This window comes from Rattus rattus, chromosome 15 (genome assembly GCF_011064425.1).
Source record: "Rattus rattus isolate New Zealand chromosome 15, Rrattus_CSIRO_v1, whole genome shotgun sequence".
Lineage (NCBI taxonomy): Eukaryota > Metazoa > Chordata > Mammalia > Rodentia > Muridae > Rattus > Rattus rattus.
Window position 1 is genome coordinate 49,314,455 of NC_046168.1, and position 72,089 is coordinate 49,386,543.

At 51.8% G+C, this 72,089-nt stretch overlaps 1 protein-coding gene across 1 annotated transcript; it reads right to left on the reverse strand.

Moving 5' to 3' along the window:
- Positions 1–9,042: 9,042 nt before the first annotated feature.
- On the reverse strand, positions 9,043–50,742 carry Znf516 (zinc finger protein 516). Its single transcript, XM_032885495.1, has 4 exons — positions 48,972–50,742; positions 21,383–22,831; positions 17,010–17,114; positions 9,043–9,500 (listed from the first exon to the last, which is right to left on the reverse strand). Exons 1-4 carry the CDS (start codon positions 50,740–50,742, stop codon positions 9,313–9,315), a joined length of 3,513 nt encoding a protein of 1,170 aa, XP_032741386.1. The 3' UTR covers positions 9,043–9,312.
- Positions 50,743–72,089: the final 21,347 nt, after the last annotated feature.

Here is a 72,089-nt window from a genome sequence, read left to right on the forward strand (position 1 = left end):
CAGCTTTTATAGGTGGTTTTGCCATAAACACCCCATTGGCCCTTTGTTAATAGGTGTTAAATAGGCAAACAGTTCTATTTCAGTCAAGTGGATCAGAGTCTAACTGAGGCCTATACCTGTGTGGGCGGGAAACAAGTTCTAGTTACATTTGGCCAAACAGAAGCAGTTGGTCGGGCACCTGCTTAGCTTGCGTGAAGCCCTGGGTTAGATCCCCAGAACCATAAACCGGGCGTGGCCACCTAAGCCTGTGATCCCAGCACCTGAGCTGTGGGGGGCAGACGTGCAACGTCATCCTTGGGCTACAGAGAACCTGAGGTCATCCTCCTGGGCTACATGAGACCTGTTCATGGGACAATGACCTACTTTCTTGGATGTCACCTAAAAATAAAACACGGTATTTCCTGGCGCATGTGTGAATGTTTATAAAAGGTAGGGGAGGAGCAATCTAAAGATCTTATTGATGGCAACTGAATGACACTTGGAAAACCCCCCATCAACTAGGCTAAAGGTCTCACATTTTGGGTACTGAAGTTCTTAAAATGCCCCTCGTAAAGTCATTTCACCACGGTATCGAGACCTTGCTCAAGTGGAAACTGAGCCTCATATGATTTGTCCTGCATGTCGATCTAAGAAACATGCTTTGGAGCCTCATCAGGGGACGTGGCTGGAAGGCAGCCCATGGAAATGCCAGTGTGTCTGCCCTGGCTGAGGCAGAGTTCAGCCTGCCTCAGCGGCAGGAAAGGCTTGTGAGCTTGGGCTTTTGGGCCCTGCGTTGTAGGCGGAGCATACTGTATGCCCGCTATGGAACAGGACTGACAAACAGGAAGTGGGCGCCGTTAGCGTCGGCTTCCAGGCTGTCCCGTGGAATAAAAAGAGGCAAAGGTGCCCAACAAGAGAAGGTGCCTCAGGCAAGCCTGCAGTGTGCGGATTATGCGTATGGGTTGGGTGGTTTGTGAATTGCGTGGCGCAGTGCGTCAGGTCACATGACAGTTTCCACATTCCTAAATAGAGAAGAACTGAGCGGCTGCCATCAAGACTGAGGATCTTCCTCAACGGACTCTAGAAAACCCCTCGGGTGGTAACACAGGTCAAGGAGCTCTCCTCGGGGATCACTGAAGGGGGAAAAATTGGGAAGCTAGAGCTGTGAGGGAGAGACAGCAGGAGCATCTGTCAATCGCCGAGAGATGCGCGTGGAAGTGTCTACAGCTGAGGGTTGGGAATGAGACTCAGTTGATGAAATGTTTTCCTGGCATGCATGAAGCCCTAGGTTAGCATAAGCCAGGCATGGTGGCAAATGTCTGTAACTCCAGCACTTTGGACACATAGACAGAAATAAATGACATTCAGGGTTATCTTTGATAGGGAGTTTGAGGCCAGCCTGGGTTACATAAAACCCTGTTTCGTGAAAAGAAATAAGGAATAGTTGTTGAAAGGCTGTAACACCTAGGGTCGTTGGAAATATTCAGGCCAAGGAATGGTGAGATGGAGGCCATTCTCCCAAATGTAACCGTTGAGCCTGAGTGATCCGGAAGTCTTTGAGTATATATATTTATTATATATATATAATTATATTATATATATAATTATATTAATATATAATATATATTAATATATATATATATATTCCCATAGAAAGGGCTAGAACAGAGTATAGATAGTTGGGGGAAGTAATCGTTACATCTACTAACTACACGGTCCCTGACAACCTCAACAGGAGACAGTTGGCAAAATGGTGGTGGGAGAGATCCCACCTCAGGAAGTTGTGTCTGAAGTGTAGAGAGTTGGAGAGTGTGTGATAGAGGAGGCACCATCGGCATCAAGTCTGTGGCAAGGGGATGGCTCAAATGCTCTGACACAGGTGAGGGAACACTCAACCAGCAGAAGGAAGGCAGACGCTAATGGACGCTGCAGTTCTGCAGGCAATATGGCAGCCGTGAAGCGCACACCCTGTCTTCAGGGTGAGTTCACCACTGTTTTCTTTGTCCCTAAGAGATATAAAGTCAGCCTTGGAGGGACTGGCTGAGAGAGCCGAAGCAGCAGGCGGGTCCTCTCCATGGACTGGCAACATCCCTACTCTTCCTACCTCACTGGGTGATTTCCCGACCCATGAGGGATGCTCCTGTGTGCTAGACTGTGGTCTCATCATTCCTCATCGTGAGTGCCAGGCATCCCCTGGCACACAGAGCTGAGCCATCAGAACCTGACTTCTGACACCAGCTGGCTCTTGTGGTCCTCTACGTCAGCTTCCCACCATGGGTTGGAGTGAGGGATGCTAACTGTGTAGAATGCTGAGACAACAAGCAGGAAAGGAGCAGCCTTGACGTCTCACCGGGTTGGTCGTCATTTTTCATTCCTCTTTCGGGAGAAGTCAGGAGATCCAGGTGAAGATGACCACTGCCCATTCCTGTGCCTCAGATCTGGAATCTTCCTACCACGGACTTCCCCTCAGCCTGGTCCTCCCTTGACATTTCTCAAATCTATGTCTAAGTCCTCAACTTGGACCAGCAGACCTGCCTCAGTGGCAGAAGAGGTTTGTGAGCTTGGGCTATGGGGAGATGTGGCCCTGCATGATAGGGGGAGCATACTGTATGCCTACTATGGGATAGGGATGACCAACAGGAAGTGGGTGCCGTTAGCATTGGCTTCCAGGCTGTCCAGTGACAAGAAACATTTTTTCCTGAACCAACCCTGGTCTCTCCTTAGGATCATGGCAGCTGGTGGACAACTTTTCATCCTGAAGCTTCATGTTGATTGGCATCTAACAGTAACCAACAAGTAGTCTTGGGACCTTTCCTGTCGAATCTGACAAAAACATGCTCACGATGCACTGTTTCCCAACATGTGTGTCCCTGCTTCGCTCAGAAGCACGAGTGTTTCGCTCTGCTTTGGTCATCAGCCTCACCAAGAGCTTTTAGAATTTCAGGACTGCCCAGGGATGGGAGGCTACCCCTGGCCTCCAGGTGTCCTCCATCCCTGCCACGCACATCCTCACACAGCGAACAGCCCCGCCCCCTGGGCTGGCCCTCACCCACCTCTAGGTGTTCTCTGTCATGCTCCACTGTGAGCCCAGAATACATGCTTTTTCTTTCTCCTATGTCAGCATCATTCACAGTCGTTGGCTCATGGCAGCCAATGTGCTCATGTTATAACACCGGTCCATTTCTGTACATGTCCCACAATTTTAGTAGAGCCAGAACTCTACGGAGGGTGAGACGCCACCCTCCCCTAGCTCTCCAAGGAAGATTGTACAGCATTTCTCAATAATGAAGCAGAAGCAGCTCAGGGAACCAGCCACCTCCACCAGCAAGCCATCCCGTCTCCTGGATGCTGGGCTTAGGCTGCACTAAGCTAAGAAGACATCCCAACCTCAAAGCTAAGCTCCAGGCCCTCCAGGTCTTTCATGGCTGCTGCCAAGTTGTGTGAACTTTGTAAACGGCCCTCTCATTTGGCTCCCCAAGTCCCTCCCTTTTCCTGTGATTCTGGAAGTTTGGGAAAGATGAAGGGGGTTGATAAAAGGGTTATGTGGAGGGGACCACCTTTAAGACCTGGATATTGCCCTGCTGCCAAGTGATCCAGGTCTTTTTGCCCTTTTAGAATTTGAGTCAGCCACTCACTCTGATGTTCTACTCCTGCCAAGACAAGAACTTAAAGTGGGTCCTACCCACCTTCCTCAGCAGGAAAGAGCCACTGGTTTTTATCTGAGCATCTGCATACCCAGGATGGATGGATGGATGGATGGATGGATGGATGGATGGATGGATGGATGGATGGATGGATGGGGAGAGGGAGAGGGAGAGAGGGAGAGGGAGGGGGAGGGGGAGGGAGAGGGAGGGGAGAGGGAGAGGAGAGGGAGAGGGAGGAGGGAGAGGAGGGAGACCTGACATGATGGGGCCTTTGGGAGAACTGTTCTTCAGAGCAGAATCCTCCTGGGTGGGGTCAGTGCCCATATGAGAGAGGCAGCAGGAGCTCGGCCCTCAACCTGGGGGAGGTGCAGCATAACCCCCCACTGAGAGAGAGCTAGCGCCAGCTAAATGCCAAGTCTCTGGTGCGTCGTTGCTCCTGATCTCCCACACTATCCAAACCGAGCAGTGAATCTGCTGCTTGAAAATGACCCGAATTAAGGTGTTTTGTGTGAAGGTGCAGAAAAACTTCTCAGCACACTTTTCTCCTTCCAACGTGGCAAATGTAATAAACTGTGTGGCTGCCTGCTCCATACTCTGAACCGACACAAGCCTAGGGTGACTTCCAGAGAATCCTACAGGGATCTTGGGAGAACACAGTCACACAGGGACTCATCAGCTGATCTCCCCCTCCAGCTCCCAGCAGCTAAGGAAGTGCTCAAGCTTCAAGCCAGCTACGGCTGCACACATGTCCTCACTGTTAGAGGGACAGAGAATGCAGGGCTCCCGAGCAGAATGAGGGAGTGTGTGTGGGGGACGGGGACACAGGGGCATCAAGTCTGAGCAGCCAGCTGCCAGTGGCACGTGGGCATCCAGGCCACGCTCGGCTCCCCCACTACATCCCAGAGGCCCTTGCAGTTCAGCTCAGCTCAGCCACCCTTTAATATTCCGCTCTTCTCACTGAGCATGCCACCATGGTACGAACCGGCCACCCAAGGATAGGCAGGTCCAGAACAGCCACCACCTCAGAGATGGCTGCATTTCCTGAGGCCTCTTAAGAAATCACTCAAAAATGACAATTCTCCTCGAAGCACAGCCAGGTGTGCGAGCAGGCGGTGTCACCCATAGCACGGTAGATAGGTGGGCTACACAGAGTGGTGGCCAGGCCTCATTTTCATGCCCTCAAAAGCCGTGTCTCAATACCTGCTCATCCCTGTTAGGGGTGGGCCATGAACAGGCAGGTACACCGTGTGCCTTTAAAGCAGACTTCCCAGTTGGGCATCTGATGGTGAGATTCCCCATCTTTATTACCCAACCAGAAGGCCAGAGGTCCCAGGCCGCCACATGGCCAAAGCCTGCCACAGAGACTTCAGCCAGGGCCGGCAGCACCCTGATCCCCTCGCCACACATTCCTGCAGGTCCCGCTGCATGAAGGGCTTGTCTAGCCTTGCCTTGAGAATTAAAGCAGTGTTTGTGCTCAGAGAAGTGCAGCAAACACCGAGATGGGCTTTTCATTTGAAACAGAAAAGGGCTATCTGGAATCCACAAAAGATGGGGTGGGGAGGTCCATTTTGGCCTCTTTTTTGACGAATCGTCCCGTGGCTTTATTGTAAAACTGTACAAATAAAAAAACAGTGACATTTGGGCTTATATTCTGCCAATAAAAAGAACCATAGGTCAAAATAGGCTGACAAATGATGTAAGCCACCCTCTAAAGGAGGGGCGAATGTCTTGCAACTCCAAGATGTTTTTATTTATTTCAAATTCCAATAGAGTGAATATGTTTTATCTAAATACTTTTTAATCACACAGCTGTAACATTGAATTACTTTTTCTCAGAAATAGTTAAATACATCAATCTAGTAACAAATTCTAATATAAAGAGTACAAAATATAGCATTATAAATTGTGGTTTTTTTAAAAAGAAGAAGTACAAACTCTATGGGCTTCTGCATCTTCCCAGCTCAACGAATGATTAGCGGAGTTGGTGAAGACAGAACACATTGCTTGGCGGTCACTTCACACGGGCATGTCCCAGGACTCTGCAGTTTGTATTAGTCATTAATGTCAAAAACGTGTCACGGGAAGGCCCTGTCTGTGGGGCGTGTGTCTTTTTTTTTCTCGGTGAACAGAAGTTGCAATTAGAAGTTGCCTGATTTATAAGCGTTAAACAACAAAACATGTTCCTCAGGTGCTGGCGGCGAGGGTCTTGTCTTACAGGTCCAGAGAATGTTTCCTTCCTGGGGAACTGCGTTCACTGTTTGACCTAGAAGGCACCCTTACCCACCCAAAGATGTCAACTCTACTGGTTGCCGGGAGGTGGAAAGACCGCCACTGCCAGCCCCGTGATGCCTGCCGTGGAACTGGTCACCTGTGAGGGTAGAAGGAGTGTGAAGACCCCAGTGCCAGCTGCAAGAGAATCTGCGGTGGGTGCACAGCAGCCAAAGGCAAGGGGCTCCCCTGCAGCCCACCGGGACAGCAGAGCTCTTTTAGTTTTATGGAGTAGCCTTGTGTTGCCTGGAACGCCTAATTTCCAGAAACCAGTGTCTTCCTGGGCTTTAAAAAAAATAAATAAGCAAATATTGGGGAACTTCTTAAAATATCTAATACTTTTCAGAACCAAAGAGGCCAAGTCCACTTGACTTGGAAATTGTACTGTGCAGGAGAGGCTAAACTGTCTCCATCTAAGACTGAAGAGACTTCCAGGGCCAGCAGAAGTGTGGGAAGGTGCAGTGAGCAGCTCCCCAGAGGAGACAGAGCCCACGACCCATTTATTATTATCTAAGTCTTCACTCTCTGCGTTCAGAACAAGTGAATCACCTGAACTGTCCCGAGAGACCCAGCATGTGTGATGCGCACGGACAGGAGGAGGAAGTATAAGAGAAGACACATCACACAGTAAAGCAGAGGATGGTGGGGCTGAGCTGGTGCGAGTGAGTGAGGCAGGAGTCAGAAGAACGCAGGTGGAGAGGGCAGGGGACACAGAGAGCGGTGCAGTGTAGACAACCAAACCCTTTATTGTCTAAGTTACATTAGACGCAACACTGTAAAACCCCATCAGGAAACAAGGAGACAGAAGATTCGTAGAGGTAGTAGGAAGTCTGTAACAGTCAGAAATGTGGAAATTACCACAGGGGCAGCAGGGGTTGGGGGACAAATCAAAACAGATTGGCTAAATAAATAAGGAAACATAAATCATATTAAATACTATTGTTGAGCTGACATAAACAAATTAACAAACCAGTCCAATACTGATGGCCAGTGAGACAGAAAAGCCATGCACCAGGCCAGCACGCAGCTGGTCCCAGAGAGGCGAGCACTGGGGACCTCGTGGCCTTGTGGCTACAGGAAACTGTATCTCTGTGCTTCGAGGGGCAGGTCGTCCTGAGATTGGCTACTCTCCAGGCAGACGGTCAGCTGCAGGGACCTCAGGCACCCCTTTCCCCTACCAGACCCTGGGAGGGAGACTCACCGGAAGACAGACCTTCCAGTTCTCAATGCCACGTGCAGCTTCAGACACAGTAAAAACGCAGACGACACCTTCGTGTCCCTTTGTGTACAGAATTGTTTAATAACTAAGACACAGAATAGATGGGGCCGAATCACAGGCCCTGACATTCCTAGCTCTCACCTTTACTTCCAGCCAAGGAAACAAAAAGCCAGAAAATGCAGACAGATGGGGAGCCTATCATAATGAGCAGACAAGCTCAACAGAAAGGAACTACGCTGCCTCAGGAGGAGAGAGGAATGCGTCTCTGCGGCCTGCTCCAAGTACGTCTCAGAATGACTGATATTCCCAAGCACTCCAGCATGGCAAACCGTTCTCATACATACCTGGTGTAGGAGTATCAGGAAAAAATAAGTAAAAAAAAATAATTATATATACGTATATATGTATATATACGCATCTGCTAGCCAGTTAGTGTGTGTGTGTGTGTGTATATATATACGTATATATGTATATATACGCATCTGCTAGCCAGTTAGCATATATATATACACGTATATATGTATATATACATACCTGCTAGCCAGTTAGTGTGTATATATATATACATATATACACACATACACACACGTATATATGTATATATACGCATCTGCTAGCCAGTTAGCACTGCATTCTTGCAAGTGCAGCAGTCACCTGAACAGTCAAGTAATTAAAACAGTGACAAATAGAATCTGGAACCAAACATCAGCTAACAATAACAATAACAATAATAATAATATAATAATAATAATAATCCAACAGATCATTAGAACAGAGAAACCACACGCCAGGATTCATGTATACATGTGTGTTGAAACAAGTCTTTGTATCAGAAGCCCATTTCCTACAGAAACCGCACTGATCCATTGCTGGGTTAAGTAAACTGTCGCTCTCACCAGTATTAAAGGTTAGGATAATTTCTGTACATGTAAAATTATTGCTTTTTTTCTGAAAAATATATTTAGCATGCTTGTCTTAATCCATTTCCTGCCTTTACAAAATTTCACAATAAAAAAAAACTAGTAAAGCTTTTGCAAAAACTTTCACAGAACGTTTCATTCAAGGCAGCAGTAATTCTGATAATGCATAAAACCACATGTGCAAACATCTGGAACTCGCAGAAGTATCGCCACCACACAGTGCCACAGCGACAGACGGGGAAGGAGTCGCTGCTACCTGCTGAACAGTCCCCACTGCGCACGTCGCGTGGGCTCAGAGCCTCTGCTAGGGCCTTCACCCCACCGCAGAAACGTGGACTTGCGTGACTAAGGAAGAGGTATATAAAGCCGTCCTTGCCCTCAGGCCTGGAGACCCCAGTCATCTGTGAACAGAGTCACTTGTCCAATGGTGCTCACCAGGCCCAATGGGGAAAGACATCTATTTGCTGGGGTGGGGGGGTGCAGGGGAAAGGCTGGGATGGGGAGGGAGAGAAGGTTTCAAAGCACTAGCACCCTAATGATCTAGGGCCCCCAATCTGCTCAGGGATTCTTCTGCCATTACTAAAACAGGCCCAAATTGGGAGGATTCAGTGGCTTAGTCTTTTGTGAGCAGTTTGCAGAATGTAGCCCTGTTACAAAAAAGGTCCTGAGAATAAACGAAGACACCTGCCCTCTTAGTGTTCACTAGCGTTTCCTTCCAAAGATTTCTGTGTTCCCACCTCTGCAGTGTTTCCTGAGCCAGACGCAGCCCGAATGGTGAGAACTCTGGCATGGAGGGCGTGAGAGCCCAGAGTCGTGGCCAGACTCCTAACCATGAGGCTCTCATCGCCCTGCCTCACCAAGCTCATCTCCACAGCATTCGAACAAGTCTTACCTGAACACCCTCTTTCTCTCTCACTTGCTACTGTGAGTCCCCACTGAGGGGGGAGAGGCAGTAGTGCACACCCCTCCGTCCCCCACACTGACAGTGTCATCTGTCCTGAGCACTGGACCTCCCCACAGTGCCCAGCCCTTCACTCCATCCAAACAAACCAGCATCTTTTTTCCAGTGTCTCATGCCTGTCTTGAGTAACACAGACTCCTTGAGCTGCTACTGTGCCTGCCAATACCACTGCTTATTGTGAGGAAACACAGGCCATGGGCGATGAGCACACACATGTGTGTGAAAGAGCTGCACGGAATCCTAGGCATAGCATCTTTGCTGTCCCTACATGTTACCAAGGAGGCATCTCCCTGGTCTGCTCTGGAGCAACGGCTCTCAGGTCTAAGGTGTCTGGTCAGGAGACCTTGGATCTTCTTCCCCAAAGTGGCCATGGTCACTGCTGGGAGCCTTCCAATCACCCGTGAGGCCGCAGTCAACACTATCACGGGCTGGGTGCTGGAGGTGTGTCTCTACGTCCCCTTTCGGAGGGGCCCTGCTGGCACAGTCCCTGGGGCAATGTGGTCTCTCCCCTGCAAAAGAGAGAACGTAACAGGCAGGGTCAGTTGGCTTTTAGTCTCAAGAGCATTTACCCTATTAATCTTCTTAGCAGGACGCAGAAACACACGGTGCAATGAAGCCCTCTAATTCAGGGTGGCTCACTTTACAACCAGCATGGAGTACTCGGCCTTCTCTCACCTTACGGCCTTCCACATCCTCAGGGCTCAGAAAGTACCACTGGCCAGAGAGCCAACAGCAGTGGTAGGCCTGGCTCTGATCAGAAGCTAAAAGTCAGCCAAATGGGAAGAATGGAGGTTAGAAAAGCTCAGCACAGGGCTGACCTCTAAGGGCAAACCTGGATTTGCATAAACAAAACAACAGCCCATGGCGCCCACTGGGCCTGAGGGAATCTGCAGTGTTTCCCCCATTTTCCCAAACTGGACAGAGTGGAGAAGCAGAACGGCTGTGCTCCGAGTCACGTGACCTATGGAGCGCTGCAGAGAGCGGGTGCGCTGGTGTTCGACAATGCCATTGCCAGCAGAGGACAAACGACACGTCAGGAAGAATCTTTCCTACCATCAACCCCACTGAAATCCTGCAGAAGTGGGGTCAACTTGCATCCACAACCACGCCGCCTAGGAGACGCCAGTCTCCATTTAAGTCATGGAACACACGGGAAGGGAAGCTGATTGGCTTGATGAACTGAATGTTCCTCTGTAGTTAACGTTTTCAGAGAAGTATTAAGGGCTGGTCCAACACACAGTGCCTACTGGCCAGTACACAGTATAATCATAAATATCCTCACAGAATGTGTTTGAGAGGCCATGCAGTCAGTGGCTGATCTGAAGAAAAGGAAGCAGCACTGAGAGAAGTAACGAACTCAGGCAGATGGTGAGACTCCTGCTGCAGACCAGGAGAGACAGCTGACACCACCGCAAACACGTGGCATGGCAGAGATCTCGGTGGAGAGCCAGAAACGGCACACCTTTGGGATACTAGTGCTAGGTATGTTCACAGAGGAGCATGGGGCTCTGAGCTCACACATGCGCGTGCACGCACACACACGCACACACATGCACGCACACACACACACGCACATACATACACGCACACGCGGGTGCGCACACACACACACGCACATACATACACGCACACGCGGGTGCGCACACACACACACGCACACGCACACGATGTCATCTAAGACCGCTGATCCATCAGCACCACCAACGATAGGACCATGAATATAGTTCTCCCCGCAGGGATCCAGCAGAACGAGATAAAGAAGGAAGGCAGAGCTACAGTAATAGTCTGAGCAGACACAAGTTGCTTCCTCCTCCAAGGACATGGGAGCATGCTTTGGGGACACTGGGTCTTGCTTGTCACAGCTGTACTCTGAGCTGAGCTGAGCTGAAATGAGGGTCATACTAAGACGTTTCAGTGTCTAGGGCTGCAGAGACGTCATCTCCTTCTGTCTTCACAGGACAAGGGGCCAAACCAGGCAGTCATGGTTGTGTGTGCTCAGCCCAAAGTGCTGTAAGGTGCACAGGGGACAAGTCCCAAAGCGAGGCCCTTGGGTGCTAACTCAAAGCTGCACACCAGACTCGGGGACCTGGGCCTTGCGCAGGCCGAGGGTCAGTCAGCAGAGGCAGTTCCGTGAATTCGGGCGCTCACTCACGTCAGCAGAATGCTGTACTTGGCAAGAACAGAGGACGTCTCAGGGATGCTTGTTTGACCTCACGGCTTTGTGAATAAGAGCTTCAACTTGCGTTAGCTATTAGAGTTTATTTTAACAATCTTTCTTTTTAAAAACTTTTTAATGACTTATCTATTTTTATTTCACATGCCTTTGTGTTGTGCCTGCACATATATCTGTGTAAGGGCATCAGATCCCCCGGAACTGGTATTACAGACAACCGTGAGCTGCCATGTGGGTGCTGGGAACTGAACCCGGGTCTCAGAAAGAACAGCCAGGCCCGTAACCGCTCAGCCATGTTTTCAGCCCTCAGAACCTGATGCCAAAACCACTCACTGGTGAGCATGGGCCACAGATGCAGATTCACAACCCCCTAAACTGCACACTCATCCGCTGTCGCACACGCGCTGCGAACGGTGTGGAGTGGCTGCCATTTATGTTTACGCGTTTGTTAATCTGACTAATGGGATTATTTCTCCAGCTTAACTATTTTAAGCGAACACTTAGAATCATGAAGAATAAACTATTAATCATAGTCTTTAAATTCTGACAATAAATCCAAACAAGTAAAAACACTGTATTTCACATTACAGCAAAACTCTAAACGGGGTGTGTGTGTGTGTGTGTGTGTGTGTGTGTGTGTGTGTGGGGTAGGATTAGGACGTTAGTTTCAAAAGTACTTAAACGCCTTCTCTTGAAATGTTTTAGTACTTGTACGCATCTGCAGTGTATGCATATGGACATGTGCACTATGGGGCATGTGTGTATGTATTTGCAGTGTGTGCATGTGGACATGTGCACTATGGGGCATGTGTGGAGGTCAGAGGGCAATGAGCAGGAGACGGTTCGCTCCTTCCAGGCTTCAAGGCTTGCGTGGGTCCTCGGGCTTGCCAGCAAGCACCTCACCCACCTAGCCACCTCACCAGCTACTTTAACTTATAGTTCTTCAGCAATAAAATAATGATTAAAAACCGTTCCTCTGGGGTTGGGGATTTAGCTCAGTGGTAGAGCGCTTGCCTAGGAAACGCAAGGCCCTGGGTTCGGTCCCCAGCTCTGAAAAAAAGAACCAAAAAAAAAAAGTTCCTCTGTAATATCAGACAGGTTTTACCATGGGCCAATAACACCCACACTTTAACATAATTTTCAAAGAGTTTTTTCTAATGGCAAACGCTGGGGATTACAGGAACCTAAATGTGGACATGAAGCAGCCTCTTTACACAAGTGAAGGTCAACTCTCCCTGGAAGTATGGTTGGAATGCTCTCCATCCCTGTGAACGCTCATCTTCAACAAAGATGCAAGAGTGTCCTGGGAAGGCCTGCCCTCCCTCAGAGCCCTCCATGTGGGGGCTCCTCAACTCAGTGCCAGGATCCAGCATGGCTCCTTCAGTGTGTTTCCGTCTTGTCTGCCACAATTCCTGAGAAACAGCAGCAGTTCAGAAGACAAGCCACATGGTCAGCTGCCTTCTGCAAATCCATGCCATAAACTAAGTTCCAAGGCTCAGCCACGAGCCTCTTTCTTACCTCCGGTTAGAGGTTATGGGCATCACAAAGAAGGAGAGGTTGGTGACCTCTGACAGGCTTACACAGGACACCCTAGGAAACTAGCCCCTCACTCCTCCAAGTTCATGTATGAGACAGTCTGAGAGGTGACAGTGGGCAGCCAATCACTGCAAAGTCTGAGAGGTGACACTGCAGAGCCCAGCCAGAGCCTGTGCTGGCTCAGTCTCATTGAAGACTGTTATGGGAAACAGAGATGCTGGTATTCAAAATCAGTGGGCACCAGTCACGTTTCCAGCTGCTCCTGTCAAAGTACCAGACTAGGCACCTTAGGGAAGGAAGGGAACGGGCTCGTGGTTCAAGTGTACGGTCTATAGGCACAGAGAAGCCTTGCAGTCAGGAGCTTTGGGCAGCTGTCACATCATATCCTGTCAGGAAGCAAGGAGAAGGGAGGAGTGGCTGGACAAAGAGAGTTTGGTTCATTCTACACAGGCCAGGATAACAGCACTCGGCCTAGCGTCGCCCAGATTAGTGCTGTCATCCCACTACACCCAACCTACTCTGGAAACGGTCTCAGATACCAAAAGCTGGTCTCCCAGATGACTGTAGATCCTATAAGCTGACAATACTAGCCATGACAGTTGTTCTGTGGCTCTCTGTGCAAAACCTTGATGCAGTAACAGGCAGGAAGAACTACCCGGAAAACTACTGGGAAATGCCATGTTCACAAGACTGCACAAGCCAATGGTTCTCCTGGATTACAAACAAGTAGAAACTGGCCTCTCAAACGAAGCAAAATCAGCACACACAAACCCACCAGCGCATCCCGGGAAGGCGAAGTGCAGACGGAGGCCTCGAGGCTGCTCCTTAGCACAAGACGGTACTGACAGCCTCTGGCGGGAACGCTCCTGTCCACAGACACAAGGAACATGCTGTGGTCTCTGTGTGCACTCTCACTGCTTGACTGTCCCTTGCTGTGGTCTCTGTATGTGCACTCTCACTGCTTGACTGTCCCTTGCTGTGGTCTCTGTGTGCACGCTCACTGCTGAGAGTCTTCTCCCATTACGGAGACAACTGTCCCTGGCTGGGGTATCTGGCAAATAAATGTGGGCCTTTGGTGGCCCTGGAGGCCGCCTGTAAGCAGGAGAGCCTAGGAGTCACTCTAGCTGTGATACCCCAAAAAAGCAGCCCTGTAGTCACATGACCTCCTGTCACTGCATCCGGCATACCTCTCAGTGGACCCTTCTGTAGCACATGACCTTAGGTCTGTTAAGACAGCACCAACCGGATGCCAAGGCAGGCCCTGTGCTGGGCCACCTTGCTCTTCAGTGCCCAGGAGAGATTCTATTCCCTTTACAACTCTATCAATGCCACAAAGGGACTGACTGCTCTATACGTTTGGACCACAGGTGTTACTGAAATAAGCTAAAATAAATCTCAAAAGTTCCTCACTGAGTCACCACAGGCCTAATCCTCGCTTTCATTAGAGGACATGGCACACCGTGGGGCCAGGCACACAGACCTGAATCTGACTAGGGCTTGGGCAGTGGGGAAAGTCGTGCAGCTGAGGAGTTTCCTGAGTAGCTGATAACCCCACCCCGTGGTGTGAAGGATGAAGACAATGGGAGGGGTGAAGTCGCCTGGGCAGAAGGTCACAGATAGCACTGTCAGCCTAGGGTAACAGAAAAGAAACACTTGTACTGTCCCCAGAGCCATCCTATGAACCAAGCACAGCACAGGCTTTGCTACGGCCCCTGCACATCAAGTGTCCTAAGGCCATAGCCATGCTCTGGCAGGAGAGGGTTAGGGTGACTCCTTGATGCTCAAGAGCCTGTTTCCCAGGTCAGACAGTGTGAAACATCAGATCAGCGTCTTTGAGAGGAATCTCCTACAAACGAATCCAAGAGTCGTGCTCTTAGAGGAGGGAGGACGGGGTTTATTCACGGGCCAACTTAGACCCAGACGCCTGGAAAGTAACTAAATGCTTGCAATGTACTCATCACTAACAGTCACTGTCAGCCCCCACCCCAGTCATCACGGCAGGTCTGCAGCAGCTGGTAGCTAAGTGGTCACCCACCGTCAGCCCTGGTTGACATGGAATTAGTCCACGGCCACATGATACATGGGTGCTTTGGGGACCCTGTGCCCCAAGTGTTTGCAGACACCGCACTGACAACCAGACATGCAGCATAGGACATACTTGTTTAGGGGCATCCGTGGAGGCTGTGTGAACTTCAAAACCCCGTGGACCGTCACACTCAAACACCACTGTGGGAAGAAAGGGTCTGTTAGCAGAAGGCTGAGGAGATCCCTGAGCGTCAGTCCAGGGGGCCGCTAGGGGCAAAGGACTCTGCAGAAGCACACAGCGCCCAGCCTGCTCCTGGAAACTGCAGTTGTCACAGCACTTACAGTGCAGAAGCACACAGCGCCCAGCCTGCCCCTGGAAACTGCAGTTGTCACAGCACTTACAGTGCAGAAGCACACAGCGCCCAGCCTGCTCCTGGAAACTGCAGTTGTCACAGCACTTACAGTGCAGAAGCACACAGCGCCCAGCCTGCCCCTGGAAACTGCAGTTGTCACAGCACTTACAGTGCAGAAGCACACAGCGCCCAGCCTGCCCCTGGAAACTGCAGTTGTCCTAGCACTTACAGTGCAGAAGCACACAGCACCCAGCCTGCTCCTGGAAACTGCAGTGGTCACAGCACTTACAGTGCAGAAGCACACAGCACCCAGCCTGCCCCTGGAAACTGCAGTTGTCCTAGCACTTACAGTGCAGAAGCACACAGCACCCAGCCTGCCCCTGGAAACTGCAGTTGTCCTAGCACTTACAGTGCAGAAGCACACAGCACCCAGCCTGCCCCTGGAAACTGCAGTTGTCCTAGCACTTAGTGCGAAGCACACAGCACCCAGCCTGCCCCTGGAAACTGCAGTTGTCACAGCACTTACAGTGCAGAAGCACACAGCACCCAGCCTGCTCCTGGAAACTGCAGTTGTCACAGCACTTACAGTGCAGAAGCACACAGCGCCCAGCCTGCCCCTGGAAACTGCAGTTGTCACAGCACTTACAGTGCAGAAGCACACAGCACCCAGCCTGCTCCTGGAAACTGCAGTTGTCATAGCACTTAGTGCAGAAGCACACAGCGCCCAGCCTGCCCCTGGAAACTGCAGTTGTCCTAGCACTTACAGTGCAGAAGCACACAGCACACAGCCTGCTCCTGGAAACTGCAGTTGTCATAGCACTTACAGTGAGACCCCTCAATCATGGACGCCCGGTCCACTAGCCTTCCTAATACACATGCTACACCGTGAATGCAATCACTAACAGCACAATTCTCAGTGTGGGGGTAAAGGGACCTGTTTCTGCTCTGCTGGTCACTCAGCCTGTGTCACCGGGCATCAGGCTGACTCCTGTGGATGTGTGTCACACTGCTAGACAGTGTACCCATCCTGCTATGCTCTGTCGTGACACACAGGTATCCCGTGCGGTCTCAGGCCAGAGTTATATACAGAGGCCTGGAGGTATTTCAGGACACCCCTGGTCAAAGAAGGCATCTCCACATACATATCCGTGGGCCAGCTCGACCCGTCAGGATGGGGGTCACCAGGGTGTGAGCTAGAAGAACGTCTGGTGCCACAGAGGATGGTGGCAGCTGCAACTCATCGTCACGTCCATCAGCACGGCCGTTGAGAGGAGCACACGCAACGGGCTCTCCTCACACTAAACCAAAAAGCCTTGCCAGGTACTGAACAGGAGAGTGAGGGTCACTGAGAGGGAGGCAGATGACAGGTAGAGCTCCGGCGAAGCGGACACTTAAATGTGCCCACAGTGACAGCCATGACTACAGAAAGGGCTCTGTGCTGGTTAGTCACCTGGAAGAGAGATTCACGGACGAAATGCTTGGGTCAGGCAGGCCAGGGCATGTCTGTCCACTGTGGGCAGACCCAGCCATAGACAGTTGCTCTTGGGCTATCTAAGAAGAGCTAACCGAGACAAAGCCTGTGACTCACTGAACCCGAGAGCCAGCCGGTGTCCCTACACCGTGTCTGCAGCCCAGCAAGGGGCATCCCTGCACCGTGTCTGCAGCCCAGCAAGGGGCATCCCTGCACCGTGTCTGCAGCCCAGCAAGGGGCATCCCTGCACCGTGTCTGCCCTGGAGTTCTTGCCCTGACTGACTACCTTCGTGGACCGTGCCTGGAAGTATATGCCACATGAACCATCACCTCTCCGAGTTGTTTTGATCACAGCATTTGTCACGACAACACCAAAATGAGACTAGAAAATACCCCCAGCCACCCACACACATACACACACACTTGGCACTGGCCAGTCACATAGCACAAGCTGCGATACCTGTGTGTGCCCGAAGGTGGGCCCTGAGTTGGCTGGGCTGGTGGAAACTCTTGCCGCACTCCACACAGACAAAGTCTCCCTGGTGGGCCTGTGTCCGCGGTGTCCCTGTTAGTGATGTCCCTGTCAGTGATGTGGTACAACATGAAGAAGAAGGGAAGGGGAGGGAGAGAGGAGGACATCATTAGTCTGTCCGACATGTCAATGTGAGAAGCCACCACTGGCCCTGTGACAACTGTCAGCCTTGTCTTGGCTCAGCTGACAGGCCAGGTACACAAAACTGCAAGGATACATAAATTACAGAGACTTAAATGCCCCCAGAGACAAGACAGGGCCTGTTGTCACTGCTGGACTGTGTGTATCACCCAGATGTCACCTGGCTCTGTCAAGCAGTAGAGCAAACAAATGAGAATGACATCAGTGTCACAGAGACGGTCTTGAGATAGCAGGAAGTGACTAGGACCAGAGCCCACTGTGCCCACAACTGCACTCCCAACAGACAGAATCTGGGCAGTGCGAACAGCAGCCGCCCCACTGTGGCCTCCTATCTACCTGCCTCTAGCACAAAAGACACACAGTCCTGGGCTGACAGCAAACAGCAGGCGATAGCCCCCAACATAGGCTGTCCATCCATCAGCAAGGCAGGACAGAGCAACAGACACCTTTCTGCCCTGGCCTGAATCCTGGGCTTCCCTCAGAGCCAGGGGCATCGTGCGGCTTCGCCAGGAAAGGGCTGCAGAGGACTTTGGCTTCCCTTGGCTCCCTCCCACTTCCTGTAATGCCTGCTGCAAGGAGCCCTGCTCCAGTGTGCACCCAGGAGTGCGATGGGGTACGAGCAGGAAACCTGAGCTAGAAAGGTGTCTTTCTCTCTTTGTGGCCACAATTCTTTTACATGTTCTCCTTTACCTGTCTGCTGACATGCTACCATCTGACAGGTAACGCTCCAAGGCAAACAGAAGGGACACCCCAGGACCGTCCTCTAGGTCCCAAGCTCAACAGGTAGGAGCCACATCCATTCCTTACTGTGCAGTGAGACCTGCAGACTCAGGCTCTGTATTCCCTGCCGACCTACTCGGGAACGCACAGAAACACTAATGAGAAGCCACTGACTGATCCTAACAGATCAACGCTCATGGTAGAAGGTGAGGATGACCCGTGGGAAAGGTCACAGATCCTGAGTGAGCTGCATGTCCCCTGTCCTTTTCTAACTCTTGATTGGAACAATAACTTTCTACATGTGACCCTACAAACACAGGAAAGAAAAGCAAAACTAAGGTCAGACTGCACCCAGAAAACTACAGAAAGCAATGGGCAGGGCAGCAAGGCCAACTGCAGAAGGGACGACGTGTGGGCCACACCCCACAAAGCCAGGCACTGGGGAAAATGGGGATCCCTTCAGCTCCCCTGGATCCAGCTGGTATCCCACATCCCTTCAGCCAAGGAGCTGGTGCACAGGGAGCCTATGGGTCACCTTGTTCCTCTCTAGGGCCTCTCAATCTGGAAAGTGATCTTGTCCCCTTCCTGTCCGACCAAGCTGGATGCCTAAGAACCTTCTGCTGCCATTCTTCTAGAATGTGCCTGGGTATATTTGATGGCATCAAAACACTTCATCCAACCACACACCAAGTGATGACACCGACAGTGCCATCAGCTGGCTTCCCGCAGCCCACCTCAGTCACTATCCCTCTTCCCACTGCTGTCCACGCCCGACCCAAGCTCTGGTATGCACTCAGTGAGCGAGCACACACAGCCCCACACTGACACACACACACACACACACACACACACACACACACACACACATGCAGCCTCACCTTAACACACACACAGCCTCACATTAACACACACACAGCTTCACACTAACAATCACATGCAGTCCCACACTAACATACATATACAGCCTCACACTAACACATACAACCTCATACACACTAATGCACACAACTCCACACACACACACGCAACCCCCCTACACTAACACACACACACACGCAGCCCCCCTACACTAACACACACACACTCACACTCACACACACACGTCCCACACCCCTACAGCACATTCACTTCACTAGTTTAAGAAAGGACGCTCGCTCATTATAGCCAACGGTACCACGCCCAGCTGCTGCACACGTCTGGGTTCTCTTCCACTGGAAAGGAAGTCTGCCTTGGGAGCAAAGAGCTGCAACATGCTTCCCTAGAACCACAGGCTGTAGGCGACAGCAGTGTCCATAGTGAGAAAATAGGCCTGGCCATGCAGAGGGACACATGCAGTCGGGCCGTGTCTCTCATCAACTTGTGACGTGTGATGTATAAGGAGGAACAAAGGCCAGAAGGTTACTGCAAATAAGGAGACCCCTGTGGCCGTCTTACCCTTAGTATATGTGATTGTTTAAGTTCCAGTAGGAAGTCCTAACCTAGAATTCTCATCTCGCTGTCTGAAATCCGTATTACCATGTAATACAAGCAGGTCGGAGTGGGGACACGGTGACCTCTTATTTCTCCTGAATTAACAAAGCACTTCTGTCACAGCCAGACTCTGGTCACTCTGTAGAGAGGCAGTGGATGCAGTGGGGTTTGTTCTGACAAGCTGAGACGACGCCCCTGAGGCAACCACAGTTGCTCTTCTGTGCTCTGCTGGAGACTGCAGCTCACAGCCCACCCTACGAAAGCAGCATCCAGACCGTCCCAAGTCAGCAGCTACTGCCCAGACACACAGGGCAGCACGGGCCAGAGGGCTGGGTGGGGCTTTCAGAACAAGCCGCTCTCTACTGTGCAGCACCTGCCGTCACGAGCGAAGGTTCTGGGAAAGCAAGCTGAAGCTGTTTACTCCCGAGATAGCCTTCCATTCAAACGAAGATGCTTCTGAGTAAGTCAGAATTTTACAGCATCCCTGCCTAGCTCACCCAGGTATACGCGGGCAGGTCAAGAGCCATGCACACTGCTGAGGCCACCAGCAGTTCAATTACCATCTGGTCAGTCACTAGAACATGGTGTGAACATCCAAAGTCAGCTGCAAGAGGCCGGGACAACAGAGAAGGGCTGCCAAGGACTAGCCAGCCTCATGGGTGGCTTTCCTGCAGTGGGCTCCAAGAGGACGTTCTCCTGAAGAACAGAGAATGCTGCCCGCCCACAGCCTGCCACACTGCCACTTGACACAACAGAGACAATCTGCACACAACAGATCTCACAGCACAGGGCTGTAAGGGGCCTAAGAACCACTCACACAGCCAAAACTGAGAAAGGAAAAGGGAACTCCCCAGCCACAGGCACACCCCCAATCAAGTAAGAACCAGCAGCTCGCCCACCTCCACAGACAGAGCCCTGCAGCCCTGCGTCTCTCTAACAGTCCTACCGACGCCCTGCATCTGAGGAGCTGGATTACAGACAGCTGCTTCACACAGTAACGAGGCCATCACTCTGTGACCAAGACACTACTCATGGAAGGGTTAGGACCACAGGAACAGGCAGAGAGTGGTGTGATGTCAGGTCCTGCTTACAGCAGAGGCTGACCTCGGATTTTCGATCTCCTGTCTCTCCTCTGATTTATCTTAACCGGCTGGCTCTAGACTTCCCCATGTTACACATGTCAAGTGAGAGCTGCCTTTAATTTACATTCGAGAACAGGACCATGGTAGAGGATTACTGTATCCAAGACATGTCCGCCTGGCAGGGGAAACCTACAGGGGAACGGCTCCAAGCATCCATGTCAAATGCTCCAAACCTTAGGACCTCACGCCTCTCACCAGCACGTGACAGACCTACTAACGCCACCTCCTCCAGACTGCGTGTGAAGGGTTCGTGTGAGACGTAAATCAATGTGGTCTTTAGATTTGGGCCGCATTCTTAGAACACTATGTACAGTAACTATCCCAAACACAGCTGGGCCCAAGAGACTTGACCAGCACTGCTGTTAGCCGTGAAGAGTACAGAGAAGGGGATGGGGACACCAGTAAGTATTGTTACGGGACAGAGGACAGCTCAGCCTCCACTCTTTATGCACACATCCACCTCCTGCCTGCAGGGTACTGCTTGTGCGCCTTTTGTGTTATTAATACACAAATGGAAGACGTGCTATGGACAAGCACAGGGAGTGTGTGCGCCAATGTTTGTAAGGTGACATGTGTGGTCGGTCAAGTTACAGAACAGAGCAGACAGGTGGGTCTCTAATCTACCATACACAAGAAGGGGAGCAGGCAGAGACTGCGGACTGCTGACCCAGACACACAGTGTCCAGAGAGGGAGAGGTGTTGAGGTCTAGGGTAGCCAGTTCAAGAAGAGGCAGAGACTTGCTGGTGTCTGCCCTGAAGGCTCGGGCAATAGGGAAGGCAGACATGCCCTTCAGAGCAGCCAGGAAGGAGGGAGACCACTTTTCTTACCTCTGTGCTCAGGCCCAGGGCTGCTGACACCCCAGCCCTGGTAGAGTGTGGCGAAGTCCTTTGGAATGTACTTAAAGATATTGAGGATGTCCAAGCGCTTCTCCTGGCCCTCGGCTGCCGGCTCCTGCTGGATGGAGTGTAAGGTGGGAGGCGCGCCGGGCGGGGCCTGCAAGGCTGCGTCCCCTCGGGGCCCCGCTGCACACGTGGCTAGTGTTCGCAGCTCCTGGGCCGCCTTCACAGGGGCTTCTCGGGGAGGTAGAGGAGAGCCTCCTTCACCTTTCGAGGGAGGCTGACCCTGAGGCTGAGGACTGAATTTGGCTTTCAGAGAGTCTGGGGCACTGTGCTTATTCGGAGGGGCAAAGCCAGTCCCCACTGCCGGGACTCCGAGTTTCTCCACTGGCTTGCTGTTGGCTGAGGGCTGGGCACCAACACGGGTTATAACTGAGGGTGTAGGGGTGGCACTTTTGCTGAGGCCCCCACTGCCTGGGGAAGGTGCCAGCCTGGAGCTAGCCTCCTGTTTGGACTTGGGCAGGGGTCCCTGCACTGTAGCACTAGGTGGATCCTGGCCATGGCCAGCTCTGGTCTGCCGATACCCATCGGGGCCAGGGGCCCACAGAGCGCAGGCGCCCCCAGAATGGCTCTCCTTGTTCTTAGGCATGCTAGCGGCTTTTGTGGTCACCCCAAGGGGAGAAGAGCTGCCCTTTGATCCTGGTACCCCACCTGGCACCTGGGTGCGGGTAAAACGAGCAAGGAGCAGAGGCTGGCAGTCCTTGCCCCCGAGAGCAGGCGGGGGCCCTGTGCGCCCACTGCGGGCGAGGAAAGCCATGTTGCTGCGGATGCTCTTGTGGCCACTGGGCTGAGTCCAAGGAGGGGCTATAGAGCCGCAGCTGATCCTGTGCCAGATGCGCTTGTGCATCCACAGGACCTCGGGGTAGTAGGTCTTGTGGTTACAGTAAGGACACGGGTGAATGACTAGGGCGGTCTGCGGGGAGCTGGCTTCCTTACTGCTGGGGTTTTCCCGGATCGACTTCATGCTCAAGTCCAACGGGACCAGGTCAGGGGCAGATGCCCGCTTCCCTACCCCACAGTGCTCCTTGTGCAAATCGGACAGCTTCTCTTTCGAATGCCCAGCTTGGCTGTCCAAGGTGTGCTGCAGGCTGGCTACTTCCATGCTCGAAGGGACGTCCACCCGCTCAGGCGTGCTGGCTTCCTGCCTGGGGTGAAATGCCGGCATCTTTAAGTCAAGGGAATGTCTATGCTGCTCGGGACCCTTGGCGATCTCTCTGCTGCTGTTTTCAAGTACGGACACAGACGGCGTGTCGATCCCCACCGTGGGCTCGCTGATGTCTTCCTCTGCCAGGTTATCTCCAAGACTGTGACTCGGGTCTCCGTTGGAGAGCAGGATGGGTGCCACCTCTCCAGAAGAGCAGCAGTGTCCTGGTTCGCCCCCTGCAAGATGCAAAATGTAAAAGGGATGTTAACCACGTCGCAGGAGGTGGTGAGGCTAGACAATCCCTCCAGGGCTTGCCGGCTTCACGTCAGGGCCAGGCCCTGCATCTGCCTCAAGGATGTCCTGGGGTTGGGTTTACTCTCAACAGATCTGTCAGAAATGAACCACACACAGAGAGGTAATACTCTACCAGACAAGCTGTCGGTTTTCAATCAATGACCCAAAGTCAGGGAAAGGAGCCATACTGTCTTGTTACTTGTAGCTACCCAGTGCTATTGATTAAAGAGCAGGTGACCAGTTACACTTAGAAACTGAGGGCTGGCCAGAGGGCTCGCTAGGTAAAGGCACTTGCCCCTTGCTGCAAGTCAGACGATAGGAGTCTGGCCCCTAGATCCACACAGTAAGCAAGGAGAACTCCAGGCCCTCGTGGTTTAGAGAGAGGATACAGATTCCCATAAGTCATCTCTGATCTCCTGCCGTACCCGTGCAGTTCCACACGTATACACAAGCGACTAATAATCTCAAAAAAAATGAGGGAAGGAGTCTAACTGTAACCACGTGGCCCTGTGCATTCTCTAGCGCTCTCCGAAGGAAGGCACTGTGTGAGTTATGGTCACCATAGAGAATTTGTGGTGAAGTCAGCAGGGAGCCCCCATGACCCTGACCACACAGGGCAGGGAAGAAACAGTTTCCAGAACCCCAGTGCCGACTCAGAAACTGCAGCTACAAAGCAACTTCAGTTTAACCTGGCACCTTCTCATCGCGAAGGCCAATTTTCAACTCTAAAGTCTTGATAGTAAGTTCCCTTCAAAGGTCTGTGCACATGCACACACGTGCACACACATGCACACACGTGCACACAGGCTGTTTACTCTCTGTGTCTCTGTGGTGTCACCCATGGTCACCAGACAGGTGAGCGATGCTGGGTTTGTCCCTCAGCTTGGGCTCCTATGGCTCAGAACACTGGCACTGAGAGTAGCCTGCAGGTTGGGCCACACGGGGCTCTGCTCCCACCATGGTGAAGGACTAGACTCTGCTGTCATTACTACAGGTGAGCAGGCCATGGCTTACCAATGTCTTCTTTAAATGTGCACTGTGTCCTAGGTTTGTTCAGATCTGGGTCTGAATCTCCAGGGCACCCTGCAACTGCCCAAGTCCTTACCAGAGAACACAGGCTCTTTACCACCAACGAGACCACAGTGGTCTTCAGCTCACAGCCCTAGCCCTTAGAGCACACGGAGATGTCAGATGTCATTTGTGAGATGGCCAGTAGTTTCCCAAGAGTGCAGACTTGAATAGCAAGGGAGATGTAGGTACATACTTGGTTCTTTTAAAATGATCTCTGTGTGCTTTTAGAGATCTGACTTGGCAATTTTATCAGAAAAACTGTCTCAAAGGCAGGGCAAGAAAGCAGCTATCACAGAAGGTAGTGATCCCAAAAGAGAAGGAGCAGAGGGCACGGCACGCTCCTGTCCCAGGAGATGGGGGCTGGCGGTCAGTCTCACAACAACTGTGCCGGAGCATGGAGGGGGCAGAGCTACGCGTAGGTAAGGTGGGGGCAGGGGGCACAGTCTCACTCTGGCACTGCCTGTTGTGAGCCCGTGCTAGAGTGGCTCACGCTGCAGACATGGTGTGGCCATAATCAAGAACGTACATGCCATTAGACTTTGGGAGGAAGGAAAGAAGGAAGGGAGAAGGGAGGAGGGAGGGAGGAAGGGAGGGGAGGGAGGGAGGAAGGGAGGGGAGGGAGGGAGGACGGATGAAGAAGTTGGACCAGGCGTCTTAGAGGTCATGGTAAAGACTTACACTACATTGGAGGAAGATGGATACCCAGAAACCATAGCTCTCCATAGGAACACCAGACCCATGGCTCCAGGCTTTGGAAACAGGGCCATGAAAAGGTCCTTAAATCATGACGCCCTGCCCTGCGCAGAGGCCTTCTGTACGCCACATCAAAGCTTTCTCCTCTAGGGTGGCCTCCATCCAGCCTTTTACCACAACAGACATGGAAACCAGAACGGTACTGATTTCAGTTCTCTCCCTTCCCGGGGAAAACCTAGAACCTGACTATTCAGTATTTCCCAGTCTGAGGCATCTACTGTGAATGACGTTTTCTTTGTGTAACCAAACACTTCTGCACAGTTTATTGTTCAATGTCAAGGGTTTGGCTCCACCCACAGGACGACAAAGGAGAAACCTCTGTGTGGGGGGCGGTCTGTCACACCCCAGATTATCAGCTCAGACACAGGAGCAGAGAGCGGGTCCACTGAGCAGCTCATGATGCGTGAGACATAAAGGGTTTGAAAACCGTGGGCTCCCAAGCAGGGAGCCCATAGCCACCTCAGTGCCACTTCAGTGCCACCAGGTCGGGGACACATCTGTGCCTCTTGAGTATTCTCCATGACAACAGAACACACAAAGGCCCCTAAGCGGCTACATTTGTGTACTGAGTCTTTGACGCATATGTGGACCTGGCTTACCAAAGACTCCCAACAGCCAAGAATTGGGCTTGAAGTGCTCCAGTGTTGAGGAACAGTGCCTGACAGACATCAGCACAGACAGAAACACATTCAGCAACTGATCTTGCTGACAGAGCGAATCGTGCCATGCACATCAGCGGAGCTCTTCCTGAGGGGCAGTTTTTAGTCATTCTACTCTGGATCTGGCCCTGTATTATAAAGGCTCATGAGAGAGTTCTAAGCTGAAAATTCAAGAGATAAGACGAGGCCTGGACAAGCAGGTGCTCCAGTCTTGGGGTCAAGGACAATGTGGCTGACTCCATAAGGCCAGCTAAGATGTTTGTGGAACCTCACAAAAGGAGGAAAGAGTGGCACAATGCACACCAAACACAACAGGCTCCGCCACATGACCCACCCAAGCAGCGCCTCACCCGTCCATGACCACAGCAAGGAACAAAGGCAAATCCTCCACTGGCTGCCCACGCACGGCACAAGGCTGGAAACTGACAGGGTCAAACTACAGAAGGAAAAACAGAAATACCAAGAGGAGAGAGGGAGGCTAACGTGTGTGCCATGTGAATGACCCTAGACTCCAAGGACAACACTGGATTCCTGCCCCGAGGTCCAGAGCAAATGAAAGGCATTTGGGCCACAATCCTGGAAGACACAATCCCAAACATCATGACCTCAACCACTGACACCCACAAGTCAGACTACCTATCATATAAAACTGTTGAGGGCCAATGAGATGGCTCATTGCTGGGTCAAGGTGCTCCAAGTAGAGCATCACGCATGCACGCACACACAAGCACACACACGAGACAGAGAGAGAGAGAGAGAGAGAGAGAGAGAGAGAGAGAGAGAGGGAGAGAGAGAAGACTTAATAATTCTAAAAGTAAGTAAATTTGCCTAAAAGACATTTATTTCTTCTTGAAGGAGGATTTTTTAGTTTGAGACATATAAAGACATGAGCGAACACTTCAAAGACCATCTTTACAGCAGTCCAAGTCCTGAGAATACATGTATTCTCGTAAGTGTAAACACCATGGTACTCAATCCACGAGTGCAATGCGTGACTCCCACAACAGTCACCATTGCATTGGAAATTGTCCTGCCACATTTAGGAGAAAGGTAGGGGGTTTTTTGGGGGTGGGGGGGTTGAGATTGGGTTTTCTCTATGAGGCCCTGGATGTCCCGAAACTCGCTCTGTAGACCAGGCTAGCTAGCCTTTAGATTTTCTGTTGTTTTGGTGGGACTTTTTGGTTTTGGATGGTTTGCCCTTTGGTTTGGTTTGGTCTGGTTTGGCCTCTGTTTTTACTCTCAACCCCTCCTGTGTTCACACCTAGACATTTGGTGCAGTCACAGGTTTCAAGAGCAGGTACAAGACTCTGGCCCTGCTCAGCCACTACAATTGCCTGTGTCTCTCCTTTACAAGTTCTGATAAGAACAGACCTTTAGACTTCCTTCTCCCATCAAGAAGTACGTGTCCCACCTCACATGACAAGGCTGTCTCTCAAGTTACCAAAACAGCCGATCCCTCTCCAGAACTTGGATCCTGTGCCTCAAAGAACTATGTCCTAAGCAGGCGATAGTTTCAGAATCCTAGTATTGAAGAGAGCCATTCTTAAGGACTGTCTCAGGATTTTGGTCTGGAGCTTTAGACATTGGGGAGTGTGGTGGTTTTAAAGAGAGTACTCCTTGAGAGAGGCACGGCTTTCAGAAAGCCTTAGAAAGGCCAGGCCTGTTAAACGCACAGGCTTCTTACTTCACAGGAAGAAAATAGCTGGCGCCTGGTCACCTGGATGGCAGGAGTGGATGCTGTCTGCCAGCATGGTGACCTTTCGCTATTCTGTGAGCGGCCTTCCTGACTCCCCCAACATCCTGAGCAGTGTTTAGCCCCTGTCCCAGGCGTGGTCTCTCCCTGAGCCCATCCCTGTGAGAGGGGCCCTGTGCACTTTGTATCCTCCACCAGCCGACTCTCCTGTATGCTTATCACAGATCCTCCTTAGGCCTCTGCTCTGAGCACTGTGGGTGTCCCCAGTACAGCACATTCTTACTGTGAAGGTGGCAGGCACTCTGCTCCTTGCACGGAGTCCCTCTGTATCTCCCCAAGCTCTCCTGTTGTCACACGACTCTGCCAAAGTTTTACTGTGCTTAAAACGTCTGAGACAAAAAACAAGCCTTCGACATCAGGCTCCGGAAGTTCTGACCCAGCACCTGCTCCAGGTGCTGACCCAAGCTTCATCCTCACCTCAAGAATTATCCCAACAGCCATGACACTTGCAACGTCACCCCAAAGTCCCCATAGGCTCCCATGTCTGAGTACTTGGTCCCTAGCTAATAGAGCCATTTGGGAAAGATTAGGAGGTGTGACCTTGCTGGAAGAGATATGTCCATTTGGAGGAGTGTCCCTGGGAACAGGTTTTGATGTTTCCTCTGTCCCTTCTTGTGGTTCCAGCTGTGGCTCTCAGCTGTCCCTGTCGCCATGCCTGGGGCTTGCTGCCACACTTCCTAACTGTGCTGGTGATGCAAGTCTAAAAGTCCAAAATAAATTCTTCCTGCTCTGCAGCTGCACTGGTCAGGGCAGTTTATGGCAGTAACAGAAAAGTAGCTGGTATGCGGACAATGGCATCCCGGAATGTGTCTTTGGGGATCGAGTTCAGCCATCAGCCAGGAAGGACGGTACACTCCTCTGTGGAGGACAGACAGGGGTGTAGGCAAGTGAGCAGAAGCACACACAACAGGCCTGGGCTCTGGAAACAAGTCCTGTGAGGAGAGCCTGGGAGCTGAAGGAGCACTGACCAGGGACTGGGGCAGCTCCTGCCTGCGTAAAGAATGCGTAAAGAATGCGGGGCAGGAGGCCAGAGCTCCTGCACACTGCACACTAAGGCCATCTGCAACACAAAGGCACTGAGTGTGAGTCACCGGCAGACAGCTTCTGGGCCAGTGACTGCAGTTGGATTGCTTTCCCTTTAAAAAGCAAACACACACACACAGGGTGGGGAGAGAGCACTCAGTGAAGCTCCTGACAATCAGGAGGTTCAGAGTTTTGACTTTTCTGAAAGCATGAAAGAAGCCAGGCATTGTGACACCTTTGTAATCCAGGGTACAACTGGGGGACAGGGGGATCCCTGGGCTGCACTGGCCAATCACTCTCACCTAAACTGTGAGCACAGGTCCCAGATGAGACACACCCAGAGTATCATGTGATCATGCATGAAAATACAGAACACACATATACACACATCCAAATACTAACAATAAACAAAAGGTAAGGTTGACCCTCCTGTGTAAGTGTAGTCTCAGTCATGACTGGGGAGCTCTGCACCAAGGTGACAAAATAACGGAGCCAGGGAAGGTACAGTCAGGGGGCCTGTCTGGGACCCCAGCACCTCACTGGGTTGGCACTGCTGGGTCTCGAAGACTGAAGGACCCCCAGTCCTTGGCCTTTCCATCAGGAGACTGCGGCTCTTGGACTATTAGAGCCTTTGAGCTGTTCTAAGAAATCCATATATACGGGGGTAGGGCTGTAAACACACACATTCGCACACACACACACAAACACACACACACGCACATGTGTGTGTCGCACATGTGTGCTCATTCTATCAGTTCTGCTCTTTAGAAAACCCTAAATAATACAAGTATGGAGGGTCCCCGCAGCCACCCTGAGAATGGAAGCCGACAACTTCCATGAACTCCCGAAGGCTGACCCCAGCTCTCTATGCAGAGTCTTAGTTAGGGTCATGAACTCCCGAAGGCTGACCCCAGCTCTCTATGCAGAGTCTTAGTTAGGGTCATGAACTCCCGAAGGCTGACCCCAGCTCTCTATGCAGAGTCTTAGTTAGGGTCACTCTTGCTGTGATGAAACACCTTGACCAAAAGCAACCTGGGGAGGAGAGGGTTCAGCTCACACTTCCACATCACACTTGTGCATCATCGAAAGCTGCTAGGACAGGAACTCACACAGGGCAGGAACCTGGAGGCAGGAGCTGACACACAGGCCATGGAGGGGAGATGCTTACTGGCTTGTTCCCTCTGGCTTGCTCAGCCTGCTTTCTTATAGAACCCAGGAGACCAACCCAGGGGTGGCACCACCCACAATGGGCTGGGTCCTCCCCCATCAAACACTAGTTTAGAAAATGCCAAACAGGCTTCTACGGCCCGTCTTACCCAGGCATTTTCTCAACTGAGATTATGTCCTCTCAGATGACTCTAACTTTGGTAAATGTGACATAAAACTAGCTGGCTCACAAATTAAAAGCCAGCTTCCTGAGTTCTGACCAGGCCTGAGTCAGAATATCTGCTTCAGAGCCCATGGAAGCTCTCACCTCTGGAGCTGTACACACAGTAAGAACTGTAGCCTGTGTGTGTGTGTGTGTGTGTGTGTGTGTGTGTGTGTGTGTGTGTACATCCGTCCATCCATCCCACTTTTCCAGTTATGTCTGAATGTACTCTGTACCAAAATGATAACCAATTAACATGAACCACCTGTGAAAGTTGACGGAACTGTCTCAGGACCTTTGAGAGTCGGGCTTGTGGTGCAAAAAAGGAAACAGGTTTCTGAACAGACACATTTACCAAGTCAGACAAGGAAAGTTTAAAGCTTAAAGCATGAGAAAACGTTTTCAAAGACGACAGACACCCTGAGGGTTAGCGAAGGCTCCTTCCTGTCTTCTACTGCTGAAGAGCATGCTGTCAGACATAAAGCACAATCACGTCCTACCAGCCTAGAACCCCGAGTCCTCCTGACAAGGAACCTCGTGCAGCTCGGTTCTAAATTGGACCCACACTCAAGTGAACAGATTTTGAGTCCTTTTCCCTGCCCTACCCCATGTCTGCTGGGCCTCCCTGGGTCTCCTAACCCTCATGGCAAGCTCCACCTGTATCTGAGGATGTGAAACAAGGAAGAAATTGTGGAGAGCATTCCCTGACTGAGGAGCAGCACCCTCAGCTATAAGTGCTGTTGGTTCCAGACGCCTTTCAATCCTTAAGTGGAGGGAGCCTGGCAAGAGAACGCTCCAGTAGCTGCTGGAGGAGGTAGAGTGTCAGTAAGGGTGAGCAGAAAGCCCGCTGAGGCTTAGCACGCAAGCCTGGCCCGCCGCACTGCACAGGAAAGAGCGAGCACTACAGAACACACCGTAAACACAGGATCGTGCGCCTGCACACACTGTGTTAGGAGGACGGGGAAGAGGAGGTTAAGGACTCAAAGGAGAGGTGTTGCTGTACCTACTTGCCAAAATGGGCAACATACTCACAGCCCAGCAGGAAAGTGGCTTAAGGGCTTCCTGTGGCAATGTATACTTCTCCAACACAAAAATCCAAAGTCTCTATGCTGTATTTAAAAAAAAAAAAAAACTATAATGATCTTTCTTTTAAAAATAAAAAGATCCAGATTATGTAGTAACAGAACCTTAAGGCTTATAAAATACAGCGCGTGTCTGACTGACAGACAAAGGCCACTTCCTTACACGGCCTTCTGTGTTCTGGAAATAAAAGGCAGACAGCTGCCCCGTGGGATCCTGGCCAGTGCAGTGCGTTGGTTTGGCCACGAGGTGGCGCCTGTGCCCAATTTATGAAATGCTCCCTAGTTCTGTGCGCCTCTTAGACAACCACAGGACAGACTACTTCTGAGCAGGTATTCCTTAGCAGAAAACATACCAAGTGCTTATGTTACAAGGTCACAAAACACAATGATTTCTTTTGAAAGAGTTCGGTAGATCTAGTCCACTATGTGGACTTTTATCCAAAGGTCTTAAAATATCTTAGTTTTTGTTTCAGTATTCGTCAAAATTACCAAACACTAAAACACAGGGGACTGCAGTAACATTTAAAATACCTGAAAAAATTAATCTAAGAAAGATAATATATCCACTTGTGTAAGACTTTGACTTCAGACTAGCATTCAACTTCGAAAGTGTCAAGTGTTTTTAATGAGCCCAATTTGATGGGTTGACGACCCGTTTTAAACATCCTGTTAACTCAGTAAGGAACACAATCCCTTAGGATGGGAGAGCACAGGATGCCACAGTCAGTCAGAACTGGCACCTTCAGACAGGAGTAAGAGCTCCTCTCGGTACAACCGAGAAGATCCAAATCCCAACACTGGACAAAGGGTTCACCTCACCCTTGCCTCCCTGTCTCATCTAAGGACGAAACCTAACCTAGGAAACCTGTAAGCCCCGACAAACCAGGAGTAGTCCCTGGGGACAGAAGAGAGAAGTCCATCGTGAACACAAAGAATGAACTGGTGTGTGTGTGTGTGTGTGTGTGTGTGTGTGTGTGTGTGTGTGTGTGTGTGTGTTTACAAACATATATACATACATACATATAAACATTCACCCATCATCATCTTTCTGTCTTATCTGTCCATCCATCCACCCACCCATCCATCCGTCATCCATCCATAGATCCTTACACCTGAACAGACGTCACCGACAGAGACCGGCTTCAGGACACCAAGGTCAGGGTGACCTTCAGGATGACTCCCCATTCCACCTCCTCTGCTCAGATGAGCTTTGGTCGTAGAAACCAGTTTTGTTATAGATCAGAAAAACTAGACTAGATGTCTCTGGTGATCAATTTTCACTATCATATACAATTACATAGAATTTCATTATCAAAATTAATTTAAATCTATTTTCAAAGCTAATAAAATTCTACATTTTAACCTTACCATCAAAACAATGTGTGGGCGTGGGTTGACTGAAAGCCTGAGTGCGAAGCTGCGTTTGCCCCCCAGCACCTATGTAAGCTATGCTGTGAGGGGAAGAAGGTGAGAGACCGGTCAGCCAGCCCAGCCGAAGGGAACGAGCTTCAGGTCCACTGAGAGTTTCACTTGTGTGTGTGCGAATCAAAGGGTTAATCCTGCTTCAACTCTGTCAACTCTCCTTCCATGGAAGGAGTGGTTCTTTCCTAGGTTGGTAGCTGAGATAACTGCCAGTGGGACCAGAGCACTCAAGGCCCGATGTTGGTCAGGAAATCACAACTGTGATTTCCCTGTGCGTCTCAGGAGAGAAAAGGAGCAGTTTCCAGAAGGCAATGTCTCGCCTCGTCTGAACGTCTGAGCAAGGCTGCCCAGGCACTGGACTTCATGGAACCCAAGCCCAGGCTAAGCACCACCCGGGGAAGGCTCAGGATTGGCAAAGGACACAAAGCAGACACTCAACCATCAACAGACACATTTGCCTCTCTCTTCCTGTCTTCTTCCTGCTGGACTCCTGGTAAGGTGCAGCCACTGATACGGTGCAGTGTTTTCATCCCAATTATAATCATGGCTGTTCTTGATAACCAGACAAAAGAGGGAAAACGCATGTACAGTACTTAGCCCTTCTCGGGATGGCAGGCACAGCCTGCAGGCCTTCCATACACAGGAGAACACGAGGCCAGGACAACGGGAGCACTGAGAGTCCCACGGGCCGCGCAGCTTGTGGCCACTGAGGCGCTGGAAAACAAGGAAATGGCAGGTGGGGGCAAGGCACTGCTTTGAACTGGGACGGCCTGGCTGCAGCAGCCACCGCGGGTTCCAGCTCCTGGCTCCACTTCAAAGAACAGGCTCTCCCTGGCCTGGAGAGGGAGGGGCGGGACACGGCTGAAATGGCAGGCTCCGTGCTCCATCCAAGGCTTTCCACGTTTTATGGCCCAGGAATACAACCCAGGAGCCAGGCCCTCAGAGTTGCACCACAAGGTCAGCCGTCTTGGATGTGGAAGGCCATCCACCTGCCTCACCCCCTCTAAGAGCCTAGCCCGACTGTACCAAGGAAGTCTGCAGACACAGTCCAGTTTCCTCAAGTGCCTTGTGACACAGGTAAGTGGGACAGCCAAGATTACTTTCTTTTGCTTTAATATGAAGAACTCCTCCACAACGACACCCACACGCACAGCTGACAAGTCGTGCTGGCTCAAAGCTGAGAGAAATGAAGCTGAGAAGGACTTTCCCCTTCCCGCTGTGGTCCCAAGCTTTAGATTACAGAAAAGTGTGCTGGAGTTCTGCTGTCCAGGACCCCTGCGACACACCCAGGTCACTCCTACAGAGACCCACTGCCCCCTCCCCTTACGCCTGTGCGTCACCTCACAGCCCCATAGGAGACGATCTGTAAACAGTCAAACGGCAAGCCCGCCCGCCTATGAAACAGAAAAACTCACAGCCATCGGGCAGACTCTCAGTCCACGGGTCAGGACCACGGGAAAGTTGTGCAGCTTTGGAATTAAAGCTGTCAATCAACAGTGCTTTCAGTTTTCCGTTTCTGACCCCAGCCCCACCCTTCACTGGCTTTCTCACCAGGCACATAGCGTAACACAGAGTTCCCGTGTACCCTGATGACACACAGAAACAGGCTGGCCGAGGCTTGAAGTAGGAGGAGAAAGTGTAGTGCTAGACCGGCCCCAGACTCACGACATAAGTAGAGTAGGAACAAAGATCCCTTAGCAGTAGCTTCAAGTGTAGCTATGACCTTTGTATTCCCTTTAACATATGTAACCCAAGAGACCAAGAAACAACTTCAAATACAAATGATGCTGGTCCTCCCAATATGGCTAACAGACGATGCCACAGCCAGCCTGCTGGAGCTGAAAATAAGACAGCTTCCTACCCATGGGAGAGGGCAAGGACGGCCTGCAGCGTGGGCATCAGGACTCCGCCTCTCCAGCCCCACCACCTCATCCATAGACAAGCAATCGCTTCCATGCCAGGTCTCTCTGTGAGTCACAGCCAGTGTCATCCTGAAATGTACATTTCCAACTGCCTAAAACGAGCTATAGCCGCCTTCCTGTGCCAGATTCTGTCGGTAAATATGAACCTGTGTACCCGTGACACAGAGATGAGGGACGCTATGTGACCTGTGTACCGTGACACACAGAGACGAGGGACGCTATGTGACCTGTGTACCGTGACACACAGAGGTGAGGGAGATGAGCGGCTGTGACCTGTGTACCCAAGAGGTGAGGGACGCTATGACACACAGAGACTAGGGACGCTTATGACCTGTGTACCGTGACACACAGAGAGGGACACACATGACCTGTGAGGCTGGATGTGAGACGCCTGTGTGCACACAGAGACTGAGGGACAGAGGTGACACAGGAGATTTGCTATGTGACCTGTGTACCGTGACACACAGAGAGACGAGACGAGGGACGCTATGTGACCTGTGTACCCGTGACACACAGAGGTGAGGGACGCTATGTGACCTGTGTACCGTGACACACAGAGACGAGGGACGCTATGTGACCTGTGTACCGTGACACACAGAGACGAGGGACGCTATGTGACCTGTGTGTACCGTGACACACAGAGGTGAGGGACACAAGGTAGAGACCCGCTATGTGACCTGTGTGCGGTGTGACCCAAAAATGCACAGAGAGGACGCCATGAGATGACCTGTGTACCGGGGACAGAGACTGCACACAGAGGTATATGTGACCTGTGTACCGTGACACACAGAGACGAGGGACGCTATGTGACCTGTGTACCCGTGACACAGAGATGAGGGACGCTATGTGACCTGTGTACCGTGACACACAGAGACGAGGGACGCTATGTCACCTGTGTACCGTGACACACAGAGACGAGGGGACGCTTATGTGACCTGTGTGACCGTGACACACAGAGACACAGGGACGCCATGTGACCTGTGTGACCTGTGACACACAGAGACGAGGGACGCTTATGTGACCTGTGTACCGTGACACACAGAGACGAGGGACGCTATGTGACCTGTGTACCGTGACACACAGAGACGAGGGACGCTGACACAGAGGTGAGGGGAGGCTGTACCGTGACCTGTGTGACCTGTGACACACAGAGATGAGGGACCTTGGGACCTGTGTACCCACACAGAGACAGGGAATGTGACCACAGAGGTGAGGTACACCTGTGACACACAGAGACGAGGGACTATATGTGACCTGTGTACCGTGACACACAGAGGTGAGGGATGCTATGTGACCTGTGTACCGTGACACACAGAGACGAGGGACGCTATGTGACCTGTGTACCGTGACACACAGAGACGAGGGACGCTATGTGACCTGTGTACCGTGACACACAGAGACGAGGGACGCTATGTGACCTGTGTACCGTGACACACAGAGGTGAGGGACGCTATGTGACCTGTGTACCGTGACACACAGAGGTGAGGGACGCTATTTGCTTGTTCTTCGTTGCTTGCTCAACCTTTCTTTCTTTTTAATTTTCACAATTTTTTCCTTTTTTTTCTTTTAATTGGGTATTTTTTATTTACATTTCAAATGTTATCCACCTCCCCGGTTTCCCCTCGAGAAACCCACTACCTCCCCCTGCTTCTATGAGGGTGCTCCCCCTACCGCATTCCCCTACATTGGGACATCGAGCCTCGACAGGACCAAGGGCCTCCCCTCCCACTGATGCCTGACAAGGCCCATCCTCTGCTACGTAAGCGGCTGGAGTCATGGGTCAGCCCATGTGTACTCTCTCAATGGTGGTTTCTTCCCTGGGAGCTCTGGGGTGGGGTTGGTTGATATTGTGTTCCTCTTATGGGGTTGTAAACTCCTTCAGCTCCTTCAGTCCTTTCTCTGACTCCTCTAATAGGGACTACGTTCTCAGTTCAGTGGTTGGCTGTGAGTGTCCACCTCGGTGTTTGTCAGGCTCTGGCAGAGCCTCTCAGGAGACAGCTATACCAGGCCCTGTCAGCATGCACTTCTTGGCTTTCTTATGTCATCAAAACCACTGACTCAGGAATGGCACCGCTCCGAATGGGCTGGGCCACCCCACATCAATCACTAATCAAGAAAATGCCCCCAGACTTCCCTGTCAGGCCAATAATCTTATTGAGCCATTTTCTCAGCTGAGAACCCTTCCCAAGTGACTCTGGCTTGTGTCAAGTTGATATAAAACTCACCAACATAATTGTCCTTTTGTCAACTCAGCACCCAAACACATCACTATTAAACCACAAACTTTCCTTTCTTGTTTGCCCCCAAGATCTCATATTAATAACATTATCACAGTATAGAACATAAATAACTTTAAAAGTCTCCGTTTTTAAAAATTCAAATGCTTAGAAAGTTCAGATTTGGGGTTGAGGATTTAGCTCAGTGGTAGAGCGCTTGCCTAGCAAGCACAAGGCCCTGGGTTCGGTCCTCAACTCTGAAAGGAAGGAAGGAAGGAAGGAAGGAAGGAAGGAAGGAAGGAAGGAAGGAAGGAAGGAAGGAAGGAAGGAAGGAAGGAAGGAAGGCAGGCAGGAAGGAAGGAAGGCAGGCAGGCAGGCAGGCAAAATAAAAGCTCAGATTCTTTAACATACACCCAAAGTTGAAAGTTCAAAACCTCTCTAAATTATCCAAAGTCTCTCAACTTTCCTGTAAAATTAGTTAAAGGGGGCATGAATTAGAGAAAGAATTAGAGGACTACAGGAGGAGTTAGAGGAGAAAGGAAGGGGAAAAGGGTATAAAAGTACTCATAAAATTCACAAAAGAAAGTAGGGAAACAAACATGGAGAGCAATTGGGGAGTCTACCAAGCACTGAACTAAGAGTGCACACACACATACACCACCACACTTGGGCACAAGCATGCGTGCGTGCACACATACACACACACACATACACACACACATACACCACCATGTACACAGGCACAAGCATGCACACACACACTACCACCACGCACACACAAGCACACCCACGCACATGCACATACTACCAGACATATACACAACACTGTAAGACATGCAAATATATAACAGGCCTAGACCGGTACAGCTAGAGGAAAATATCAGCAATCGTTTTCTACAAACGTTAATGGATATGGCTTAACAATAGGAGAATAAAATGCAGACTTCTAAAATGCCCACCAGCAAAAACACCATGGCATGTCACTAGGCCTGCCTTGTCTCTGGTACATCATAGCCTTCTCCACTGCCTCTCATGGCTTTCTTGCCATTCACCTAAGTTCCAGAAGTCAGTAAAACTCCAGACAGGCCGGCAGGCAGGCAGGCAGGCAGGCAGGCAGGCAGGCAGGCAGGCAGGCAGGCACAGGCAGACAGGCAGACAGACAGGCAGACAGGCAGACAGGCAGGCAGACAGGCAGGCAGGCAGGCAGACAGACAGGCAGACAGACAGGCGGACAGGCGGGCAGACGGGCAGACGGCCAGAGGGCAGGCGGGCAGGCAGACAGGCAGGCAGACGGGCAGGCAGACAGGCAGGCAGGCGGGCAGGCGGGCAGGCAGAGACAGGCAGAAAGTGAGGCATGCTGGCAGGCAGGCAGGAAGGCAGGAAGGCAGGCAGGCAGGCAGGCAGGCAGGCAGGCAGGCAGGCAGGCAGGCAGGCAGGCAGGCAGGCAGGCAGGCAGGCAGACAGGCAGGCAGGCAGGCAGGCAGGCAGGCAGACAGACAGGCAGACAGGCGGACAGGCAGGCAGAAAGGCAGGGGGAACTCAGAGTGGACAAATCGCCCACTTACACAGCATGAGCACACACTGCTGTGAGAGTTCTTTCGACAAAGAAAGAGGGAGCTGGTTTATCAAGCAAATGGGAGATATTCCATGAAAACCGTAAGTGCACAAGATGATTCTGATCAGAGAATTATGGACAGAGGGAGCAATGCTTGCTCAGGAAGGCTGGCTGGCTTCCACGGCACCAGACAGGGCACAAGACACCCCCTCAGGCCTTCCTGGGCAGAAGGCCTTACACTGTTCAAAACCTTACTGAGCAGGTGTTACCCACACTGGCCTAAAGGGAGACCTGACTCAGGTGACCAGTGCGTGTTTGAGGATGCCACAGAGGGACAGCAGCTGAGATCAGTGTCATCACCAACACCTCGACACAAAGGCCTCGGATAAACGAACCACAAGCTGCAGGCGTCCCAAGAGAAGACAAATGGAGGACATACTTCTGAGATGATGTGACACTCGTGGACTCATGAAGAAGGGGCCACTGTGCTCACTGCCTGAAGAGCACAACCCACTTCCTTCTGGGACAAAGGCCCCTCAGGAACCTTGCTCTTACACCTAAATGCCACACGGGCAGGTACACGTACACTTTCTCAAAGTAGTTACGCTCGTCTAAACTCCAAATCCAATTTCGCATGCTCTACTTTTATTTACCAAATCTGGCAAACCTCAACTTTCAAAGACAAACTCGCTCTCTGGATAAATGAGTTTTAGCAAGATACTGCATGTATTCAACGCCCAGGCTGGACGCCTGCAGACACTGTACGTCGGTGCAGCGAAGGGAAAGAGAAGTGCGCTCCAGGCTCCCGAGAGGACATTTCTAGGCTGGCTGCACAAGGCAATCAGCCTGGGGGCGGGAGCAGGGAAGAGACTGAGATAGGCACCACTTCAGGGGCCCAGATGCCTACCTTAGCTGCCCCCTTTTCGTCCCTCCCCCGATCTCCAGCAGAGAGACTGCAGTAAGCACTGAGCACTGCCACCGGTATGTCTCGGTTCCCACACTCAGGACTGGTAAAACCTTGAGAAAATCTGTCTAAGCCTCTCAGCCTCAGACATGCTCATGGTTGGTAAGAAACACCTATAAAGCCATGGGTGTGGCTGACAGTTCGGGTGACTAAAGGGCCAGCAACAGCAAGAACGAGCGGCCACAACCAGCAGTGGCGCACGCCTTCAATCCCAGCACTTAGGAGGCAAAGGCATGCAGATCTTTGAGTCTGAGGCCAGCCTTGGCTACAATGCAAGTTCGAGGACACCCTGGGCTACAGAGAAACACTGCCTCTCTGTGAAACAAAGCAAAACAAAGTTCAGTATACTAGATATCAATATGGCAAAACTTAAGAAAGCAGACAAGGTTCCATGTGGGTTAGCACTATGCAAAATGGAGAAAATGTAGTAACAATTGGAGTTACTTGGTGAAAATATTTTCACAGCTGGACAAAGATGACTTTCTAAGTCATACGCAAAAATTCGGAGATGATAAAAGGAAATTGGATAACTCTGACTATAGAACTCACATAAAAGACTTCATAGATGACATTTTAAACAAAAAGAAACTAGAAGTATCTTAAATACACAAAACAATATATTCAAATCTTCAAAACTGTAAGTTAAAAAGCAAAGACCAGGGTGAGCAAAGACAGCTCACTGGGTGAGGGCAGAGCTCACTGGGTGAGGGCAGAGCTCACTGGGTGAGGGCAGAGCTCACTGGGTGAGGACAGAGCTCACTGGGTGAGGGCAGAGCTCACTGGGTGAGGACAGAGCTCACTGGGTGAGGGCAGAGCTCACTGGGTGAGGACAGAGCTCACTGGGTGAGGACACAGCTCACTGGGTGAGGACACAGCTCACTGGGTGAGGACACAGCTCACTGGGTGAGGGCAGAGCTCACTGGGTGAGGGCAGAGCTCACTGGGTGAGGACACAGCTTGCTTTCCCTGTGCTCCGAGAAACCCTAAGTTCAATGTCTAGGAGAATGCACTCACTAGGAAAGTAACAACACCCACAAAACTCAGAGAAATGAAAATTAAAGACAGCACAAGATTCCACTTCTCTCTTTCTAGAGAAGTGAAATTTCAACAAATTCCGGTTCCTAGAAGGAGAAAGCATACAGGCCCATGAGGGTACATGGTAGGCAGTGCAGTGGATAGTGTCGGCTGTCACCGTGGGAGTCTCCCATCACCTCACAAGCAAGCCTCCATGCACCTGATAAACTCTGGCCATGCCTATCCATGGGGAATTATCTTACCTAAGTTAACGAGATGGAAAGGACCTACCCAGAAGGTGGGCAGGGACATTCCCTGGGCTGGACACAGTGAGAAGAGATGGGCGTGGGCCGCGGACTGCGGGCAGCCGGCGGCTGGGCACCAGCCCTCACTGCCCTCTTCTTCCCAGCTGTGGACATAATATGAATGACCCGCTGCTTCAAGCTCCTCTTGCCTGGACTAACCAGCCGTAACGGGCGGGACCTAGACTGAACCAAATAAACTTCCTTCCTCAGACTGCTTCTGTCAGGGTGTCACGGACATGGTGCCAGAAGCTAGGATGGGTCTATGAGAATTATTAAGTTCAAGGGGCAGTGTCTGCCCCAACACCAGCGTGCACACACGAGGAAGCAGCAGCTTCACTACCAGGCATCGACCAGAGAAGACTCCTACATGTATGTGCTCGTGAGCTACACTTGAGCATGCCCACCGCACGCAGCGCTGACCCCGTGTAAAGGTGAGGAACCTGAACACCAGCTAGCAAGGGAAGGAACCAGTGCCATGTAATAGTGTGCGTGTGTGTGTGTGTGTGTGTGTGTGTGTGTGTGTGCGCGCGCAATATGTGTGTGTATGTGAGATGTGTGTGTGTGCACGCACGATGTGTGTGCGTGCTATGTGTGTGTGCATGTGTGTGTGTGATATACTGTGTGTGTGCAGCGTGGGATGTGTGTGTGTGTGCGAGATATATGTGTGTGCGTGCTGTGTGTGTGTGCGTGTGTGATATGTGTGTGTGCGAGATATATGTGTGTGGTGTGTGTGTGAGATATATTGTGTGTGTGTGCGTGTGTGATATGTGTGTGTGCGAGATATATGTGTGTGGTGTGTGTGTGAGATATATTGTGTGTGGTGTGTGTGTGAGATATATTGTGTGTGTGTGCGTGTGTGATATATTGTGTGTGTGTGCGTGTGTGATATGTGTGTGTGCGAGATATATGTGTGTGGGGTGTGTGTGTGTGTGTGTGTGTGTGTGCTGCACGTGCACACACACGTTACGGTAGTAGGTATGTGCATCCGCATGTGTGCATAGTGTAGAAGCCCTAAGCTGATGTCTGGTGTCCTCTGTCATCTCTCTCCACCTTATTTTCTGAGGCAGTCTCTCCTGTTGAGCCCCGAGCTCAGTGATCTGGCCACTCTAGCTAGCCACTTGGCCCCACGGCAAGCTCTGCTTCCTTCTTTATTGTTGTTTACTTCAGACAGACTCACTCACATGGTCCTGGTCTCAAACTCAACAAGATCTGCCAGCCTCTGCATCCCCAGTGCTGGGATAGAGTATCACAAAGACACTGCCAAGCTCGGTGTCCCTTTGCCTCTTGAATGCTGGCCGACTGGCCTTCCTGGAACTCTCAGCCCTGTGCCAGCACAGTCAGCTCTGCCTCACTGAAGTGTCTTCTCCAGCCTTTAGGCTGTTTAGAAGTGAGGCAGCAGTCGTCCTACCCACACAAGGATTCCTAAGACACACTGAGAGACTGACAACGACAGACTGGTCTCTGAGAACATCAAAACCTACACAAAATCCACATGAACACACCCTACACATATGCATCTTAAAGACCTGAGGAGGCTCGAGACAAAAGCCTCTCAGTGAAGCAGGTGACAAAAGTCGACAGAGGACAGTCTCCCATCTGACTGCCCGAGTGTAACCTGGACTGTTAGAAACTGCACACTCATGGACGACTTGTCAAACTAAGTAAGTAATGACTGGACAGAATCCTAAAATCAGCTATAGGACCAAAAGTGCATCCAGCCTTGAGTGCATCCCATCGTTGCCAACACACACAAAGCCACCTGGGCAAAGAGGTGACCTCAGCAGGTAAGCAAGAACTAGCCTCTTCCTTGTCCTTTCTGGGATCATCAGAGACAGCTATGCCTGGTGAGGGACACAGGAAGATGCACTCAGGAAGATGCACTTGAAGACCCTAATCTTGTCAGAAGACCTTCCCCCACTACAGAGCATCAAAATATAAAGCTGAGAAGAAGCCAATTAGGACAGAACCCAGGTAGAAGGCCTCACAGAAGGGAGCAGGCATGGACGAGCACACAGTGAGTGCCAGCAAATGCACAGGGAAAGCAGAAACTGACACAGGATGAAGATGTTGCTTCTGGACCATGACTACAGCACTGTGCAGGTGAAGGCCGTGGGCAGCAGGAAGGACCAGCCTCTGAATTCTCTAGAGGCACCGCTGAGCTCCTGGCTCAAACCTTCCCAAACACCAGCAGCATCCAACATCATTTGGCCTTCACATTCAAATGAAACAATTTCCACCAACCAGAGCCTCTCACAGGACAGCAGGGTACCAGAGGGTCTGGGGGCCTGAGGTCAGCCAGAGCTGCTCAGACTGAGGCACTGTCCTATCTACCCCTGTAGCACAGAACTTCACACCAGCAGAGAGAGACTGTCACAGTGACTGTTGCCACAGAAACCACTGGTGCTTGGCCTGTACCTCCAGAATACTTCACTCATGCCTGGAATGTCAAACGTCCTACCCTGTTCATTGGTCAACTTTCTGATTCTTCCCAGCGGTACAGGCGCCTCTCCTGAGAGTCTATACCATTTTGGAGACGGTAATGCCCACTGGCATTTCTTAAAATGAGAAAGAAACTCCCACCATGCTCCGATCATTTCCCAGTTCAGTGTCATGATGATCTGTAAAATCATATTCTCGGGTTGGAGAGATGGCTCAGTGGTTAAGAGCACTGTCTGCTCTTTTAGAGGACCTGTTTTCAATTCCCAGCAACCACATGGTGGCTCACAACCATCTATACTGGGCTCCCTCTTCTGCTTTGCTGATGAAGTACTCATATTCATAAAATAAGTAAACATATCAAAAACTAAAATGTACACTAAAATCCTATCCTCGTAAACTGTGGTTGTCAGTTCTCAGAAGGTAGCAGGCTCTAGATCCCACTCGTTTAAGCCTTATAGATTCAGTATTTGTGCACATATATGTGCACATACATGATGCCACAGCACATGTGAAAGTCAGAGGACAGCTCACAGGACTCACTTATTGCTTTCCACCATGAGGGTTAAAGGGACCCAACTCAGGTTGTTAGGCTCAGTGGCAAGGGCCTTTACCCAGGAACCGTCTCACTGTCCCTAAATTAGTTGGTAAGCTGGGGAAATACTGTGGAAGTAGGAATGAAAACAAGGCCGTTGCTTCAACATCCAAGATACTCTCCAACTTTCCAGTCCTTTCATAAACCGTTCCTGTGGATTTACTCTGCCACTGGGCAGTCAGTCCTGTGTACAGACAACTAGATTTTATTATGACGGAAGGTGCCTGCCCTTCTCATGGGGGGAGTGGGGGGGGCTGGTGTCAGATTTCTGCATACAGTTTCCTATAGGAGGCAAGCTCACAGACGGCAGCCCCAAGTTACCATTCATGCACTCCATTTCAATAACCAATTAGGTTATTAAGTGAAACCAGTAATCACATTAAATTTGGAATACAGCGTATTCATAACTGCTGAAAGTGATTACTGCAGAGTTAAAGCAAGCACACGAGTGACACCCAGACTTGGCACGTCTTTATATGAACATGTCTGGCAGCTAACAGCCAGCCCAAATGTCTTACTAATCTGTGAAAATACTTCTTTCAAATCAATGGCTTCCCTCTGTAAATAACGCAGGATACTGGGCCTCCTCTCCCAGTGTATTAATACATTAAGCACACACACAGAATTGAGTAGAGTCCAGGAAAGAGAGCACTGCTTTCTAGTCTAGAACTCGGTCCTAGTGCACAGACTCTGAACACTCTTTTGTACGCTGGGTCTTACTGTGCAGCTTTGCTTAGCCTGGAGCTCACCTTGAAAACCAGGCCAGCCTCAAACACACAGAGATCCACCCATGTCTGCCTCCCCAATGCTAGGTCTAAAGTCGTGTGCCCCACTAGCCTGTCAGTATTTTTAATATGCAGAAACATATGCAAATATATAAGCAAAGAATGCATCTACAAACTCTCATGGAAAACCAGCCTCAAACTAGATCCAGCACATAAGAAATTATTTTAGAAAGGCTCAAGCCCCAAAACTAAGCCTAAAAATAAAAGGTTAAGAACATGGATCAGAGATGAACACATAGGGAAACGCTCACCAAGTAAGACTTAATGTTCCAGCAATGCAAGTGCAAATCTAACATACAATTCAGAACTCCAACGTGAGCGCTCATGACCAATCCCCGCAAACTCTGAGGAGTGTGGGCGAGGCCCTGCCCATGAGGGGAGAGGCTTGAAGGGGGGGGCGCAGAAAGCCAGGGACAGCCTTGTCCTGTGCCCCATGCTCTACTGGGGTCAGGAAAGCTCACCCAGGGTTCTGATGGAGATAAAAGGACTTCTCTAAACACATGACACCAAGGGACAAAGTGAACACTCAGGCTCTACAGATGTTCCTAGAGCGTGGGGCCTCATCTGAACCAGACACTGAGTTCCCACCATTAGGCATTCTCGGGAACTCCCACAACAGCACCAGGTTTTCCTTAAAGAACAGGGTTGCAGAATGGGAGGTAGTTCAGTGGCTGACAGTCACAGTCTGGCGGCCTGAGTTCAGGTCCTCAGATCCCTCAAAAAGAGCCATATGTGGTGATTTAAGCATCTATAATCTGAATTCATGCCTGAACTGGCAGGAGACAGTACATAGGAGTCGGGAAGAACATGGCTGCATTTTAATTTCGAGTAAGAATAGGCGAGTTCCCCTGTTTACCCCTACCTAAGCTCCTCCACGCTCAGCACACATCCAGCCCCGTGACAATGCAGATAGACAGAGACGGGTGCTGCAGGCAGTGCTGCGAAGAGCAGGGCCACTGTGGCGGGGCAGTCACATGGCTCTTTAATGCAGGAATAGGGAAACAGCAGAGCAGGCTCCCAGTGCCTCACAGGACAAGCATGTTGAACACCTGTAAGACCTGCCCTGGTCCACCCGGGCTCAGCTTCTCAGCTCAGGACCGCAGGTCAGGATGGTCAAACTCAAAATGGACCCAAGGAGATGACCCTGTAACTCTCTTGCCACTCCCTCAAATTCTGCTAGTTAGTCACTATTAAAATGCAGTCTGCATAGTGTCCATCTAACCCACCAACTTGGGGGTCTATACATCCAAAGTGATGGTTTTCTAAGCTCCCAACTGGGCTTGTGTGCATAAATGTTGGAGTTTTATACACGTATATATACCCTATACCTCTCTTAATTAAAAATATAAAACTCTGCAACCTTCAAACGTATAGTCTCTACTTTGCCAAGTCACTTTGAGCAAGCACAACTCAGGAGCTGTCTGCCACCTTTGTCACAATGTCATGCTGATACATGTGTCACTGGCTTCCTGGTCCAGCTCAGTGTCAGAAGAAACCACTAAGACCAAGACAGCCCCCTACAGGCAGATCCAGAAAATAGCATCCACATCAACTTGTGGGTGTCCAAACTGCTATTCAGGGAAGATTACAGTGAAATGGTATTTACTGGAATTAACAGACTTCTGAACGTCGGTTTCAACTGCAGCTACGTCAGGCTGACTCTCCTCTAAGTTCCATTCTCTGAATCATTGATCCCTGAAAACTTGCTCCAACAGTTGTACCCAGGCGCCCATCAATGTCTTATGGGCGTATAAAATGCCTTGTTTAAAAACTTGCAATCTTACTAGCAAGAGAGGTGGGCCTTTTCCAAATCTCTGTGTATATTTTAAGGAATGAGCAGATCCTAGCATGCTAAGATTTTTTCCCTTCAAAAACAGCTGGTCCAAGAGCTGCAGCAGACCCTTCCAAACAGAGAAAGAGAGGTCATATGATACAGCCATGTAACACGCCTGTCTCCTTCAGGGACGGCTAAGGCCTCATAACATTGCTAATATTGCACTGACTCTGCCTCGTCATCAGAAAGCCTGAGCATCTGTGTGGAAGACACCGAACTCGGGACCACAGAACGTGACTTCAGCAGGTCTACAAGGCTCCTCAACACATGTTCCCACAGTGACGTCACTCTCTTCTAAGTTGCAACTTCCTCTCTTTTCCCATAGTTAAATACAAATATGACCCAGTATTCTTACAGGACAATGTAGACTGTGTGTGCATGCGTGCAAGAAATCTGGATCAGTGGTCCTGTGTTCGTCTGACTGCACGGACCCTCAGGCTTCGACACCCAGTGATACACAAAGCTGCTGTGCTGCAGCACGAGCCGTGACCCCAGCACAGAGGAGGGGAAGGCAGGAGAGCCAGGAGCCCCCGCACATCCTCACTACACGGCAGGTTCAGGGCCAGCACGAGACGCGGTCTCGGGAAAGGGAGAAAGGGGATGCTTTTACAGAGAAAATCCTCACACATTAAAGGAAACAATGGTCTCTGGCCCTTAAGAGACGCAAATCAACTCAAGGGAAAGGTTCTGACGTGAAGCTGCAGAGATGGATCAGCACTAAGAATGCTCGCTGTTGTCACGAAGGCCCGGAGCCTGGTCCCCACCTCCTAGGAGCTCACAGCCACTCAACTGCAGTGTCAGTGTCCTGACAGCTTCTGGACCCCATGGGCATGGTGACCAAGCCGTCAAGCAGGAACACAGGCGCAAAACTCACGTTGGCGCAGTAGCTGCCTGGCTCTGAAGGGTCATGGGATTAGCTCACTAGCAGTCACATGACTTTCCCACAGTGGACGTGGGCAGCACTCAGAAGCTTTCCCTCCCCTGCTGGACTTGGTGATGAAGGCCTGTAATCTCAGCTACTTGAGGCAGGAGGATTCAAGCTGTAAGGCCAGCTTGTGCTCCTGAGTGAGCCCACCACACCGCAGTGCTGCTCATTAGAAGACCACTAGCCTCGAACCTTTAACACTACCAAAAGAAGGAAATCCTCAGGGTGGAAAAGACACAGTGCTTCCCTAACTTTACAGACAGGCACGTAACAAAGGAACGGGTGTCAGAACGCTGTCGGTAAACACTAAGTGTACAAGCGGGGAGGGGTGTAAAGTTCAGCAAGGTCAACGTTCGGGGACGGGGGCGGGGGTTGCCAGGCTTGGCACCTTAAACTGCTGAAAGAATGCAGAAGGGCTTCAGCAAAGAACTGCCCACCTCAGATGAGTGACAGCAGAGGTAAGACTGACGGGCAGCACATGGCTCTGGTTCGCTAGTCCCTGCAGGTGCTAAGACTCCATTCGGAATTCCCACGGCAGCACAGACCAGGGAGCACACCATGCACCTCTAATGTCAGACTCACTTGGAGCCCTAGGAAGGGAGAGCAGCATCCAGCTCTGCTCGTCCTCTTCCTCACGGCAGACACAGCAGCTCTGCAATGAGCACCACTGCAGGTAAAAGCCACTGTCCCCAGCGCTGCAGACAAGAAAGCAGGCAGCTGTGTGTGCAGCCATCACTTCCCGCCCCAAGCACTGCCTTTTCCTCACAGCGACTGCTGTGGCAAAATACCAAAGGCACTGGCAAATGCTTAAGGTTTATTTTAAAAATGGGGAAATCATGAAACATCCAGCCAGGGGTCTGGATACATGTTCATGGCTGCTGTTTGAAAAGAAATCTGTTCCAATTAACAGTCTCTCAGCCCAAAGGGTTATCTGAATCCAAAGAGACTAATTATAACTAACAGAGATTGTAAGTTAGCCTTCTACCCAGATGTCTGGCGGTTAGAGTGGAGGAGAAAAACGTGTGTGCATGACTATGTATAGTGTGTGTGTGTGCACACACGTGCGTGCAGTTGCAAGAACAAAAACATGACAAGTATTTGGTACGTGCTGAACACGTGGGTATGTGTGATTGATTATATATCAGTAAGTGTTATGTGTTTATAATCTTTACATGTGTGTATTTATGCATATGTTGCAATATGTGCATGTTTATATGTTCATATGCATGTGTGCTTGTCTGTGCGTAAGCAAGTATACATGTGTATTTTTGGTGTTCATTGGGTTTCCATGCATGTTTGAGCACATGTTTTTTTTAATACATGCATGTGTCTGGGGTGTCTATGTGTAGTGTTTGTATGATTGTGTGATGTATGCATGTTTGTGTTTGTGTGTACACATATATGATTGTGCAGAATAAGTGTGTATTTTGGGGTGTATGGTCTGTCTGAATATGTGATGTGTTCATATGTGCCATGTATCCATGTGTATGTGCATATGTGTTTGCAGTTATCTGTCTTAGTCACTGTTCTGTTGCTGTGACGAGACCCCATGACCACAGTGACTCTTACAAAAGAAAGCATTAACTGGAGCTCACTACAGTTTCAGAGGGTGAATCCATTATCATCATAGTAGGGAGCACGGTGATGTGTAGGCAGGCTCTGGAGCTGAGGGCTCTACATCCTGACCCATAGGCAGGAGGGAGGGAGGGAGAGTGTGGGAGTCAGCGAGGGACCCCAATGACACACTTCCTCCCCAAGGCCACACCTTTTAATCCTTCTAATGCTTTCAAATACTGACACTGCCGATGACTAAGCTTTCAAACACATGAGCCTATGGAGGCCATTCTGTCAAACCACATACATCTATGCCCCGTTTCCATGAATGCGTGTGTCATATACGTATGTGTACATGCGTGTCGTGTATCTGAATGCGTGCTTGTTTGTACATGCACAGCTGTGAGTGGTTTTGGTGGTTTGGGTGTTTATATGTGGGATTGTTTGTGTGTATTCTAAGCATGCACTAGTGTGTGTGTGTATTTGTGTCATACATGGGGAACAAAAGGACATTTCAGAGGACTTACTCCCGACAGATTACAGATCTCTAGACGAGACCATAGACTTAAACCAAAAGTATTCATTAATTCAGTATTTGTAGCTGAGTAGCAAAAAGGAGAGACAAGAGGAACTGACAGCCTCAGTTAGACCAGTACAGCCCCCAGGACCCAGTAGGTACAGGATCGAAGCACAGTTCTGAGCCAGAACCAGAAACAGGGCATAAGGTCCTCAAAACATAGGAGCCTGAGGACACAGTCCCTCCACCAAGACTGCGTGCATGCAGGGACAGCTGGGCAAAGGTCACATGGGCGACTTGAACCTCACCCACCCAGGTAGGCTGCTCACCTGATGCAGGTTCAGACACCGCCTCTTCACCACTATCATCCACCACTTCTTCCGCCAGGCCAGGGGAATCAGCAGTGGCACAGGCTGAGCCAGGGCTGCTTGGCTGGGACGCCGAATCACCCTCGCTGAGTGAACTGCAGCGGGCACGTGCTGCCCGGTCCCCTTCAGGATCCCTGTCACGGCGTGCGCGGCGGTGCACACGGGAGTGGAGCACCATCTGGTGGTAGGTGCGGAAAATCTTGCCGCACTCGAAGCACTCAGAGGACTTCCCCTGGCCAGTGGTGGCCGCAGCCCTGCGGTTGGGGCGTGAGGCTGGCCGGGGGTCAAGGTGTCCAGAAAGCATGGGGTCCCCAGGTAGATTGGCCCTCTTCCTTGGGGGAGCCTGGGTAGAAGGAGCATCCGATTCACGCTTGCGTTTCTCCTGACTCACCAGTATATACTCACGCTTGTCTTTGTCAAAGGCGACATCCCCGGCCAGCGCCTCGTCCCAGGTCCCATACTTGAGGTACTCAGCCGGCTCGGCCACCTTCCCCCTGGTGGCCAGCTGCCAGGCCTGATAGCTGTTGACAGGGTCCAACTCGGCCACTCGCCGTCCAACCTGCTCACTGGGGGACATGTCGTCAGCCACACGCGGTTTCAGGTTCAGGCACTGTAAGAAGAACTGCTTGGTGTCTTGGGGGTCCTCTGTATCCTCTTCCTCGGCCAGGGCTCGGTTCCGGCTGGCTTCAACTTTACGGTGCACGGCGTTGTGGGCGTTCAAGCTGTCCAGGTCTGTAAACAGGTTCCCGCACTTCGTGCAGACCTCATAGAGGGACAGGCCGGTGACAATGACCTCCTCCTGTACCACATTGTTGATGGTAGCAATGGGGTCCAGGTCACTCTTGGGCCTGTTCTTGCTTCCTGCCTTGGGTCCATGCGCCTTCATGTGGTTCTTGAGGAACCAGGGCTCTTTGAATCTCCGGCCACAGATGTGGCAGCCATGGTCAAAGGAGCCGCGGTGTTTCTTCATGTGTGCCTTCAGGAACCAGGTCTGGCTGAAGGCCTGGCCACACACCTCGCAGGGAAATTCCCCAGGGCTCAGCTCAGGCTTGCCGTTCTCCACACAGGCCTCGCTGCCATTGGGCACCTGTGCAGTGATGTGGTCCCTCTCGATGTGGCTGAGCAGAGACTCCTCCCGCAGGGTGACATAGCTGCACAGCCTGCACTTGAATGGCTTGTGGGCTTGGTGCACGTGCAGCTCCAGGTCCTTCTTATGCTCAAACCGGCTCTTACAGAAGGAGCACTGCACCATAGCCTCGGCGTCTTCCTGGGCGCTGGCTGCGCCCTCTGCTTCCTTGCGGCTGCTCCTGAGCAGAATCTTGCTGCCATCCGTCGGCACGGCCCCATTCAGCACGCGGTTGCAGGCAGAGGTGCTCTTAGTGGGGCTGGCACACCCATCCAGGCCCTCAGAGACAGGCAGCTCCCCCAGCTGAGCCTCTCCCGCCTCTGGCTCGTGCCCCTGGATCAGAGTCCCCGTCCGGTGGCTGCGGATGTGGATCTTGAGGTTGCCCTTCTGGGAAGCCCTGTGGTCACAGTAGGGACACTTGTAGGGCTTCTCTCCTGTGTGCTTGCGCATGTGCTGGGACAGGGAGCTCTGGAAAGGAAAGCTCTTGCCACAGATGCAACAACTGTGGCAGGCGGCCTTGTCCCCGTCCACTTCGTGGCTCCTGCCAGCCCTGGGTGGGCTGGGTCCTCTCCTCAGCTCCATCTCAGCCTCTCTGCTGCGATCCATTAGGGCGGTATGGGTGTCACAGCACAGCCTTGGGTCGTAGGGGCCGGAAGAGTCTTATCTCTTCATTTTGAGAGGGGTTCCTGCTGCCCAGAGGGGAGAGAGGTGCTTGTGAGGAGAAGGTGCATTCTGTGATGTGGCGGATGCGCAAGCACCTGTAAGAGAGACAGAAACCCTGTGAGCACAGCATGGGAGGGCACAGCACTGTCTGGCCACTTCTGCATACTCCATCATGAACTGACGGAACTGTCGGAACAGTCATCGGAACTGACAGAAAAGGACACTCACGGAAACACAAACAGAGCCATCTGCCCCTTTAAAGGTCAGCAATTAAAGTTAATAGTTCATGTTAGAATAAGTAACTTCTACTTCACCTCCACCAAAGAGTAAATCTTTAAGAAACCTTCAGAAACGCGTTCACTGACAGGAGCATGGAGAAAAGGAGGCTTCCACACAGGAGAGACCGAAGATGGGAGGCGAGTCCAGCTGAACCCGGAGCCCAGCATCCCTGAGTTTCAGAGGGCCACAGCTGACAGTAGCTAAGAAGTTTCTGGCTGGTCTCAGCACTGGAGAGGCAAGCCCCTCAGGAATGTACAGGGACACAGTGCGGAGTTACCCAAGCGGCTGAGGCCAGGGAACTCGAGCCTTTGTGGCAGCCACCCTGTCCAGGCTACGTGCACACGTGCTGGCAGCAGGGAAGCCACAAAGCCACACTCACCTGGCCAGGCCTACACTGTCCCCCGTGGACGCCTAGCTCATGTAGTCAAAGGGACCCCAAACTCCAGTCACAGGACTGAGTCCTGACACCAAGATGCCTTTGACCACAGGGTCCTGCAGGCTCCCTTTCTGTTTCACTGTGCCCTCAGGGGTCAGAGTCAAACCTACCCTAACAATGCCCAAAAGATAGTGCCCAGGTCTTGTTGAGTCCACACACCGTCTCGTAGTATGACAGTCCGCCCCATGCTTATCCACCCACCAGAGAGTAACAGGCAAGGTCTCCCTGGGTTCTACCCACTACACGACAGCCGCCCAACCCTGACAGCCTAAGCGCTTATGTCCGGTGCAAAGCAGAATATGGTGCTTAAACAGACAGACAGACAGGCAGGCAGGCAGGCAAGCAAACAGACAGGCACACGAGTACACACACACACACAGAGAGACAGACAGAGAGGGAGGGAGAGAGAGAGAGAGAGAAGAATATGAATGAATTCACATGTGCAGAATTTTACAAAACACAAAGAAGCTACATGCCTAGCAGTAACAGTGTGCTCACCCCTGTCATAATCAAACACATAAAGGTCTCTTCCTAAAGAGCCTTAGGCACCAGCTCCTTGTGTGCTCTGGGTGTCTCCTGAACCTATTCACTGCAACGAATGTGAAAGAAACAATCAGCCAACAAACAGGGGGAGCACTGCTGCGAACCATAGGGTATGGCCAGCTCCTTCGAGCATCCTTCAGGAACTGTGTATTCTGAGTGCTGCATGACCACAAGCACTCCACAAGGTAGAAATCTGAAAGTGACCTTGAAACACACGTGGAGCTGAGGAGAGAACCCAGACCACACGGGGCTGGCAAGAACCATGAGATGAACTGAGACAAGGCTGCCTGCCACAGAACAGCTGTTGCATCTGTTAGAAAGGCTTTCCCCTCCAGAGCCTGCTGTCATGGCACATGCTTAAGCATGCAGGGGAGAAGCTGCCTACAGGTCTCTAAATTAACCTAAATAGACACAGGCAGGACAGGCTGAAAAGCGCCCCCTGCAGGTCTCTAGGAACCTAAATGAACACATGCAGGCCAGGCGGGACACTGCCCCCTACAGGTCTCTAGGAACCTAAATGGGAACAGGCAGGACAGGTTGACCAGCGCCCCCTACTGGTCTCTAGGACAACTAAGCGAGCATGTGGCGGTCAAGCTAGGCAGCCTCCACAAGGCAGACCGTCCTGGCTCCTCCACAGACCGCCCAGCAGAGCCAAACAGCAGATACAGAGTCCAAAGCTCACCAGCCCCAAAAGTAAAGCAAAATTATAAGCTTCTTGACCTTGTCTCAAGGACAAGCCAATTTAAATAATTGTATCAAGACATGTCCTGTGGCTGTATAGCTACTTACAATGATGTAATATAAAAGGCAAATGATTCCCAGTCATTAATCCAGTATACCTGAAAATGCTAAATGAGAAACATAAAAATAAGAATAAAAATTATGTACAAGTAACTTAAAGACAAAACATCCTGTACATTTAAAGAATCACATAGCAATGGTTTAGTGATAAACTATGGAAAAGAAAAACACAATCTTGGATGCAAATAGACCTGAAGTAACTAGACTCCAGCCTAGTAATATATGTCCGTCAATGGTGTCTAATTCCACCCAGGTACCTGAGAGAATTAAAAGTCACACACCAAAGCCTTTGACAAGACCTGGGAAAATAGCCAAGCAAGCAGGGGCTACAGAGGCAACCATGGGGCACGTGGCGTAAAAGGGACCACTTGCAGCATGAGGGCCTGCAGCTGCAGGGGCAGGTGCAGGGGCTGTCACCAACATGTGCTCCACAGACGCCTGCTTAGCCTCGGCTGAGGTGCAGTGTGCATCCCACCTGTGACTAAGCTACACACTAGCTTCGTCCTCTGCCCCTCCCTTATTCCACACCTCACACCCTTGCTACATCTCCTACCTGTTGGGATTAAGGAAAAAAACAAACAGAGCCATGTGTACCCAGAGGACCTATAAAAGGGGCTCTGTGTGGCTCTGCTCACCCACTGACACATGGCCACCCTCTCCTCCCTACCACCTCAATGCTAAGTCTGACTCCAACCATTCCAACCCAACACAGTTGGACACTTGCCTTCACCAGCCCAGAGACAGGGGTGGGGACACCTGCCTTCACCAGCCCAGAGACAGGGGTGGGGAGGGGAAGCTTCCATTTTCTACCTAGCCATCCCCAAACTACAGCTCTACCCAGGACTATCAGGTCCATAAGGAAGGGAAGGCACTCACTCAGGGTAGGGCTTCAGTGCCACAGGTAAATGACAGCCATGCAGAAGTGAAGAGGGCCACAGGCAGGCCCAGTCACCACTGGCTAAGGAACGCTGCATGAGGACCTAGCCACTCTGACCAGAGGCTAGCAATGCTCCTTCTGATGCAGGCTGGAGATTAAGGTCTGTGGCACCACAGATCCTCATGAGGTCATAAGGGGCCAAACCAATGTGTCTCTATCCTCGTCTCTGTCTACAGGACAAACTGCTCTTAATCAGAGGTGGTGACTGTAAAGCTGACCATGGATGCTGACTGCAGATACTGGTGGCTGGCTGAAGCAATCACAGTGGTGTCCCAACAGCCATACAAACCTAATGTCCTGACAGCTCAAGGCCACAGTGGCTAGGACAGTCTCCTACGATTTGCCCATCACATCCTTGTGGCACTCTGCGACTAAGTAGGGTCTAACTGAGCAGTCAAGCGCATCTGGCTAGCCACAGATCCATAAAGCACCCCAACCTGTAAGTAACCAGACTTATAAAACCACAGACGCTAGCTTGCTACCTAAACCAGGGCAACTTAGCAGTCCAGAGCTGCACAAGCATGAAGGGGCCCAAAGCAGTGCACCCTGCTGGTGTGCAGACAGCAGGCTCATGTGACACACTTTGTGAGTTTTATATAATATATATCATTTTTTCCAAGGCTGAAACTCAGAATTAGACAAGCAAGGCTCTGATGCTTTGTTTTAGCTGTCTGGGATTTTAAAACAGATTTCCAATGGGGCCTCTGCTCTGTGCTCAAGTTCTCTGGAGGTGCAGAGAATGCATTTTAGGACGTGCTATGTATAATTTCTAAATGGTATATTTCATTTTATAAAAGCTGGATAATCAGCCTTAAAAACAAGGAAAAGTAAACTTTTAATGCATCTTAGGTACAGGCATATGACAGGGATGAAGAGAACACGCAGAAAGAGAACACACAGGAAAATACACAGGGAAAGAACACACAGAAGGAGAACACATAGAAGGAGAACACACAGGGAGAGAACACACAGAGAGAAAACACACAGGGAGAGAACACACAGAAGGAGAACACACAGGGAGAGAACACACAGAAGGAGAACACACAGAGAGAACACACAGAGACACACAGAAGGAGAACACACAGAGAGAACACACAGAGAGAGAACACACAGGGAGAGAACACACAGAAGGAGAACACACAGGGAGAGAACACACAGAAGGAGAACACACAGGGAGAGAACACACAGGGAGAGAACACACAGGGGGAGAGAACACACAGAAGGAGAACACACAGAAGGAGAACACACAGAAGGAGAACACACAGGGAGAGAACACACAGGGAGAGAACACACAGAAGGAGAACACACAGGGAGAGAACACACAGAAGGAGAACACACAGGGAGAGAACACACAGAAGAGAACACACAGAAGAACACACAGGGAGAGGAGAACACACAGAAGGAGAACACACAGGGAGAGAACACACAGAAGGAGCACACACAGAAGGAGAACAAACAGAAGGAGAACACACAGGGAGAACACACAGGAGAGAACACAGAAGGAGAACACACAGAGAGAGAACACACAGAAATAGAACACACAGAGGGAGAACACACAGAGAGAACACACAGAAGGAGAACACACAGAGAGAGAACACACAGGGAGAGAACACACAGAAGGAGAACACACAGAAGGAGAACACACAGAAGGAGAACACACAGGGAGAGAACACACAGAAGGAGAACACACAGGGAGAGAACATATGGTTGAACCGTGAGATAATTCCACAGGTATAACACAAGCCCAGCCCAGGCCGACAGCACCAAGATGCCCCACACAAACAGCTTCCTGTGACCCTTTACCACCTGGACAATGTCCCCCTGGACCTGAGACATTAGGGATGCAGCCTCCCAGCCATTCCTGTCCCCCGGTCACGCAGCTGACTCAGCCAGGTGGAGTGACTGCCCAGGTATCACAGTCCATAAACTGGGAATACAGGGAACTTCTGGGCTCCAAACCAAACACACATCCTTTCAATGATAAGCCCTACACCCCACAGACAGACATGTCACACTACCCACTCATCCTAGCATCAGCCACGGGTAGAGTGGGGTCACTCTAAGCACCCCAAACTGAAACTCTAGCTGCTCATGGGAAAGGCAATGTCTTTCAACTGAGCTACTGGCCAGTTACAGAACGTGAGAGACTGAGTCACTCCCAGCACCCCAAGACCAATCATGTCCTCCCCAAGTGTCCATCTAGTGGAACCATTTAAAAAGGCTGAGAACAGCACTCAGCTCCTAGGTGAGCAGAGAATGCTGGGAGTGACAGGAACTGAGCAGGGAAAGGTGAACAGAGGGTGCTCCGAGGTTAAAGGTGAAGCAAACCCAAACCCCAGGTACAGATAGCACCCTGGCCCTGTGCCAGCTGGACCAAGAGATGTTTCCGGGAGACCAGGTGGAGTGATGCTCACCTGTCAGACTGACAAGCTCCCATGAGGGGACGACACCTGGGATTACAATCAGTGAGTCTGGACTCTCTCAATCACAAGCATGGTCATCCACGACAGTGTGCTCCTCCACAGCTAACTCTGAACCCCACCACCCATCAAAAACTGTCCCAGAGTGTGGTGCACAGTCATCCAGGAAACCACCTACAGGCAAGGCACAGCACTCACCCCCACTCCAGGGTGCAATGCTACCACGGAGTCTTCCAGCCTCCACGGGCCTCTCCAGCTCTTAAAATCAGCCCAGAACACCTTAACTCGGTCTACGAAGAAGAATCTGATCCCTGGCATGCCTGATTCCTGCACCCCTGAGCCTTACACCCTAGTGCCCTGCACCTAGTCCTCCAGGACTCAAGTTCCCGGAGTGAAATTATCCTGCCTACCACTGCCACTCACTGGGATCAATGCGTGACCCTAGAGAGTAACTCTGCCCTCCCTCTCTCCCCATCTTCATCTCCAAGCCACGGTAGTGCTAATGCTAGGAATCTACAGTGCTTCCCTGAGTTGGATTCCAATGCACTCGAGCTGCACCCCTCGGCACTCAGGACAGTTGCTCTGCATCTCAGTGTGACTTCCAGGGAGTGAAGAGGACATGGATGATGTGCCCAGAGGCACTGCCCACTGACATCAGAGCAGCTTGGGACAGTCCTGAGTGACTGCTGCACTTCCAGGTTACCTCACCCGGGGCCATAAACAATACATAGACATCAAATTCAACACCAGGACACTGTAAAACCCAAGTTTACTATGGACTCCGTAGCAAGTGGCAGTTGAGGAGCACTGCTGGGTCATTCATACTTGGAGGTCAAATGTGTGATGAACTATTTCAAGGTATGCTACAGATTTGCCCAATACTCAGGACCCTAGACCTGAGGGGAGGTGAGTGCCCTGTTACTCCTCCTATTGGCACGGACCTGGGAATTTATCACAAAGACACTATGCAAGCTTCGAATGCCACTCCAGGAAGAAACACACAGGAAAGCGGAAACACTCCTGGAACAGCACTACTCCCAGCCCCACAGTGGAGTCTCACTCACCTTTGTCCTCCACACAAGCTCAGGGAAGCTGGGACTCAGCTATACAGTTTGGGAAATTACCTTTCCCTAACTCCGATTTGAAAACCTCGCAACACTGTTCATATGAACAGTGGTTTCTCGGTTTTGAGGAGGGGGTGCTCTAAGGCCTAAGAAGACCTCCCTCCTCCACCCCTAGGCACAAAGCCCTCTCCACACAGAGGGGCAGAACAAGAAAATGGGGTTCACTAAGAGCCCCTGACGCTTTCCCTGACATCTAAAACAGCACTTTTCTGACTGGCTGACTGCAGCCTTGTCCTGGTTTGTACGTACATTTTGATGTGAAATTCTTGACAGACAGTCCAGCTCTCTGCCTGCCTGGAGCCAATACAGAACAAAGGCTGCATGGTTTCCCTGTTTTCCCTAAAACTAGCAAAGTTGACACTATTTATCAGAATGCCACCCTGAGAACGGAATGAGAGCAAATTTTCAAATGATATCCACTCATTTCCTGAGCAACCCTGCTCCCAATGCTTCTCTGAACCCGAGGTGTAGTGGGAGGAGAAACAAAGGCCTGGAGGGAGGAAAACAAAAGCCAGGGAACCCCAAAGTATCTGCTGGGGGGCAGAGCTGGGGCTCCCTCTGACCTGCTGGGGGGGCAGAGCTGGGGCTCCCTCTGACCTGCTGGGGGGGGGGCAGAGCTGGGGCTCCCCCTGACCTGCTGGGGGGGGGGCAGAGCTGGGGCTCCCTCTGACCTGCTGGGGGGGGAGCAGAGCTGGGGCTCCCTCTGACCTGCTGGGGGGGGCAGGCTGGGGCTCCCTCTGACCTGCTGGGGGGGGGCAGAGCTGGGGCTCCCTCTGACCTGCTGGGGGGCAGGCTGGGGCTCCCCTGACCTGCTGGGGGGAAGGCTGGGGCTCCCTCTGACCTGCTGGGGGGGGGAGCAGAGCTGGGGCTCCCTCTGACCTGCTGGGGGGGGAGCAGAGCTGGCCCTCCCTCTGACCTGCTGGGGGGGGGGGGCAGGCTGGGGCTCCCTGACCTGACCTGGGGGGGAGCAGGCTGGGGCTCCCCTGACCTGCTGGGGGAGCAGGCTGGGGCTCCCCCCTGACCTGCTGGGGGGGGGGGAGCAGGCTGGGGCTCCCCTGACCTGCTGGGGGGGGGGGAGCAGGCTGGGGCTCCTCTGACCTGCTGGGGGGGCAGAGCTGGGCTCCCCTGACCTGCTGGGGGGGGCAGAGCTGGGGCTCCCTCTGACCTGCTGGGGGGCAGAGCTGGGCTCCCCCTGACCTGCTGGGGGGGCAGACCTGGGGCTCCCCCTGACCTGCTGGGGGGGCAGAGCTGGGGCTCCCCCTGACCTGCTGGGGGGGGGCAGAGCTGGGGCTCCCCCTGACCTGCTGGGGGGCAGAGCTGGGGCTCCCCCTGACCTGCTGGGGGGCAGGCTGGGGCTCCCCTGACCTGCTGGGGGGCAGACTGGGCTCCCCTGACCTGCTGGGGGGCAGACCTGGGGCTCCCCTGACCTGCTGGGGGGCAGGCTGGGGCTCCCCTGACCTGCTGGGGGGGGGGGGCAGGCTGGGGCTCCCCCTGACCTGCTGGGGGGGCAGGCTGGGGCTCCCCTGACCTGCTGGGGGGCAGGCTGGGGCTCCCCTGACCTGCTGGGGGGCAGGCTGGGGCTCCCCCCCCGGTGACCTGCTGGGGGGGGGCAGGCTGGGGCTCCCCTGACCTGCTGGGGGGCAGGCTGGGGCTCCCCTGACCTGCTGGGGGGGCAGAGCTGGGGCTCCCCTGACCTGCTGGGGGGGGGCAGGCTGGGGCTCCCCCCCTGACCTGCTGGGGGGGGGCAGAGCTGGGGCCCCCTGACCTGCTGGGGGGGGCAGGCTGGGGCTCCCCTGACCTGCTGGGGGCAGGCTGGGGCTCCCCTGACCTGCTGGGGGGGCAGGCTGGGGCTCCCTCCCACCTGCTGGGGGGGGCAGGCTGGGGCTCCCTCTGACCTGCTGGGGGGGCAGGCTGGGGCTCCCCCTGACCTGCTGGGGGGCAGGCTGGGGCTCCCCTGACCTGCTGGGGGGCAGGCTGGGGCTCCCTCCTGACCTGCTGGGGGCAGGCTGGGGCTCCCTGACCTGCTGGGGGGGGCAGGCTGGGGCTCCCCCTGACCTGCTGGGGGGGGGCAGAGCTGGGGCTCCCCCTGACCTGCTGGGGGGGCAGAGCTGGGGCTCCCTCTGACCTGCTGGGGGGGGGCAGAGCTGGGGCTCCCTCTGACCTGCTGGGGGGCAGAGCTGGGGCTCCTCCTACCTACAGGGAGGAAGGGGACAGAGCCACCACTGCATCTGCCAGTGTCTGCTGTCTTCAAAGCTCTGTCTCCTCCAGGAGCTGCTCAGTCCTGACTCACTCTTTAACTCGGTTGGGTCTTACACTGCTCTAGCTTCCCCAAGATCTGTGTTTTGAAGCCTCTTACAGAGAGACACTGGGTCTGTAAAGAAGCCTGGTGGCTGCCAGGACTAGCGGCCTGCTGTGGGAACGTGGCTCTGCCTCCAGTTGCCTCCTCTCAACAGAGGGAAAGGACCAAGAACATGGCCTACTGGGGGTCAGGAGGCCCAGAGGGCCAGGGCAATGTCCCCTCTAACGCATCAGCTTGTAATGCAGCTCAAGCTAGAAGCAGGCTACAGAGCCACAAGCTTGTCTACAGAGGCCCTGGGACACAGACCATACAGAAGCAGGGAGCTCTGCTTAGCAGTTCCGGGAACTCCAGGAGCTGGAGTGGGTGCAGGGCCCAGCACAGCCCACAGGCCATGTGGGAGCTGCCGGTCTGTACTGCAGGACACTGTTAGCTTGTTCTCCTAGAGACAATGAAAGGGTCTCGCGAGTCACACTGCAGAATTATGAGCCATGAATTAAAATACATCATTAACATCTTGGGCAAGCTTATCTGACTTCTGTAGACAAAACACATATTATCTGAACAAATGGGGGATGCCTTAACAACAGTGACGAGGCCCTCTCCTCACAAGCCATTCTGTACAGGATGAACAATTGTGGTTCAGTGTCCCCAGACTAGGGTCCCTTGGAGGTCCATGAAGGGATGTATTCACTGCTATGCAGTGTGCAGGCCACAGGGCTGGGCCTGCGGGCTTCTGTCTCCTCAGACCATCAAGAATCCATTATGCACAGGAGTCCTTTCCACTCCAATAGCAAGACCTGAATGCAGGCACTGCCTTCCTGAGAGCCAGCCTCCACTCAAGACAAGGATACAGACCCACAGCCAACTGCAGAAAGGGCAGCAGCACCCTGGGCAACCCCGGCATGAAGGCGGCAGAGAAAGGAGCTGCGTGTTTCTGAAAGTGGGCTCAGCCATGCTCCCCTTGGGAAGGGAGGTAGAGGGATGAAGAAGGCAGATTTCAGGTGTCTTAAACAAGATCTCCCTTTACATTCTAGCAAGCCTTACATAAATTAAAGCGAGTACTGTCACATCAGCCCCCGTACACAGAGAAGCATCCACATGACTTTCTAGTAAACTGGTCTTTGCAGCAAGACCTTTCTTTCTGCACCTCAGACCAGGCAGTGGACACTACATGCGATCACAGGAAAACACTCAAGGTCTAAATGGGTCTCCATCTTCCAAAGTAAACAAGTCTGAACAAGGGGGTGGGGCCAAGAACCCTCAGTGCCTTTTCCCTTAATATGAAAACGTGGTGACAGCCTAGGAACCAAGGGTTACACTCAGAGAACTCAAAAGAGAGCAGAGATGGGCACTTGCTTCCATCTTTGGTCATTAACACTGATTAAAGTAAACAGACTTTAATCCAATACAGCGCTGGGGTTTTCAATCAAAGTGCAAGAGCAGCCACTATGTATTCCTGTCTGTCTGTCCCTCACTATGTATTCCTACCAGTCTGTCTGTCCCTCACTATGTATTCCTACCAGTCTGTCTGTCCCTCACTATGTATTCCTGTCTGTCTGTCCCTCACTATGTATTCCTACCTGTCTGTCTGTCCCTCACTATGTATTCCTACCTGTCTGTCTGTCCCTCACTATGTATTCTGACCTGTCTGTCCATCCCTCACTATGTATTCCTGTCTGTCTGTCCCTGCTTTGGAATTAAAGCCTTCCTGTGAGTTGTTGTTCGTGGTTTACTGTTTTCTGAGTCTTCTATCAGTGACTTGTCACCAGGAAAGTAAACATCGCAAAGCTAACACAGTCAGGACAGGAGGCGCCAGGCTGCTCCGTGAGGCTCTCCAGATAAGCGCACATGTCTGTCCTCCCAGGCCATACAGAGAGGTGCCAGGGTTTGAGAGGAGATCCAGATCCTGAATCAGCTCCCAGCAACATGGTCCTTTAAAGGTTTCCATGAGGAGCCCCACTTCCAAGCTCAGAGAAATCACCCCCTACATCTGGGCAGCCTCCATGGAATCTGCTGATCAACAGTGCCCCTGAGATCATCGGGCTCCCCCTGACCCCGCCATTGTGACACCAGCCCGAAGCTCAGACACTGGCGTCCTCCCTCACCACCATGAAGACTAAGATTGCGGATAACTCAGAAATGGGGAAAACTGGAAGGGGCATGACTCCAGAAAAAAAACAAAAATTCATGAACCTCTATTTTCAAAATCTGTGTCGACAATCAGGAGGCCTTCACTGAACTTCAGGAACAGTCCAGGTTAAAAGTGGCCCAGAGCTCTCACAGAGCCTGACTCATAACAGAAGCCCCACCACCCTGGCATGTGACATGAACATCTCTTCAAATTCTTTGAGAAACTGACGGCATGGAAGACAACCAACCCAGAGGAAAACACCTTTCCTGTCAGTCCTGTTTCTCCAAAGAACGATGTCACTTACCAAGCTACAGAAACATGCCTGACTCCTGCCTCTCTCTCACCTAACATCCACCCCTCTCTCCCCATGATAAACACAGGCTGCTGTGGCTGACGTTATCTCGTTCCTCTGCTTTTTGGTGAGACAGCATCCAAGTCACCAGCACATTAATGAGAGGACCGCTGAGCACAAGCAGATAATGTTCACAGCAAGCAGTCAGGCTTCCTGCTAACTGGCACCCAGGAGGCAGGACATGCCTGCTGCGAATCCCTTCCTTACCCATATCTCCTGAGAGAAAGAGACCCTCAGTCAGAACTACACACCTGATGCAAACAATCTGATGCTCTGCACTCAAGAAATTTGTAGAATGGCCGAAAAACACATTTTACCAGGTCTTTAAAATTTTGTTTGCCATTATGCAAACACGAACCAATATACCCTCAAGTCACAAAAGGACCAAAATGCTTAACCACACAGATTGAAAATACTACACCATGTAAATTTTCCAGATTGGTAGCTGCCAAGAGTGGCAATAACGTGACCCAGTTTATCACTTAACGTTCACAGCCCTTCTGCAAAGCAGCCAGAGCCCTACAAGAGGGAGATCCATCAGAGAATGTTTACAAAGACTGATTCCTGAGGAGAACATGATGTCACATTTTGTGGGATTTACCCTGCTTCTCCTGTCTAAAATTACAGCTTCAGCGGTGTTTATTGGCACGCTGCAGCAAGCTCTAGCTTTGAGGATGGAGGCCCACCTGGACTCTCCGTGTTATGACCAAAGGCTCAGCACAGCTCTCCGTGCGGCTCTGTAGTGTGCACCTCTCCTGCGGCTCTGTAGTGTGCACCTCTCCTGCGGCTCTGTAGTGTGCACCTCTATGTGCAGCTCTGTTCTGTGCACCTCTCTGTGCGGCTCTGTAGTGCTCCAGTTACTACAGTTACTGTGAGGTTGTACACAGAACGGCTGTGACTGGTCTTGCAAAAATAAGACTGTGCTCGTGGGAGGCACCTACCCAGATACAGCTTCTCGGTAAAGTAAATGTAAAACTAAGAAATATGGTTTTTAGTTCCCAGGTGCTGAGCTCGCCCTGCAAGCCATTAAATGACACATTTTCGTATGACTCAGCAGAACCAAACATAAGGAAGCTTAGATATTGTGTCTTAACACCACTCATGCCAATCACAGCCGCTGTTTGTGAACATTTCCCAAGAAGCCAAAGACCATGTCGCCCTAGTCATGTGACTGTACAAGGACAGTTCCTTCACGATGACAAGGTCAGGACTATCGTGAGTCTATGTCATTTAATGGTACACACATCTACTGTATGATGTCATTTAATGGTACACACATCTACTGTATAATGTCATTTAATGGCACATACATCTACTGACACCACCATTCCCCTCACCTGCCCCACCCCCACCCCCTGTACACAGGAACCCATGCAGCCTGGATTCCTCTTCTCTAATCTGTCCAATGCAAATGCTCTGAGCAGACTGCAAGATGCTGCTGGGATACAGGCAGAGATTAAACACAGGCATCCCGCATCCAGCAAGGTGGAACCTGAGGGTGGGGCTACCCGGCCTCTGCCACACTCACCAAGCAGCTAATAGGAAAGGCTGTGGGAGCTGAGGGCCTGGGAGGCCACGCCTGTTCACAGTCATGACTCTGCGTGGTGCATGAATATTACTGACATGAGTATTTTGTGAAAACAAACCCATACACCCCTAACTGGTAAGAGAGGAAGGCATCCGAGCTCACCACTGAATATAGCACACTTGTCTATGAGAGATTATATGCATATATATATACACATATATATACATATATATGTATATATATATATTCTACATGTGTAAAGCTGCATATGTCAGAGGCTCATCTTTGTAGACAATGTGCAGTTCACCTGTCCAACCTGGCACTGAAAACTAAACAAACCCAGCTCCCAGTGTCTGCCAAAGTGAGTATCTGTGAGCTGCTACACAGGACACTGTAGCAAACAGGAAGCACCTAGAGGAGAATCTGCCTCTGCCTGGACACTCTCAACCCTGCCTGGGTTCCAGGATAAATGAATGTGCGGGGCTGTCTCAAGGAAGAGAAGCCAGTGCACTCCACCAGAGCGCTCCACAGTGCACTCCACCAGAGCGCTCCACCAGTGGGCTCCACCAGTGCGCTCCACCAGAGCGCTCCACCAGAGCGCTCCACAGTGTGCTCCACAGTGCACTCCACCAGTGCGCTCCACAGTGCGCTCCACAGTGCGCTCCACAGTGCGCTCCACCAGTGGGCTCCACCAGTGCGCTCCACAGTGTGCTCCACAGTGCGCTCCACCAGTGCGCTCCACAGTCCTCCACAGTGCTCACAGTGCGCTCCACAGTGTGCCCACAGGTCACCACAGTGTGTGCTCCACAGTGCGCTCCACAGTGTGCTCCACCAGCCCCACAGTGTGCTCCCAGCGCCCCACCCAGTGACAGCTCCCAGTGCGCTCCAGTGTGCTCCACAGTGCGCCCACCAGTGCTCCACAGTCGCTCCACAGTGCGCCCACAGTGCGCCACAGTGTGCTCCACCAGAGTGCTCCACAGTGCCCCACAGTGTGCTCCACCAGTGCGCTCCACAGTGTGCTCCACAGTGCGCTCCACAGTGCGCTCCACCAGTGCGCTCCACAGTGTGCTCCACAGTGCAGCGCTCCACAGTGTGCTCCACCAGTGCGCTCCACAGTGTGCTCCACAGTGCGCTCCACCAATGCGCTCCACCAATGCGCTCCACAGTGCGCTCCACCAGTGCGCTCCACAGTGCACTCCACAGTGTGCTCCACAGTGTGCTCCACAGTGAGCTCCACAGTGCACTCCTATGAGCACTGAAGACAGGGTTTAAACTGCCACCACACATCTGTACATGAATGAACCAAAGGACACTCCATTCACTGGATCAGTCTGGGAACTGAGTTCAGTCTCTAGCACAGGTACTCGGTCAAGCCTCTCCTGACCAAACACATCAAGGCACTGGTTTTTGTTTCTGCTTTATTTCCTGCTGGGTTTATCTTGTTTTGCAAAAATCACTTTGATGCACCAAGCCTGTGTCCATTAGAGAGTGCTGTGGCTTGGTTCTGCCTGTTCTGTCTACGACAGGGAAAGCCACAGAAAGGGAAGCCACAGGTCTCCACTTGTGGATTAAAATGACAGAGCACGGGAGTGTGCAGACTGTAAATGTAAACACATACCACAGACAAAAGACCTGCAAGAACTTACAGGTGAGCCAGCATGTCGCTGTGTACATACACCACAGAGAGCAGAGCACGGTTCTGGAATACAAGAACCTCCCTTCTCCAAAGCCTTAACAGGAAACTGTGTAGCTCATTCCTTCTAGAAAGTTCTTGACAGGAAACTGCACTTCTCACTCTCTCCTAATTCACTGGACGTCTCCGCCGCAGGCTCCAACCACATGCTCACACCATCAGGTTAGTTTCCTAAATCAGTGCTCAAATCACTTAACGGAAACTGTGCAGACAAAGTCCAGGTCTTTCAAAACCAGAACCAAGAGCTAAGGACATGGCTAGGTTAGTACAGAAAGGGCTTGCCACACAAGCATGAGGACCTGAGTTCAGACGCCCAGCATCCCTGTGAAAAAAGCTAGGCTTGGTAGTGAGCATCTATAGTCCCCGTGGGCAGGGAGAGACAGAAGGATGACTGCATCTTGTGAACACAGAGCCTGGCCAGCCTGGTGAGCGCCAGTGTTCCAACAACAGACCTGTTTCCACCTTCATCAGACACTGCCATGTGGCTGTGTAAGTGTCAGCAAATAAAGAGCATCTGAGGAAGACATCAGTCAGCCTCTGCCTTCCCATGGGCTCACATATGTGCACACACATGCACAGAGAGACAGACAGAGAGAGAGACGGGAGGGGGCGAGTACGAGTGGAGCCAGTTTCCCTCCAACCTGCCTTTTATTGGGTCTCGTGCATGGAAAAGTGCTGAACTGTCAACTTCAACCCAGGACGTCCTTTCCCAAACAAAATCCAGAGCTGGAATCAAGAAAAGTTGTCACCACACTTTAAACTTCCCAGGGACGCACTGGGAAGCCACCAGTCCCCTCGACACCTTGCCGGTCCTCACTGTGTCTGTGCCACAAACACTCTCAAGCACATAGGCTGTGTGTAAAGGTCAATGCCCTCACAACGTAAGCACCACTAGCAGCTGCTCCTGCTGACGTGCCGAGTCCTGAGAGAAAAGCCACCCTGAAGAGACCTTTCCATCGTGCTTGCTGCACGATGAGCCAGAGACACTCACGCTGTCTGTCTCTGGTGGTGCTAAGAGGAAAGCTGCTTGTGTGGGGTCCTTACCAAGGGAGCTCCATGGGGAATCCGCATCCCCCAGAATAACCCAGAAGGGAGGTAGGGCCTAGCACCACAGAGAACAGAGACTTGGAGACCCAACAGCAGGTCGCCAAAGCAGCATGTGTGAGGAACGGCTGTGAACATGCTGAAACTGAGTACACATGCTCCTGCCAGCAGACGGAACATGTTTGTGGACACCTATAGCATGTGCCTGCATTCTAAGTGTGCACTTGTCACATGTTGGTGTAAGGGTGAGCACGAGCTAAGCATGTCACACGGAGGTGGAAAGACTTTCACTCCTGCGAGTCGATCTGCAGCATCAGGGACGAGGCTGGTGCATGCTAACACACCCTCCCAGCCGCTTGCTGCCTCTGGTTCCCTCTTCTGAGATGGTCAGTTCTGTCCCTCAGCAGACAGGTCTGAAAGAGCTCTGGCTTCACACTGTAGTCCTGAGCATCGCTGTGCTCTTCCCAAGTCCAAATGTCCTGAGCGCAGTGCTTCCCTCCCCAGAAAGAGATTCAGGCCCCCAGGAGGGAACAGGAGGCCTCCACTGTAGCCAGGGCAGTCCTGGTACTGCTTAACGCAGTGTGTGGATTCTTAGCAAGCATGGTCAAGGACCAAAAGCCCCACACACCTGCCCTAACACGTCCCTTCAGGGGCGACCTGGATCCTAAGATAAGAAGACCCACCAGGTAGATACAGTCCACACCCCAAAGGCTGGAGGTGTGAAGGGCAGACATCAACCCTCGAGCCTCTACCACTGCTGCTCCTCTCTGCTCCACGCACCTCCCGGGAGGAAGCGCACTCAGTCTGCACCCCAAGCACTTTGTATCTAAGACTCTGAACCTGACCAGACAGAGAGTCACATGGAGAGCAGTGCAAACGTCGGTCTGGGGAAGCAGCTAATCTGTGCCAAGCCAGGGCCGTGGGCGAGCTACTATCAGGGGTGGGAACTGAAGGAAGCAGGTCTCTAGGAAAACTGTTGTTGTGGACTAAAACGCTGACACACAGTCTCCTGTCACTATACACACTCTCAAGACACATCAAGCACCCCACATAGCTTCTGACTAACCACACGGTGACACTGCTACCTCTCCAGAGGGCAGGCACGGGGAACATGCTGGACAGAGGCTCATGGCCATGGTCATGAACAGCCTAACATGCCACCTTCATCAGACTCTGCCATGTGGCTGTGTAAGTGTCACCAAAGACACCTATAAAACAAACTGCTGTGGGCGCCTAGGCTGGGCTTCCTGCCACATTTCATGCCCTTGGCACACGCCCTCCTCTTCCTGGGAGCAGCTCAAAAAGCAGCACTCACATTTTCAAAGCAAACCACTGGACACAGGGCCGATCCATGGCCAGAACGCAAACCTATGAGAACCAATACAGCGCTACAATCTGGACGCTTCTCTCTCCTTCGGTCTAGGTGTCACTGCTCACACCCGACACGGAGCCACTGAGGACACATGCCCCTGGTGGTGAACTCAGAAAGGGACGGGAGCACAATGCTCTCCGGGTGTGCAATAAAATACGTCAACTTCTTGCTGCTAAAACTATATACTGTTATTTGCATATGTGCTTGTTGAATAAAAAGGCAGGGACCATCAAGACAGCCCTTTCTCTGTGGAACCAAGAAATGTTTTCTTTGCCTTTGGGCTCAAGAGTGGAAACACCGGACTGAACAGAATGACACACTCTGCAGAATCTCACCATGGCCAGGAATCTAAGTCGTACTAGAGTAGTGCTGCTAGGAGATCCCAGAGTCTCAGGGAAGGAAGAAACATCACCCACTCCCACACCTGGTCACTTCACATATGCGCTTAGAAGACTCGTTCGTATTTTGCAGTCCATGTATTTCGTAAGATCCGTCGATATTGGGAACAGGGCAGCGCCGAGTGGAACAGGAAAACCAATACTGAGCATTATCAAAAGCAACAGAACCTATGCTACAGGCAACACATGAGTACAAGTGTGTGTTGTGCCCCAGAGGACAGCCTCCTTACCTCAGATCACCTCCATGGAGACACCAGCCACAGGAACCAGACAAGAGGCCAGAGCCCATGTCTCCTCACTGTCAGCGTTGGGTCTTTAAACACTGTCAGCGTTGGGTCTTTAAACAGCTCTGTCTCCTGCTTGCTAACAGTTGGGTGTCCAGAGCTGACTTCTGATCTAGGACACCCGGCCCATGTTTTACAGTCACAGACAGAAGAAGAAGTGCATAAGGTTTTACTCCTTGGCGGCAGCAGTGAACCTGTACTCTAGGGAACTCAGGGCAAAGAAAGGCCTTTCTAAAATGCATCCTGGTGCCACAGGCCTGACCCGATCTGAAACCCACACAGCAGCACCTGGAAGCCAGCAGCCGTGCAGTGAGGGACGGTGCACCTCACACTTCCCAGGGGACGGGGACATGGGACACTAAGCTCAGTCAAAAGCACCCTGGGTGGGCGGAATGTCTCCAAACATTCTCTCTTCCACCACCACCAAGTGGGCCTGAGATGCCCAGACTAGATAGGGTTCTCTAGCCTGGGCCAGTTCTCCGTGTAACGAGGACAGAGTGAAGAACAAGCTCAAGCCAGAGACGACAAAGGGACAAAGGGGAGAAGTGAGCAGTCGCGCGGGAACCAGGGGTGGGGGTTCTATCAGACTGGAAAGATGAACCCGGAGATCAGCCGAGCTCTGCAGCCACGGTGCTGGATGTACCTTCCAAGTCTGACAAACAGCCTGGGAAGGTCAGAGGTCGGCACCTGGAGGCTGAGTGAGTGGGAAGGAAAGACTCAGCAGGGTTCTCCAAGTCTGCCATCTTCCAAACTCTGCAATTACAGAAAACAAAACTGCAGTGTGTTCTACCAGGTACACAGCCACAAAGCGGCCTCAGTCAGAAAGGATTTCTGGGAAATGTATGCTTTCTGACAGCTCTCCCTTACTTAAATTACATGCTGGTGGGGAGGTTAATCAAATAAAAATACAAAGGTGGAGAAAAGACAGGGCTAGATTGAGTGCTTCGAAGGGAAGGAAGGCCAGGGCTAGATTAAGGGTCTAAACCAGCCTAGGACCCTCCTTCCTCCCTCTGTGTACCACCTGGACCTCCGCCCCACCCCAGAAGCACCATCTGAAACACACAAGAGCCAACAGCCAGTACCGTGTGTCACAAGCCACTTTAAACACACGGCCGGGGTGGGCTGCAGTCACAGAGTGCGCGGTGACAGCCTGGATGTCAACTCAGACTACTACATCTGTGTCCCTGTCAGCCCACACGTCACCCTTAAAACAACTACCACCGTCCTGCCAGTGTGTGAATATACAAACTGGGACCAGGGAGGGCACACACACTGCTTGGCATCACCACTCAAAGTCGCTGAGAGAGGGCCTCTGACAGGATCTGGGGGCTGAGAGAGGAGGAGCACATCTCCAGACGTGCAGGCTACCCCCCGAGAAAGAGGCTGTGGGAATAAAGGGATGCGGTAGAAATGAGACGCGCAGGCAGGGGCGAGACTTCAGAAATTGGGGGCTATGAGGTAAGACACGCTCATGTATGAACCCCTCTGAATGCACATGCCCCCAGCTCAAACAGGAAGCACAAAGGCACATGACCCATGGCCCTCTGAAGGTCTTCGGATATCAACAACTCCTCCCCTGCTTCTGACACACTCAGCCAAGCCTTGATGGAAACTTCTCAGCTCCTGGAATTACTAATCTGTGCTCTATGAGATGCTTTACTCACACCGCTAACGGCGTCTATCCCTCTGGGGAATCTGCTCACAGGGGTCTCCCCACCCCTGCCTTCCAGGTGCTTCTGGCTCATATGGTGGAGTGTGAGACAGGGGGGAAACGTATCAGCCTGCATAGTGAAAGACGGCATGCTCCTCTGGAGTCCCACCATCCCTGCTCCTTCACAACTGTCCCCACTGGTCTCCCTCAGCACACTGCCTCCAGCATAGGATACACACACGCTCAGCGAGCTCCCAGCGGTCAGGAACGAGGCAAGCCCAGTTCCTAACAAATTCAGTCAGCAAGCACTGTGGTGTGCCCAAAATAATCAACCCAGTGGTTGGCAGGGCACAAGAGACAGCTAACCTGACTGGACCATAACTGTATGGATAGAGGGATGATGTAATCGGGGAGAGAAGGGGGAGGGGCCCGGCAGAGCCACGACTCCACACCTGGAGTAGCAAGCAGTATGAGGAAGGTCATGCCCGCATGGGGCAGCTGAGTACTAACACAGGAACCAGAGCAGCCAGAGGGGCTGAGGGACAGGCAGAGCAAAGGTCATTCATGCTAGACGGCTGTACCCTTAACCAGAAAGCAAATAGGAAGACAGAAAAGCACTGAAAGGTGAGCACGAAAGACTATGGTGTGAGCAGACACTGGACAGGACCTCGCAGGCTCTCACTTTAGGATATAAAAACAAGGCAGCGGCCTTGCTGAGCATCCGTGTGCAGGGCAGTCCAGCAGGACTGTCCCCACACAGGCTCAACAAGAGGACGGAAGCCAACCTCTGTCTAACTAGATTCTAAGCACCTCTGGGGAAGGATGGGCATCTCCATTTCTCATGGGATTACTCTGGTCATTACCAAACGCTACAAGCAGCTGCCCATCAGCGAAGGAAGCTGGGACCATGGAGATGCACTACCCAGAGCCCCTGAAGGAGGGCTGAGGAACACCTCACATGCAGCACAGATGGAGACAGGACAGGGAAACCGCACAGCCCCGCCCCGTAATACTGCTTCGTTATGTGGACGGGCACAACATCTCAGCAGTGGTACGGCCTTTCTTATAGACGTAAGCACGCAAGTTAAGCTTTTTGGCTTTCTTTTAAATCCATTTTTAGGTGCAAAACAATCGCACGTACCTTACTCTGTTCCAGCAGCCAGCACCACGCACGGAGGGATGAGAACGCAAACCAGTGCCCCTCACCTCTACCCACGGGGTCACAAGCTTCGCCACGCGCAGCCCCACTAACTGGCAGTCTTCCAAAGCGCAGCGGCTCCTGTGAGACTGCACCGGATCTGCATGCCAGTCAGAGCTGCCCCACCGCATGCCCCAGCTCCTAAGAGGTACCTAGTATCCAATGGACCCTAAAGGTCAAGAAACTGGCAATGTCTACTTCCTACACAACCAAAGCGTGGACTGTATCTGTCTAAAAATCACAGGTATTAAAACAGGTGGTGTCCTTCATCATTTGTGCCTGTACAGACCTATAACCCGAGAAAAGCCACTCCACTCAAGCAGAGAGGAGAATTCAGTCTGTGACGTGCCTACCTCATAAGCACAGAGACCCCGATCTGACACACACACACACACGCACGCACGCACACACGCACGCACGCACACACACACACACGCACGCACACACACACACACACACACACACACACACACACGCACACATACACACACACACACGCACCACCCAACTATAGGCACAGACAGAGATGTACATCCGTGTAACCGCTCACTCCTCAGCTTGGGCCTCAGGCAGCCTCTCTGAGGGCTGAACGTACCACTCTGGCTCGCTCGCATCTGCATCCCAGTGTGGGAAGATGCTGAGCCTCCCAGACATCGAGAAGGGCTGAGGGGCCAGCAGTGCAGCAGACGCCTAGCACCAAGTCCCCATCAGCGTCCCGCTCACTCCAGAGTATTGCGTTTGTTCCCGTGGAGTCCTAGGCCTTCCCACCCGACATTCAGCTCTGAATGCCTGAACACGGC

Coding starts and splice junctions, on each gene's coding strand:
- Znf516 (XM_032885495.1), bottom strand. CDS start 50,742: ATGGATCGCAGCAGAGAGGCTGAGATGGAGCTGAGGAGAGGACCCAGC. Junction 22,832..48,971: donor GGTGTCTGAACCTGCATCAG/GTGAGCAGCCTA, acceptor TGCATCTTGCAG/GGGGCGAACCAGGACACTGC. Junction 17,115..21,382: donor CCCTGGGCCTGAGCACAGAG/GTAAGAAAAGTG, acceptor CATCACTAACAG/GGACACCGCGGACACAGGCC.